Source organism: Gastrolobium bilobum, unplaced genomic scaffold, assembly GCF_033153095.1.
Source record: "Gastrolobium bilobum isolate Gb01-03AN ecotype WA unplaced genomic scaffold, APGP_CSIRO_Gbil_v1 utg5492, whole genome shotgun sequence".
In the NCBI taxonomy this organism is placed as follows: Eukaryota; Viridiplantae; Streptophyta; class Magnoliopsida; order Fabales; family Fabaceae; genus Gastrolobium; species Gastrolobium bilobum.
Genome location: NW_026897747.1, coordinates 301,200 through 373,288, shown reverse-complemented (window position 1 = coordinate 373,288; position 72,089 = coordinate 301,200). Strand labels below are relative to the sequence as shown.

Sequence of the window (72,089 nt, the reverse complement as noted above, 5' to 3'; positions counted from 1 at the left end):
CAGTTGGATGCGAGAAATTAGGGTTTAAGAAGTGACTCATCAGTTCTTCAGGTGGATTTTGGTTATCTTCCGCCATGACTAGTCCTTCCGCAGAGTTGGAGCTCGATGCTTCTCGTGTCTTCTTTGCGGTCAAACGTTTCCTATTAGTTCTTTCTAAACGTCCTAACTCCGGTTCGTACTGTAGGTCACTGGGATTAACAGTGCCTCGCAAATGCATAAACCAGAAAACTAAGGCTCAGTGGACCAACTAACGGAAACCACTAACTAAACAGAAATTTTTTTTTTAAAGCAAACAAATTAAAATAAAATAACTAAAATAACAATAAAAACAATAAGATATTTAAACTAACACAGCAAAATAAATAACAATAAAATGATCCAATCTATAATTTGATAGATAAAATTAATGTTGATTAAATCAGTCCCCGGCAACGGCGCCAAAAACTTGTTGACCCTCTCGGCAAGTGCACCGGTCGTACAAGTAATAAAGTGATAAAGTAGAGTTGTCGATCCCACGAGGACTGATGACCAAGCAATAATCTATTTATTTAATTAAAGTTGGATCGATCATTAAAGGTTTTCTTGAGAATATTGTGATTAAAGTAAAAACAGAATTTATAAACTTATTTTTGGTTTTTAATATTTAATTCAGAATTAATTAAAGCTAAAAGAAATTGATTTAAGTTTTCAATAAGAAGGCGTAGTTAGGATTCAACTTCCCCAATGGTTTCTTAACGTGTTTGTCTATTCTCACGATTACATGCAAGATTAAATTATTAACAATTCTTTCTATGATTGATTAAATCTCAATCCCTTGGTAATCCAATCCTTTACTCTAATCCAAAGCCTAATCCCTTAGTACTTTCTCATAGAATAAGCATTAACGCAAGAACTCAAGTTATAAAATTCACAAGTCTATCCCTAGATCATGCAAATTCCAGCAATCAACCAATCGGAATCACATACCAACATCCCTATTGTCATATGTGACTCGTATGTTTATCTACGAGTGATCAAGTCATAAATAAAACTAATCATATATATCCGATTGATTGCATAATTCAAAGACAAGAATATAATTCATAAGAATAAACAAACATCAACTAAGAACCCATTGGTTCTGTATCTTCCTAACTACTGAAAGTAATTTAGCCTAACATACTCATAAAGACAGAATTAAAATCTACTGTAAAAGAAACTGAGTTCATGGTAAACTTGTCTAAAAGTGATGATCAATGGTGCAGAGTTGACTCCTTCCTTCTCCTCTGCCACGATCCAGTGCTACGCTTATGCTCCTTCCTTCGCTTCGTCTCAAGTGCTTTCTTTCTCCGCGTTTCCGAATATTTTTCACAGCTTCCATCGCGTTGTATTTAAAGGGAAAATGTGGGCTTTAATTTCCTGGTTTCGCTCGCTCCATCGGTCGCATATGCTAAGAACTTTGCGAGCTGCTCGCCCACTTGCTCGCTTTAGCGAGCAGTGGAGCGAGCGTTACCAATTTTATTTTATTTATTATTTAATCTCTGATTTCCCCGTTGGTCCGCGTATTCGTTGCCTCATTTTGTTACTTTGTTATTCCAGTATTCCAATCTTAACAACCTGAAACAACAACAAATATTTAGAATTTGCTTATTTGTTGGCAATTCATTCTGTTTTACTGTTTTATTTTTTTAACACTATATTTTTAACTATTTTAATAATTATTTGAACTCTTTTTATCCATAAAAACATAGTGTCTTAAACACTTATCAATGGGCATGTGGCTACACTAAAGTTGTTTAATGAATTTTTTATTGGTGATGTAATGAATAACTAAGTAGTATATATAATGAGTTATTAAGTTAGTGTTTATTTGGATATAACGTGTCTCTTAATTGGTATGTTTTCAATTTTAGTTTCTGACTTATAATAGATTTGGGTTTGTCTGATGAAGTATTACTAAACAAGAAAAAGATTCCCTCGTCCAATATTGTGTGTTCCATATTTTCTACGTCTTATTTTTATAACAGTTTTTACCTAATACCTAATGGACTAGCAACTTTGATGCTTTTATATAAAATAAAGTGGAATGGGTTGTTGATTTCAACATAGTTTTTGTTCTACTTGCTAAGTTCTTAGTCAATCATTTTTATTTTTATTTTGGAAAAGACTTTTTGTCAATCATTTTACTAGTTGTGTTAAAGAAGTACCAACTCGTTCACCAAAAGAACAAAAGAAAAAAGAAAAAGAAAATACCAACTCGTGAATATATTTAAAACAGTGTTATAAAAATTGGATAGATCCAGCCGGATTGACCTGGAAATCGGTGAACCGATCATGTAATTGGTCCGATTTTTATATTGGACCAGCCATATTACAAAATTGGTGTGACCCAGCCGGTTTTCGTAAAAATCGATGACCTGACCCGGTCTATAAAAAAAACTAATTTATTTTTATCAAATGATATCTTCTTTTTTTTACTTTCAAACACAAATGGTTTATTTTCTTTTGAAATATTTAATTGATTTGTAACTTATTAACTTACGTAGATTATGTACCTATAACACTAATATTATCTTGATTATGCAATATGCAGGGAATTTTGATTTAATTTATAGTTAGAGATGTCGTTTACTAAACCTGAAACACTAGTATCACAAATATTATATGTTTGATTGATCTTTTGTTGGACAATGATGTATAATTTATTGTTTTCATGTTAAAATATTTGAAATTGGTATATTTTTTTACAAGTATTTAAGTATATTTATAGTTTTTTAAATATAAATTATAGATTTACATATACTTACCGGATCATGCGATTGAACCAATGACCCAGTACCTCGACCGGATCAATAATCGGACAGGATTTAATAATATTGATTTAAAATCTGAGTCACGAGATCACTGTTTCTCTTGTGCCCCATTGCAACTTTCTTTGTACAATAGTGTTACTCATATGGATTATTTAACACTATTTTCACTAATTAAGTATCAAAATTATTTAAATAATGTACTAAAAAAATTATTTAAATAATAACTATTTTATACTTAATCACTTGACTATAATTAATTAATCAAAATATATGCCACGAATCCTTTTAATTAGTTTTTCTTGAAATTTTATCAAAGAATCTTCAGAGTTATTTTTTTTTTTTTTTGGTAATGAATCTTCAGAGTTATAATTACGAAATAAATCATTCAGGCATTGTCATGATAAGAAAGTTCTCCCAACAAATGGTTTTTTTTTTCAAAATTTCTGAGAGTGCGGGTTGCTTACCACGACATCAAAATGTTGTTAGTAATTTTTTATTTTTTGAATTGGTAATTAAATATATTCGATAATTGAATAAGAAAAGTAATGTAAGATAATATATATAAAGAGGAGAAGAATTATTATTTTTTCTACACTTGTTTATTTATTTGTGTTTCTTCAGCTATTCTTTCTTTCTTTTTGGATAAACCTTAAGAAAGTTATTTTATGGAGGGGACAGTGCGTTGTAGTAACATTTACTAATGATTATTTGCTTATTTAGTATTGTATGCCTCGTTTTATTGGTTTTCTATTTTAATGTTGATGAAATATTGATTTATTTGGTTTCAATTACGTGTTTATAGTTTGTCTATTGATCAGCCATTCAATAATTCATACAATTTGCTGTTTTTTTTTTTTTTTTTTTAAGTTGTGTTTGGTGCACGTTCTGTAGTTGTTTTTATATATTAATTTAAGAGCCTTGAAAGAAGTTCATCAGTTCAATGAATATTCAGTTAGATCACATATAAGGTTAAGTCTGGTACGATGAAAATCTGAGCCTTCACGGGGATAGATGTCATTGCGGGATATTTTGCAGGATGGATGAACTGATGTGAATAGTCTTGTTTGGTTGGGACAAGTAGAGAGTACCTCTGTAAGACACTCTATGTTTAAGTAAGTATTTAATTAATGAATTTTACTAAAGATGCATAAGATATATAATTATATCCTGGCTTCAACTTCTGTTATATAGTAGTTGGTTATTGTATCAAAAAAAAAAAAAAAAAATAGTTGGTTATCCTGCTAATAATATCGTCTTAATATGGTAATATTTAACTTCATTGATGAGCTGAAGTGATTTCTAGAGTCTATCACTTGCCCGAGGTGCCTATTTGTGGGCTATACTTTTTAGATGTAGTTGAAAATTTGTGTCAATTCCTTAGCTATTAATTATTAAGGTGGTTGTAGGCCTACAAGATGACATCAACGTGTGAGATAGACGCATTACCTTAACCTTTAAGTCTAATTTATATATATAAATAAAAAAATATTTCATCAAATTATCTATTCTAAAAGTACAAGAATTTTTTTTAATCAATTTGGCAAATAGCCTAGCTTTGGAATATTCAAATGAAGCCTTCACTTTTCATTCAATATAAAAAATTATTAGATTAATAATGAGAAGCTTGTCTTTCTTAATTACATGTTTAAAATTTAAACCTGTTCCGATTGTTTATTGATTTGATGTTTAAAATTTAAACCTTATTCGATTGTTTATTGATTTGTTCAAGGTATTGGGTCAATATATCACTCGTTTAAATTAATTTTATCTTTTACAAACACATGAAAGTATGTTGGTCCAATGTAGGATCATATGAAGAGAAGAGAAACAAAAATATGGATCCTACAAATTTTGTAGTAGAAGATAAAATTTATCTTCTAAAATATTGAATAAAATTATTTTTCAGTAAATTAAATTATTTTTGAGTTGATATAGAAAATTAACAACAATTTACTTGGCTACCATAACCAGCAAAGGGGTAAGTCCACGTCATTTTGTTTTCTCGGTGATGCCACATTGCCACCTACCAAAATTATATTTAATTTTTAATTTATTATATAAAGATAAACTCTTTTTTTGTTAACAACCAAAGTCTTCTGTCAATGAATTTTAAAATAGCGTATATTTTTTTATTTGTTACAAGAAACCGACAGCTGTTTTCCTCACTGCAATTATTAGTAGTTCATGAGAATGAAGAAAGTAAATAATTAGGATTTTTGATAATTAATAATAATATTTACACATTTTTAAAAAAAATTGTTTTTATGTGTGTTTTCAATAATAAAATAAAAAATATACGCTCTATAAACATGCAATTTTTGTGATTTTTATCTTCGAAACAAATAAAGTATAACGATATATATCACAATGATATTTATTGCAAATAACATTTCTAAAAAACAAAATTAGAAAAACCAAAGGAGTAGGTAAACCCCCAGCCCAGATACTACTCTTTCTTGACTAGACACTAGTTGCTATATTTTGCCTATAAAAAGGGAACACTTTGAGAATAAGGAAACAAACACAAAACATTCCACAGAAGCCAACCCAAAAAGAAAAGAAGCAAAGATGCCAGGTTCCTATTTGAGTGAGGATAACTCTCACGTGCTTAATGCTTCATCTGTGAAAACAGAAGATGGTGATTGTCTCTCTGCAATGTTACTCACTACTAACCTTGTGTATCCTGCAGTCCTCAATGCTGCTATTGAACTCAACTTGTTTGATATCATAGCTAAGGCAACAACCACACACGGTGCTGTTGGTGATGGTGATGGTGATGGTGTTGATGCCTTCATCTCACCCTCTGAAATTGCTTCTAAACTCCCAACACAACACTCTGACTTGCCTAATAGGCTTGACCGCATGCTTCGTTTGCTTTCAAGTTATTCTCTTCTTACTTGTTCCACTCGCACCACTCTTCATGGTTCCTCTGAGAGAGTTTATGCTCTCTCTCCAGTTGGTAAATACTTAGTCTCTGATGAAACCAGGGGCTACTTGGCTTCCTTCACTACATTTCTCTGTTATCCTGCTCTCTTACAAGTTTGGTATGTCATTTTAATTATAGCATTAATTTCCTATAATCTACATAATACATATATATATATATATTTTGCTTTTAATTAAAAGCTAACAAAATTATTTTAATTTCTAGGTTGAACTTCAAGGAAGCAGTGATTGATGAGGACATTGACCTGTTCAAGAAACTGCATGGAATAACAAAGTACGAGTACATGGAAAAGGATCCTAAAATGAACCACATCTTTAACAAATCAATGTCAGATGTGTGTGCAACGGAGATGAAAAGAATGCTTGAAATATATAATGGATTTGACGGAATATCAACATTGGTTGACGTTGGTGGTGGAAATGGACAAAATCTCAAAATGATAATCTCAAAGTACCCTTTAATTAAGGGAATTAATTTTGATCTGCCACAAGTGATTGAACATGCACCACCCATTCCTGGTAGCATGACTTAGCGTTATATCAAATATACTAAGATAAAAGATGATATAATTATAAGCATACTTCTACTTTTAGTTTTTTAGTTCATCAATATTATTAATCAGCAAACTACCCAATATTGTTTAGGGATTGAGCACGTTGGAGGAGATATGTTTGCAAGTGTTCCACAGGGTGATGCCATAATACTAAAGGTTAGTACGTATATATATAGTGATCACAATCTTCACACCTATATATCTATCTAATTAGTAATTACTTGAGAGTTGATAGATTTATCTAATCTAAAAATTATGGTGCTAAACACAATGTTTTTCTGTCCATGCTGACAGGCTGTATGCCACAACTGGTCAGATGAAAAATGCATAGAATTTTTAAGCAATTGTCACAAAGCATTGTCACCGAATGGAAAGGTGATTGTTGTGGAGTTCATATTGCCAGAAGAACCAGAACAAACTGAAGAATCCAAACTTGTTTCCACTCTGGACAACCTCATGTTTATCACTGTTGGTGGAAGGGAAAGAACACAGAAACAATATGAGAATTTAAGCAAGCTCTCTGGATTTTCTAAATTTAATGTTGCTTGCCGTGCTTTCTCTGCTTTGGGAGTCATGGAATTTCATAAATAAGTATCATATTATGAGAAAAGCAGCAAAAGTCCTTGAAGTCTAGGCTCGCTTCAAATCAAGGCTACGAGTTACATATTGAACTTTCTGTTTTATGTATAATAATTTCGGGTTTGCGATTTTTGTTTATGTGCGCGTGGTGAAAAAAATTAATTCCGGTTTCAATATGTTGTTTTAATATTTAATAAATAAGTTGGAGTTATTTATCCTTGTTTTTTTGGGGGGTACGTTACTTATCTTTTTTTATATTTCGATTTTTTTTTTTTTTTTGTAAATTATATTTCGATTTTTTCGCTATCATGCTTCTAATAACTTCAATTTGACATTGAGAACTGCTATATATTACCAATATTTTCTATGAAATATGCTACGAAGGAAGTGGCTTACGCGATTTCGCCTAATTTATCTTGCGAACCACCAAAATGTTACAAATAACAAATGATATTCTACCATTAAACATGTCAAACCATTTGTAAAAAGGTTTTAGAAACTAACTCGCACACACTAACATTATAATTATGGAACAATAATGATGCAAAAATAATAAATGTATGACATAATAAGTACGAGACAGAAAAAATTCCATTAAATTTCCTTAATTAGTGCCAAATTTAGAGACATAATCAGATTTATTAGAAAAGAATTTATTTTCGGTCTCAAAATTCATCATTAACGAAAATGGACAGGCCGCTATTAGAAACATAATCAGATTTATGAGGAAGGAATCTAATTTCGTTTACAATATCTTACAATCATATCTTAACCGTTGATTTCCGCCAATCTGATGGTTATAATTTATTAAGAATTAATAATAAATATAACATAATAAATTATAATCGTTAGATTGACGGAAATCAACAGTTAAGATATAATTGTAAAAGGTTATAAACGAAAATAGGTTGTAAGTATAACCATATCCTTTATATGTTATAAAAAACAGTAATTGATTAAAAAAAGCATGAGAGTGTAAGTTATAAAAGAGCAAATCACATGGTCTATAAAAAAAAAAAAAAAAAAAAAAAGAGTAAATCACATGAGAGTTTATGAACTTTTCCCTCATCTTTTTTATGTTTAGATTTTTTTGCTATTATACTTCTAACTTTAATTTGACATTTAGAACTGCTATATATTACCAATATTTTCTACGAAATATGCTACGAATTGAAGGAGGTGGCTTAGTTATGCGATTTCTCCCACTTTAACATGTGAACACGAAAATGTTGCAAATAACAAATGAAATCAACATTTAAACATGGCAAATCATTTGTGAAAAGTACGTAGAAATTGTTTACCAAAAAAAAAAATTACGTAGAAATTAATTCGCAAAAGCTAACATTTAAAATTAGGGGGAATATTTGATGTAAAAAAACCAAATCAGCCAAGAACTTAAGAAGTTTATAGAAACTAATTGGCAAAAACTAAATTCATAATTTTGGGGTAGAGTTGATGTAAAAAAAACATCTCAACCCATGTAATGGGTGTATCATTGTATTTATTCTGCCTACTCTTATATGATTAATACCACTTAAATTTCACCTTTTTCTATTTTTAATAAAATATTATTTACTTTCCTGTTTCCTCATATTAAAAAAAAAATGCACTAGTGGGGCACAATACGAGTATGTAGCCGTTGTGTTGTGTTTGTGTCCATTCAATTGTTGAAAAGTGTAACCTGTTCAAAGGTTATCTTGAAAAATTCTAATTTAAACAAGTTGTATACATTAAATTAATAAATAATTATTATAACGTATTTATATGAAATATTTACGTACATTTTTTATTGCATCATTATTTTGTTTAAACGGGTCGTCGCATTAAGCCACGTGTATATCCGGTTTGTTAACATGTCATCGTATTAAGCCACGCTTAATTAAAATGCGGAATATCTTTCTCTTTTCAATTATGACGTCATTATACTTAGCAAAGTTGATTACTTAATCAATTTCATAAAAACATCGCCCGTAGGATATTGCAAAAGACATACTACACTGAATAACCTCGTATCATAAAAATAGATGAGTTTCTACTCACGGATCTACAACACGTAGTCCGGAGAATATCCTGATAATTTAAACAACTCCAAGCTAACCTAAAGAAAGTTAAGTCAATGTGGCATGGACAATCCCCATGCTCACTCAAACGAGGCAACAAAGCCCAACAGCAGTCTCAATACAAATAACCATAAAATGAAGCTACATCATAAAGTAGTAAACAGGGTTCAGCATCCAAGTATAACAGCAAAACAGCATAAGCAGATATCATCAATCAACTAAGCTATGGCCTCCTGCCACTAGAGGTCTCAACATCCGCATTACCTGAACCTGAAAATGGTGCCCCAAACGTGGGGTGAGATCTCTAAAAAGAAATCTCAGTAAAACAAGGAGTCATCAAGGATCTTCCGCCCCAAGCTCACTTACATGTGCAATATAAGTTCTAAAAGCAGTTTAACAGTATAAGTTCCAAAACAGTGCAATGCAGCAGATAATCATGTCATGTGTGTTTATACTATTCTACTGATCAAAGAAGTGCAGGAATACGTCTATTACCCACACAGTATCAGCCCATGCTGTACCAGCCCATGTTGTATCCGCCCACAGGATCGCCTCATGGCCTCCGGTGTAGGCTTCACACCACATACATATCATAAAGCAATTGCACTTAACAGCTCCATAGCATTTCAATAAAACAGTACATGAAAACACATCATGCATATAAGCCATCCCCCCATGGGGCATGGTGGAACCAACAGTGGCTTAACCGAGGACACGAAAAGTTACCTTGCAAACTAGCTATCCAAGCCAAGAGTCCACAATACCTCAGAGTCCGCAAACAGCAAGATCACAATCTGTTTGGACCAACAATATTATCAATATTTATGCACAACAAGCATATGATTTAAAAACAACGCCCTTCCTTTACATTTTACGTCTTTAGGCTTCTCACAAAGCCATAAGCCCTTAATCCCTTGATTCTGACTTACATTAATTATTATAGAAGTTCAACTTCATCAACATAGGGTCTACTAACCCATAACTCAGTTATGTATGAACAGTACCTTCACTGTTCACGAAAACTCAGAATATCCGAATTTTAGTCGGGGACATGGCTAGTCGTATACATAATCAGCTGGTTTCGATCAATCCTAACCCCCGATGATTATATTAGGAATTACTTATATTATATCCTAGGAATAGATTAATTAATAGAAATATTCTATTCAGTCCGGTAAGAAGATTAATAAGATCAAATCAAATCTTAAACTATGTATTCGCGAGGAATCTTGGCTGCGAATTCCATATCCGGATATGCATATCCCGATATCATATCCGGATATCCATATTCGGATATCAGAGACCCTATCGGATATCAATATCCGGATATCCCATATCCGGATATCATATCCAGATATTTCGCGACAGAATGCAGTTCTGCATTTTCGCGAAGATATCCCTTCAAGGTTCCATCTTTAACACTTTAAAACATTAAAGCATGCATCTTTTAGGTCCATTTAGGTTCATATAACAGTTGGTTACTTGTTTAGTTCATTAAACATGCCAAGACTCCATCTTTAAGCATTAAAACTCATTATCATAGTTGGTAGCTCTTACCCAAGGTTCAAAACAAAAGCAAAGGCTGCTCTTGGAGCTCACAATCAGCCTCCAAGGTTCTGACTTCGTAGGGAAACGAAAATGGCACGCAAGGTGGGTCTTTTCTTCACAAAGAAAGTTCCATGCAGCTCCACAAGCCAAGAAAATGAAGCTCACAACCCAAACACCCAACTCAGCCCCTACACACACTCAACTCAGTCACCAACACTCGGAAATGGTATTCATTTTCCACTCACAATGATGATTCACACTCACCCAAGGTGATTTGGTGAAGGAACTAAGAAGAAATGAGGCTTCTTGGCTCACAAAAATGGAGGAGAAGGTGGCAAGGGTGGCTGACTTCAAAGGCACCAGATTTTTCACGTAGAAGGCAACACATATGACCTAGGATTATGTGTCACAAGGTATATATAGTCACTTAAATTTTAATCGCACTGTATTAGCGCTAAATGCTACGCTTAGCATTTTAATCCCAAATTTTGGAATCTGAACCTACTCATTTTCTAAGATTTGTCATATTTTTATTTTATTTTTCGCAGCACCTTTCCGGTATACGCCTTTTCATAGCCAGTATCAGTTCTGGCACCAGTTCTCATTATTTTGGCATGAAACTTGTTTTACTAGTCCTATATAATATTCTAGGAATTATCATGCACTTATTATAATTTTCCCGGGATCCGTTTTCGGTACGCATTTATACCGAGTAGCAGAACCGGTATCTGCACTTTCCGTCCGAAAAGCGACTTTCAGCATTATTAACCACTTTCTATATTTATTTAAGCCTCATAATAATTATTAGGGTCAGTTATGGAATTATTTTCAAATTTCACATAATTAATTAATTAACTTCCTTAATTAACGATCCGGGTTCTTACACTTGACTATTTACAGAGACACATATAATTTACAGGCGACATTTTTTTTTCGAGTTCAGTCTTAAGAGAAAGAAACTATAGCATAAATTCATTCCCTCTTAAGTTCAGGCTTTGAGATTCCATCTTTATTAATCATCATGGTGTTGGGCTTCCTCCTTCAATGCTAAGCCCAAGCTCATTTGAGGGGTTTCCTAAAAACCCTAACCCTAATTTTCATCTCCTCTATATATACTCATTAGTTGAGGGTGGAGGCTAGGTCAGATTGAGAGAACAGATTTAAGAGAGAAAATTGTTTGAGCAAAGCTTTATGCTTTGCATTTGAGAGATCTCTAGAGAGAGTTTGAGTGAAACATCTCTAGGGAGGTTTGATTATCACCATTGTTGGAGAGGATGAGTTAACCACCACATTGGTGATTCTGATTATTTGTAACCATTATTTTCATAGTGGATTTCTGATATGGAGTAGGTCCCGTGGGTTTTTACTTCTTCATTGGAGAAGGTTTTCCCACGTTAAATCTGGTTGTGTTCTTCTTCTTTCTCTCCTGTTTTTGTTTTGTTTTTTCGCTGCGTTGCCTGACCTGGTGAAATTCAGGCCGAGGTATTGCCGAGATCCGAGATCAGGATCTTGTTGATTAACTTCCGCACAAAGGCCCCTGAGCCGATCTGAGGGAACCGTTTTCCCAACAGTGGTATCAGAGCCCGAGTTCGACGGGTTCTGAGGGAGACGAGATGGAGACCAGTGGCATAACCAATGATGGAGACATGTTCAAGTTGACCGCAGACAACTTCACTTATTGGAGACCGATGATGGAAGATCATCTCTACTGCAAAGATCTACATGAGCCCATTACCCTTGATGAGAGACCGGCAGGCAAGACCGATAAGGAGTGGGAGATCCTGAGTCGGAAGACGGTAGCCACGATCAGGAAATATATTGATAAAAGCCTCTTTGAGCACGTGTCCGAATTCACGAACACGTATGAGTTGTGGACGAAGCTGGAGTCCATGATTCAGAAGAAGACTCCTAGGAATAAAGCATACCTGGTTCGCCGACTTGTGAAGCTTGAATACAAGGACGACATGAGCATGATTGAACACCTCAACACCTATAAAGGTATTGTGAATCAACTGTCAAAAGCTGATATGAAAATTGATAATGAGATGCAGGCTTTGCTGCTGTTGAGCTCGTTGCCAGAAAGCTGGGATACTCTGGTGGTGACTTTGAGTAATTCAGCTCCAGAAGGAAAGTTGAAGATGGATGTCGTTACAGACAGCCTCCTGAGCGAAGAAGTCATGAGAAGATAAGGAGGTGTTTCGAGCACGTCTGAGGCCAACGTTGCTGAGAACAAAGGAAAATTCGACTCCCGGGGTAGAAGCAAAAGCAGGAGTAGAGGTCGTGACAGACGAGAAAAGTCCAGAGGTCGGTCAAAGCCGAAACTTGATGATGTCGCGTTAGTGAACTACTTCGGTAGTGTTAGATGGAAGCTGGCCCAGGGAAACTTGGTCGTGGCCCGAGGTAAGAAGGAAGGCTCCTTGTACGTGATGCAAGGAAAAATCAATGGCGGAGAAGTCAGTTCTGTTCGAGATGAACCTAGCTTGGAGCTATGGCACAAGCGCCTCGGCCACATGAGCGAGAAAGGGCTCCAGATCCTGAACAAGAAAGGATTATTGATCGGGTTGAAAGGCCAAGCATTGGAGAGTTGCACGCATTGCCTAGCTGGAAAGCAGCACCGAGTTTCTTTTGTGAGACCGGATCAACCAAGACGACGCAGGTATATTCTTGACCTCGTCCATACTGATGTCAGCTCCATGTCGGAAAGATCCCTTTGAGGAGCTCAGTACTTTGTTTCATTCATTGATGACCATTCCCGCAAAGTGTGGGTATATTTGTTGAAATCTAAAGACCAGGTACTCCAATCCTTTAAAGAATTTCATACAATGGTTGAAAGGGAGACTGGCAAGAAATTGAAGGTGATCTGATCTGATAATGGTGGTGAGTATTACGGCCCATTTGATGCATACTGCAGAGCGGCCGGGATTCGACTTGAGAAGACGCCCCCCAAGACACCTCAGTTGAATGGACTGGCCGAGCGGATGAACAGAACTATTGAAGAGAAAGTCCAAAGCATGTTATCCAATGCCGGATTGCCGAAATCATTCTGGGGAGAAGCCGTCAAAACTGCTGTTGACTTGATCAACCTCTCACTATTACGGCCACTTGCAGGAGAAATTCCAGAAGAAGTCTGGACAGGTCGGAAAGTGACCTATAATCAATTGAAGGTGTTTGGATGTCGAGCTTTCGTGCATATCCCTAAAGATGAAAGGGCTAAACTTGATGCAAAGACCAAAGAATGCATTTATCTTGGTTTACCGAGATGTGAGTTCGGGTTCCGACTTTGGGATCCAATCAATAAGAAGATAGTGAGAAGTCGAGATGTTATCTTTCATGAAGATGAGAACATTCATGACATCTCGAAGCCCAAAGTTCGAGTTACTGTCAGACGTGAAGAACCCAATCCTCCTGTCCGAGCTGAAGTAGGGGGAAAAAATCATGAAAATGAAGAAATTGATGACCAGCAACCAGCTGAGGATGACTAAGACACTGATGTCCGAGTTGATGATGAGATCCGAGATGAGAATGTTGAACCGGGTTCTCAAGCTGAAGAACAGCCGAGATATCCAACTCGAGAAAGAAGACCTTCTACAAGATACCCATCTGATGAATACACCGTTGTTGCTGAAGACGGTGAGCCTCAGAGTTATGATGAGGCTGTGACGAGCTCAGAGAAAGAAGAATGGGAAAAGGCAATGCAAGACGAGATGAAGTCTCTGCACGAGAATCAGACTTATGAGCTGACCGAGTTGCCAGAAGGAAGACAAGCTCTGAAAAACAAATGGGTCTACAAGATTAAGAATGAAGAGAAGAGGCAGAAGCCGAGATACAAAGCCCGGATTGTAGTGAAAGGCTGCAATCAGAAGAAAAGTAGTAGACTTTGAGGAGATTTTTTCTCCTGTCATGAAAATGACCTCGGTCCGAACCGTGTTAGCCATAGCGACTTCGATGGACCTCGAGGTAGAACAAATGGACGTGAAGACGGCATTTCTTCACGGTGATTTAGAAGAAGAAATATATATGGAGCAACCTGAAGGGTTCCGAGCTCCAGACCAAGAAGACTTGGTATGTCAATTGAAGAAGAGCCTCTATGGCTTGAAGCAAGCACCTCGGCAGTGGTACAAGAAGTTTGAATCATTCATGACTGATCATAAGTTTGAGAAGACTGAAGCCGACCACTGCGTATTTGTGAAGAGGTATGAGGCCGGAGATTTTCTGATTTTGTTGTTATATGTTGACGACATGCTTATTGTAGGGAAAGATAAATCGAGGATAGTCGCCCTGAAAAAGGCGTTGAGCTCGTCCTTCGCAATGAAGGACCTCAGCCCTGCAAAGCAGATTCTCGGAATCAAGATCATCCGAGATAGACAGAAGAAGCTACTGTGGCTGAGTAAAAAAAAAAATATTGAGAAGATTCTGAAGATATTCAGCATGAACAAAGCCAAAACAGTGAGCACCCCCCTTGTCGGACACATAAAGTTGAACCAGAAGCAATGTCCGAGATCTGATGAAGACAAATATGAGATGATGAAGGTCCCGTACCAATCCGCCGTCGGAAGCTTAATGTATGCAATGGTTTGCACTAGACCCGACTTGGCGTATGCTGTTGGAATGGTAAGCCGGTATTTGTCAAACTCCGACAAAGAGCACTGGGAAGCAGTGAAGTGGATCTTCAAGTACCTTCCAGCTACGACCGACTTAAGTCTCTGATTTGGAGAAGGCAAAGCCAAGTTGCAAGGCTACTCGGATTCTGATTTAGGGGGAGACGCCGACTCGAGGAAGTCGACTACAAGATATTTGATGAGATTTGTCGGAGGAGCTGTCTCTTGGCAATCAAGACTTCAGAAATGTGTTGATTGCCAACACATGGTACAAAGAAAATTTAGGAGAATTTTTGTAAATCTGACTAAGTTTTATTGAAGTTGGCATAATTTTGCTTCCTTCGCCCCTTATGAGAAAATTTCCTTGCTCCCTTTGCTAGTCTTCACCAAAGGTTAGGGCGCCGTTGCCAAATATAATTAACCCTAAAATCCAAATATGATGAATTTGGATAAGTTGTATTAGGTTATGTGTTTAATTCTTACTTGTATCGAAAAAAAACGCAATGTTAAGAACACGGTTATGGAAATTTAATAGTCGCTGAACCCCATTGTTTCCTATTGTAAGATTTATTGAGCCCTTTAATTTCTGTTTTACCTAGTACTTAATTAGCTCTAACAACTTTGATGCCGTTATATAAAATAAAGTGAAATGGGTAGTTGATTTTAACATAGTTTTTGTTCTTTGCTAAGTTCCTTGCGAGGAACCTCACCTTTGTCAATCATTTTTTTTTCAAAGACTTGTGTCAACCATTTAGTGGGTATTATTTTTGTAAAATACTGGGCTAGAAAATATTTAATTTTTTTAGTTTTCGAGTTTGACATTCATTCCAGCACAAAAGGTGAGAAAAAAATCTTCGAATTAAGTGAGAGATAAAATTATTGTAAATTATCTAAGTGGATGAAGTATTTATGTACAAATATCGTCCTTGTAATCTTACTCTTATATACAGTGGCGGAGCCACTTAGTATATAATTATATAATTAATTATAATTTGATCCAAATTAAAATTGTAATTTGGCCCGAGCTAAAATTTGTATTTGACTCTATCTAAAAATTAAAATATATTTGGTAAGATATTTGGGTAAGTTGTATTAGGTTATGTGTTCAATTCTCACTTGTATAAAAAGAAATTAAAAAATATTTAATAAAAGAGTAAAAGATTTTTCAAGTCAATGGAGATAAATTATCTTCAGTGACCAAAAAATGACGTTGTTTTGAGATGAAAATCACGATGTTTTTGTAATTTTAATTTATTGCAGGATTATATTAATCTTTATCATTATAAACTTTTAATCTTACAAGCTCAAAACGACGTCGTTTTAGGCTCACTGGAGATAACTTTATCTCCGGTGATCGGAGAAATATTTTTCACTTAATAAAATTGTAATTTTTTTTAGTGCTGTCTACTCAGATGTTTTGTATTTAACATAATTTAAATATATTATAATATAAATTAATTAAAATTTAAAAAAAATACACATATAATTTTTGACCCCCGCTCAAATTGAAGCCCGGCTGCCCGTGCTTATACAGTGGAAGTTTTAGAGGATCTACGGTCTTTGATTTACAAACTAAAAATTGTTTTGTATTATCTGTATGTGTTTTTTCTATAGTTTGTTTTTATAATCTTAAAACAAACTTATTTCGCTTCCACAAATAAAAGTTAGTTCGAACCACATTCTTTTTTTTTTTTTTTTTTTTGGAATACCGAACCAAATTCTTTAATACCCAACATGCATGACTCATATCCTCAGCCATATATCTTTTCCCTCTCGCATTGCTCCACTATTTGCAAATATTGATTTAATATCAGAATGTCAATTTTAACAAAACTATCACCATTTATTTCATGACAATACACGGAGGAACAACCCTACTAAACTTCTCGGACAACCATCAAAGAGAGACCATATTCAAAGAATATCTATATCTCGAATTGAAAACATGTTTCGGGGTGTATATTTTTATTTTTTTTTTATAACAACGGGGTGTATATTTTTAAATAGAAAATATATGGAAATATATTAAAAATATTGCAAAAATACTATTAATAATTTTTAAGACTCTTAAATGTTAGCTTTTAATTTCTTTTCTTTTCTGCACATGACCTTACTTGTTAGTGGTAGTAATATACTAATATTCAGCAAACTGGCTATAACGACAAAAAAAAAATTAATTAATTTAAAAATCATTCCCATAGGACTTTGGTCATTAACAAAAGAAAAGTTTATCTTTACTTAGTAAAATAAGAATTGAATATAACGTTGGTAGGTGGGATGACGAGACAAAAAAGAAGAGGTTAAAATGTCGTGGGGTTACTACTTGCTGGTTATAGAAATCAAGTAAACGGTTGTTAGTTTTCTATAATAATAAAAAAAACCCCAAAAAAAGTAATTTAAGTTTATAAATAAAAATAATTTTTTTCTCTTTTTTGGTCATTTAAAATTGATTGTCAAAAAGCATTCCTTGGATCTTTCTCCCTTTGGCGTTAACTGCACCAGCTTTTAACATTTCAAAATAAAATTAGTCGTCATTTGAATTATATACACATGTGCACAATTGTTTTAATTTATTGTCTTATACTTTTAAATTGGATAAATTTTTGAGATAATTTATAGTTAATTGTACAAATTAGACTTCGTGAGTGCTCTTCGTAAAATTTAATGTAATGCCTCAAAAAATATACTCGTAAAAATTTATTTGATCGAAACTCAGTTCTAGCTACTGCATGCCATCGTTCAATAATCCTCCATTTCAAATATTTTATTTATTGCGTGAATTGAACATAGAGATTGATACAAAATAATTAAAGAGATATAGGGGAGACAGCCATGGACAGTGACAGATTACTGTGCAAGAACGAACGACAATATTGTCGTGAAAGTAAACAAAAATTAGAATTCCAGAGAGCATATTTGCAAAGTTTTTTTTTTGTATGTAACATATTTGCAAAGTTAAACCCCTTGTATATAGAAAGTTTCTTACCTGAAAGTGAGCTAGACTCGATTCATCTAACCAGACCAGAGTTCCCATAACATAAATCTATTATAACTTGTGGACTAACTTATTCATGTTTCTTCAGCATATTTATTTTCCTCTTGGATAATTAAATTTTAAACTAGTTTTTTATGGAGGAGACATATACCTTGCAGAAACATTATTTAATTTGGATTATTTGCTTATTTAGTATTTTGTACCTCGTTTATCGGTTTTCTATTTAATATTCATGAAATATATATTAACTCGGTTTTAAGTGTTTAGAGAATTTGTCTATTGTTCGGCTATATAATAAATTATACCAATTGCTTTTCTTTTCTTCTTTTTTCTATGTTATGTTTGGTGTGTGTTATGCAGTTATTTTAATTTTTTTAATTTTAATTATAAATTTTTATTTACAAAATAAATATATAGTATATATTCAAATTAACTTTTATTTTAATTTTAAATAATTTCATAATGAAAATATTTTATAGAGATTTAACTAAACTGTTTTTAAGTATAAAACATGGCTTTAATGTTTATGTAGTGAATGTAGATAAATTATCTACATTCGCTTCCAAAACGATGTCGCTTTAGGTTGAAAAATTAAAAATTTATAATGAAAAATACTATTGTAACCCTGAAATAAATTATAATTACAAAAATACCTTGATTTTCGCCTCAAAACGATATCGTTTGGCTCAATGTAGGTAACTTATCTACATTGACTGTAGAAAAAGCGAACTCATAAAAAATATTGATCCGAACATAATTTTAATTCTATAAAACATGATATAAATATGATTTAATATTTTTCATGCACACTGAGCTAGGATTGAGTTATATCCCGCATATATAATGAAGTAGGTGGATTTTTTTCTCTATACAGAAGATAAAGTTATCTCCAACAATCTCAAAACGCGTTTTTTTGAGAGTTTAGTGAACTAAAGAATGGTGTTTTGATAAAATTTATATAATAAAGAAATAAACAAAATTCCTAAAATATCCTTAGTAATTCTCTCAATTTCCATAACAACATAATTTTAGGGTTGTTGGAGATATCTTGTGGTAAGAGAAATAATTTTTCCATATTTATATATAAAATTTAGAGAAAAATATTTTTCATGCTATATGAAGTTATCTTTAGCAATCTCAAAACAATAATTTTTTGGGGTTTAAGAAAAAAAAATTCAGAATACTTTAATAATTTTACTTTCCTTTTGTTTTATGTATTTTTACTAAAATACCCAATATTTTTAATTTCAAAATGGACGTTATTTTGGATTGCAGGAGATAACTTTATCTTATATTGCAAGAGAAACTTAATCCCTAAAATTTATTACAACAAAATTCTTTTTATTTTATTTATTTTCTGAAATATTGTGACAAACTTTTAACATATGTTTTTAAATATAAGTTGTGTAAAAAATAATTTTAATAAATTTTGTATTTTATTATATCAGTAATTTTTATTTTATCTTAATTATATAATCATCAATTAATAAAAACATATACAATATCATTGGTTGTTTATTTGAATATGATAAATAATAGTGAATAATTAGTAGTTGATATATATCACGCTTTTCTAGATAATTTTGCTTATATGATAATGATAATAATAATAATAATATATAGAATTATTCTTGCATATTTATTTATCTACTTATTTTCGATTTTATTATTTTATCATTCTATATCATTTTTAATGCGCTAAGATCACACTGAATGCATGCAACAATCAAAATAATTTGTAGGAATTTTTATATTTTAAACTTTTTAAATGTGAGATGGGTATTGCTAATAGCACTTTTAAAGATCTCAACAAAAATCCTTTTTCATTCAATTTTGTTTTTCTTTCTTGTATTTGTCTCATTGTATTATTCATATACTATTATCACATTCCAATTGTTAATTAGTCGTTAACTATTTTGTATCAATATCTCTGAGTTCAGGCAAAAAATAAAATATTTGAAATGGATGACTATTGAACGATTGGAGTAGAGTTTCAAACTTTCGATCAAATAAATTTTTACTAATATATTTCTTAAGGTATTTACATTAAATTTTATGAAAAGTCCTCAAGAAGTCTAATGTGTACAACTAACTAAAAAATAATCTCAAAAAATTATCCAATTTAGAAGTACAAGAAAATAAACTGTTAAGAGATATAATATAAATATAATTGAAGCCCATCACTTATTAGCTTAAATTTATAGATGAAATGCTTATTTAACATAAATTAAAACAATTATCCACATGTGCATATTTCAAATGAAGACTAATCTTATTTTGAAATGTTAAAAGGTAGTGCAGTTCACGCAAAAGGGTGAAAGATCCAACGATTGTTTCTTGACAATCAATTTTAAATGAACAAAAAAGAGAAAAAATTATTTTTATATATAAACTTAGGGAAATCATACTCTTGTGTTGCATGAGATTGATCTCTTATGTTACTCTCACTTCGAGAAATGTGCCTCTCTTTTTTTTATTTTTTTTCTAAAAATTGGTGGAGCCCACTTTATTTGTCTCTTAACATGAGAGAACTTCTCTCATATTACATGAGAGAAGTAATTCCCATAAACTTAGAAAAAAATATTTATCCTTTTAAATGACACAACTTATATCTTTTCACTCTCACGGAGATGGGATTCATACCTTTATTTTTTTTGTCAACTCTCTCTGCTCCTTTATCTATCTCTTTTTCTCTTTTAAAATGACACAACTTTACATCTTTAAAATGACACACACTTAACCCCCAAGGGTAGCTCAGTTGGCAGCTGAGCTCCCAAGGGATTGCTTGGTGCAGGGATCAAACCCTGCCTCAAGCAGTTTCTTGGAAAATCTTTGGCGGCCAGAGGATAAGTCAAAAAAAATTCGATTGGGGGATTAGTCTCGTCCTTTCTCAGTTTGCAAAGCTTAGTGCACTCACTGTTACAATGAGGGGCTAGCCCAAACGGGCCGTACCCCGAGGGCATGGTGCCCGGAGAAGGTTGAATGAGAATACCTCCTGGCAATGTACAAAAAAAAAAAAAAAATGACACACACTTTTTCGATAAACTTAAATTAATGAAATTAATATTTTTTATTATGTAAGAGATAATTTTATTTTCTAAGTACAGATGAAAGTGTATAAATCTCATATGAAGATATTTGAAGAGAAAAGATAGAGCAAGAAAATATAATCCCACACATTTTCATATTATATATATCTAAGAATTAAAATTATCTTTTAATTAATTTTTTTGGGTTGTCACTTGTCATAGAAAACTAACAACCGGTTGACTTCTTCAACCAGCAAGTAAGCCCACGTCAGTTTTACCTTCTTTTTTTCTGTCATCCCAATTCCCACCTACCAACGTACTATCCAATTCTTATATTACTATATAAAAATAAACTTTTTTTTTTTTGAAAAAATAACTTTACTTTTGTAAACGACCAAAGTCTTAATTCGGGAATGATTTTTAAAATTAAAAAAAAAAAAAAATTTGAGTCGTTATAAGAAACTGACAGCCGGTATCCTGAATATTATTACCAATAACAAGTAAGCCATGTGCAGAAATGAAATGAAAAAGCAAACAATTAAAATCTTAAAATTAATAATGGTATTTTAGCAATATTTTTAATATAGTTCAAGAAGTCTAATCTTTACAAATAACTAAAAAAATATTTTTTTCTTACTACTTCCTACTATCAAATCTCAATCGTTGATTTTTGTCAATCTAACAGTTATAATTTATCGAAAAATAATAATTAATTAATTAATAAGTATGATCCAATAAATTATAACCGTTAGATTGACAAAAATTGATGGTTAAAATTTGATAGTAAGAGATAGTAAGAAAAAAATAAGTATAACCTCCCAAAAAATATAAGAAAATAAATTTAGGAGACAACAATTTCAGCAAGTAGTAAGCCCACGTTTTTTACATTTTTACATTTAATTAAGAGAAATCTTTTTTGTAATTTTTATATTTAATATTTAATTTCAGCAAGTAGTAACCTCCCTGATGTAATTTTTTGTTTTTTTTGTGTTTGTTTAGGGGCATAGCCCCTCACCAAAAAAAAAAAAAAAAGAGAACTTTTTTTCATATATTGATATAGATAATTTATCTTATATTAGTGAAACAAAATATTAAGAGAGACTTATAAATAATTGGAGAAAAAAAAATAAAGGTAAAACTCATCTCTGTTATCTGTGTAGGAAAATAAATTATCTCATGTTAAATGAGATAAATATAACTTTTTAATTAATGGACTTGTCGAATCCCCTATCACATGGGACAACAATTTCCTGTTACGAGATTACAACTTCTACTGTTCTTTTTTTTTTTTTAATATAAGTTGACCCCATAATTCAATTAGATAATAAATATCCCTTAATTATAACATCAAGTAGTAAGCCCACATCTATGATGCACCGATACTGACACGGGACACGACATGACAAGTCGACATGTTAATCTTAAAAAATGTCATATTTCGACACGTTGGGACACGTTTTGATATTAAAAAATATTTTTTATATATAATATAATTTATATTTAACACATATAATAGTCTATAATAAGTCATATAACTAATCAAATATTCAAATTTCATAATATAAATATAAAAAAAATAACTTTTTGTACCATGTTAATTTTTCATGTCAAATTTCATAACAGAAAAAAATTGATTTATAAATGATTTTTTTATTTTTAGTTAATACTAAAAAAAAACGTGTCGGAGCGTTGATCACGTGTCGAAAAAAGTTGACTGCGTGTCAAAAAAACGTGTCGAAGCGTGTCAAAGAGTTGATCACGCGTCCCAAAATATTGACCGCGTATTGAAATGTATCGGAGCGTGTCCGTCCGACACGTGTCCGACACACACATTTCAAAGAAATCAACGAGCTTGTGCTTTAGAGGCCCACATCATATCACCTACCAACATTTATTATATTTAATTCTTATTTTATTATATAAGAATAAAATTTTCTTTTTGTTAACTAAAAAAGTCTTCTAGCAATAATTTTTAAATTAAAATATATTTTATAGGGAGGAAGGATATTGTAACAACCAAGTTGTGTTACTACCAATCAATTTCATCGTTAGATCGATTATGTTTATCCAACGGTTATATTTATTTCCATATTTGTATGGTCATAATTTTTCAAATTTAATACTTTATATTTATTTTCACCTTTGTATGGTTATTATTTCTCATATTAAGACCGCCACGGATGGATGACAAAAAAAAAATTTCCCACGCAGCCGTGAGAAATGAGTCACACATCTCTCACAGACCAAAATACCCACGTTGCTCAAACATATCGTTGCTCTAAAACAACTTCGATTTCCACATAAAGTTGCCATTGCTTGGTTCGTGAAAGGTATCAGAGAGAGAGAAAGAAAGAGAAAGAAACTGTAATTGCAAAAGTGAATTATGAAAAGCTTGATTGATCAGTTACACTTGAGATCTATTTATACTTAGATCTGTTAATAATAGCTAACTCACTATTTATAACTAACTAACAATTGGGTTAACAGAATTCTGTTGAATTCTGTTTTGGATACATATGGGCCATTGGGCCATTGGGCCTTAGTATATCTGTCATCCCCCCACAAGCTGAGTGGGCTTGGAGGCAAGGACACACAGCTTGGACTTGAACTGATGGAAAGATGAAGTGGAGATAGCCTTCGTGAGCCCATCCGCTAGCTGATCAGGAGCAGGTACGTGATGAACTGATACTTGCCTAGCTAACACCTTTTCTCGTACAAAATGGAGGTCAAGCTCAAAGTGCTTGGTACGATTGTGAAAAAGGGGATTAGCAGTGAGAAGAACAACTGACATATTATCACAGTAGATGGTAGGAGGACGTGGAATGGTGATTCTAAGTTCAGAAAGAAGTGACTGGATCCAGGTGAGCTCAGCAACAGTAGCAGCCAAGCACCGGTATTCAGCTTCGGTGCTAGATCTACTGACAACATGTTGTTTCTTCGAAGACCAAGTAACCAGGTTGGAGCCAAAGAAGATACAGAAGCCACTGGTGGAGCGACGATCATCAAGATCTGAACCCCAGTCAGAGTAACAGTAGGCAGCTAAGTTGAAGTTGGAGGAAGGATTGATGACTAAGCCATGAGACACCGTACCACTTAGGTAACGCAAGATCCGCTTGACTGCCTTCCAGTGAGTGTCTAAGGGTTTGTGCATGAACTGACACACCTTGTTAACACTAAAGGTTATTTCAGGTCTAGTGATTGTAGCGTACTGGAGGGCACCAACTATAGAGCGGTACTGTGTAGGGTCTGAATAAGGAGATCCATCACGAGAAGAGAGTTTGAAGCTGGAGATCATTGGAGTAGGCATGGTTTTGCAGTCATGCATGTTAGCTTTCTTAAGAAGATCATGAATATATTTTGACTGATGAAGATGATATCCTCCAGAAGTTGTTTTTGTGGCCTCTATACCAAGGAAGTAGTGGAGAAGTCCAAGATCTTTAAGGGAGAAGGCTTGATTCAGAGAATGAATTAAGGATTGGATAGCAGATGAACAAGATCCAGTGACAAGGATGTCATCAACGTAAACTAGAACAAAGAGAGTGGTGGTTGGAGTAATGGATATGAACAGGGAGGAGTCACACTTTGCTGTGGTGAAGCCAAGTCTATGGAGAGTGTTGCTGAGTTTCTCAAACCAAGCACGAGGTGCTTGTTTGAGACCATATAGTGCTTTGGTAAGTTTACAGACCAGTGTTTTGTCTTGGTGAATGAAGCCAGGAGGCTGCTGCATGAAGACCTCTTCTTGAAGCTCACCGTTCAAGAAGGCATTATTAACATCCAGTTGATGAATGGGCCAATTCTTCGAGAGTGCAGCAGTGAGGACAACACGAATGGTGGTTGGCTTGACTACAGGACTAAAGGTTTCCTGATAGTCAAACCCTTCTTCTTGATGGAAGCCTTTAGCTACAAGGCGAGCCTTATATTTAAGGATGGTGCCATCTGGGTTAAACTTTGTACGAAACACCCATTTGCAGCCAATAAGAGATCTGTTTGAAGGAAGAGGGACCAGTTCCCATGTGTGATTGCGTAGAAGAGCAGAGTGTTCTTCTTGCATAGCTTTAAACCAATGAGGCTGAGCAATAGCTGCAGCTGTAGATGTAGGTTCTAGACTTGCCAAGTAGGCTTTTGGTTTAAAGATGCCTGCTTTAGCCCTGGTAGTCATGGGATGAGCAGATGCTTGAGGAGGATGTGTATCAGTAGAGGACCTGCAAGTAGAATTAGTAGTCCTAACAAAAAAAATCATGCAATGGAACACTCAAGTTTGTACTGTTGGAGTGATGGTTGGGCGAGTGAATAGGTGGAGGACCCAATATAGAGTTGGTGGAAGGAGATATAGTAGGATTCGGGTTCAGAGGCAGTGAGGAATTAGTGTGAGTAGTGTGTGAATTGACTGGAATTAAAGGACCTACTGGAATTATGGGACTTATTGGAATTATGGGACTTGAAGTCTGACTAGTAGGTGTTGGGATAGAGATGGGATTAGGTGACTTAAGAAGATAGGGAAAACTAGTTTCATCAAACAAGACATGTCTAGCAATGAAAGTTTGACCAGTTGGACTTAGACATTTATAGCCTTTATGGTGAGTGTTGTACCCAATAAAGGTACACTTGGCTGATCGAAAATCAATCTTATGTTTGTTATAGGGTCTTAAGTAAGGGTAGCAACTGCAACCAAATGTCTTTAGAAAGGAATAGTCAGGGGTAATGTGGAAAAGAGTCTCAAAAGGTGATTGTTGATTCAAAGTGGGTGTAGGTAATTGATTTATAACATAGGTGGCAGTGAGGAAAGCATCCTCCCAGAATTTTTGGGGTAGGTGAGATTGTGCTAGTAGGGCCAATCCAGTTTCCACTATGTGTCTGTGTTTCCTCTCTGGTTTTCCATTTTGCTGATGTGTATATGGACAGGTTAGTCGTTGGATAATACCTTGTTGTTTTAGATATTGAGTGAGTTTAAGGTACTCCTTTGCATTGTCTGTTTGCAAGGCTTTTATTTTGCTGTCAAATTGGAGTTCAACCATAGTTTTGAACTGAACAAAGATTTCATAGGTTTGTGATTTATTTATTAAGGGATAGATCCAAGTGTAGTTTGAGAAAGCATCAACAAATATTATGTAGTATTTTGCACCTGATGTGCTCTCTATAGGTGCTGGACCCCATATGTCTGAAAGGATTAGTTCAAGAGGTTGAGAATAGACAGTGGTAGTAGTAGGTAAATGGAGTTGATGCATTTTTGCCATACAACAAGCACAACAAAGCTTTGAGTCAGTTTTATTTATATATGGTATTTTACAATGTCTAAGTACCAACTTTACAGTATCAAGAGAGGCATGAGCCAGCCTAGAATGCCAAAGACTTAAGGTTGAAATACTAGAGGTATGGTTACATGTAGGATATTTGTGCTGAATTGAAGAAATAGAGCTATTCAGATGTGAATTTTCTGCAGAGGAAATATGCTTGGACTTTGAAGTTCCATCAAAAGCATATAAGCCATTCTTAAGTCTGCCTTGGAGAAGAGTCTCCTTGGTAGCCTGAGATTTCACATAACACGCATCAGCATGAAATTCAAAAATGACATTGTGTTCTCTTGCAAATTGAGATACACTCAATAGATTTTTAGATAAGCCAGGTACATGTAACAAATTGGATAGTTGAAAGACTGAAGAATTAACAGATGAATGCAAAAATGAGTGTCCTATGCTTTTGATTTTTAGATTAGAGCCATTACCAACTTGAACAGCATCCTGACCACTGTATGGTATTTTGTTGTGCAGGTTATGAGGATCTGGTGTGAAGTGGTTAGTGGCTCCAGAATCTGGATACCAGCTGCTGTCAGTTACTGAAAAGAAATCAGAGGCACTTTCATCTTGTTGCCTTCCACCATTCTGATTTGTGACAGCTATATTTGCCTGCAAACTCGAGTTGTTGTTCTGGCTATACTGACTTTGGTTGTTTGAACCTGTGAAGTGCTGATTGAACCTGTGAAAGCAATCCAAAGCCAAATGACCATATCTGCCACAGACTTGACATTGAGGTCTGTTATTATGATTGAATCGACCTCCTCTCCCTCTGTAGAATTGATTTGGTCCTCTATTTCCATAGAACCTTCCTCTATTCTGAGTATAACCTCCTCTGCTGAAGTTTGAAGAATTACTGGATCTTCTCATTTGAAGATGAGCCATGTTGGCTTGAAGAGTATTTGTTACATTTTTTCTATGCCTCTCTAATCTTTGTTCTTGAGCCATCAAGAGAGCTTCAATTTCTCCAACCGTGTAAGGATCTGTCCTTGAAATAACAGAAGTAACAAACGAATCATAATCTTCATTCAAGCCATCAAGTATAGCTTCTATGTGATCTTCAGAATCAACTGATGAACCACAAGCTGCTAAGGAATCTACCACTTTCTTGATCTTGAGTAGGTATGTTGATACATCTCCATCTTTCTTGGAATTCTTCAACTGTACTTTCAGTTGCTTGATTTTTGCTCTTGTTTGAGAGACAAAAAATTCATCTAGTTTCTGCCAGATTTGGAATGAGGTTGAACAGCCTACCATACGAGTGTACAAAGTTTCTGACATTGAGGAGAGTAGCCATGACATCAGTAGCTGATCTTGGCGATCATTTGCAGCTTTTTGTGTACTGGAAGTTTGTGTGCCTCCATTGGTTGTTGCAGTATTGCCTTCAACACTTTCACCAGTAGTATTATTTGCAGCAGGTGTGGGATCTTGCACTTCTTGCGTGATGAACCTGTTAAGATCATAGCCTTTGATAGTGGCTAAAGCTTGTTGCTTCCAAGGTAGAAAGTTGTTTTCATCCAGCTTAACAGACACTGGATTAGAGAACGTGTGAATGGTGGTGGTTTGCACAGCCATGGATCGAGTATGCTCTGATACCATGAAAGGTATCAGAGAGAGAGAAAGAAAGAGAAAGAAACTGTAATTGCAAAAGTGAATTATGAAAAGCTTGATTGATCAGTTACACTTGAGATCTATTTATACTTAGATCTGTTAATAATAGCTAACTCACTATTTATAACTAACTAACAATTGGGTTAACAGAATTCTGTTGAATTCTGTTTTGGATACATATGGGCCATTGGGCCTTAGTATATCTGTCAGTTCGCACAATTCAAAATTGATACATTTTTTTCTCCTCTTCAAACACAACTTTTGAATAGGCTGGGGAAAGGGTTAATTTATACGTTGGCTTCGGTGATTAAATGGATTATACCTTCATGCTTATTTTTATTTTGAATTCAAAAAGTGCTAACTGCTAAGTAATCTCAGGCATGGGTAGAGTTGCAGTCTCAGATGGACAAACTACCCGAGGCCAGACTTGAGAAATGCCTTCTATCAATTATGAAGTGAAATTGGTCACTGATATCCTTTATTGTGGCACATGTTCCTTTTTCTTCCTTGATGAATCTTTTTACTGAATAAACAGTTGGTATGCTTCAGGGCGTTCGCGGTTTGGATTGGATTAGTTTTAGAAGCAAAAATATTTGATCCAATCCTTTCGATTTAATCGTGTAATCATCCATTCGGTTTCGATTTTTTTCAAATCCGATTTAATCCAATTCAATTTTATTCGGTTTATATTTTTTTCAAATCCAATTCAATTTTATTCGGTTTGGATTGGATCGGTTTTCGGTTTTTTGAAAAGCCTAAGATTTATATGATGATTATTGTGCAAATAACATATCTTTTGCATGTATCGGCTTTGTAAAGTCTATACGATGATTATTATGCAATCTAGAAGCACTGTACAACAAAAAGTTGAATTACCATCTTTTACCTCTAACAAAAATTTATCATATGGTTCTCTGAGATACGAAGTAACCTAAATTTTCATCCTATATAAAGGAGATGCTATACAACAATAACTCATGTAATAAAAATATATTATGTATCAAGCACAATCCACTTTTTCCAATATGATGGGTTAATGGGTCTTGGATTTAGAATTTTGCTATATAATTTTTGAGCTATAATTGAGAAAAGGCCCAAGTAGGTAGATGGTAAAGTTGGAGAATCATTGGATCGGTTTGGATTGGATCGGTTTTCACTAACCCATCCAAAAATCGATCCAATCCAATTAAATTTTGCGAATTTTTTCGGTTTTCAATTTTTCAATTTTCGGTTAATTTGATTTTCGATTTTTCGATTCGATCACCGTGGTTTGAATCGGTTTGGATCGATTGATGAACACCCTACTCTATAATTAAACGGTGACGTGAAAGAATGGTTTAAAAAATAAGACGTGGGTGAGATGGCGGCGAAGGCGGAGAAAAAGAAAAATAATAATATTGAAAATTGGTGGAAGATTAGTTTTATAAAAATTCTCCATATTCTCAGTAATATTTTACAATTAACTAAATATAATATCAGGAAAATTAATCCAATATTCTTAAAAATATTTTAATTTACCAAATAACTTTTTTAGTAACATTCCTGAAAAACTTACTTTCTCATTATATTCACAAGAATCGTGATTTCAGAGTAAATAAAATTTCTCGTCTATATGATCTTTCTCTGAGGTTGTCTTAAATGCTTGATTGGCTTGCTCTTAAGTGCATTGTTGTGGAATAAGTTGTGGTTTAATGCAGGAATTCTGATTATGAAGTTAATAAATGCAGGCGGTGGTGCAGTGCGAAAGGAAGAATATTCATACATAAGAATATGAGCAATGTATATTGGGATAGGTTATACTTATTTTTTTTTATTATCTCTTATTATTAATTTTGTTATTATTAGATCAAAATTAAATCAACGATTACAAAATAACATCAAGTGAGTTCTGTTGATTTGATTTTAATCCAACAATAATAAAATTGGTAGTAAGAGATAGTAAGGAAAAAAGATAATAATATATATATATATATATATATATATATATAGTTCGCTTTTTCTACGGTTAATGTAAATAAGTTATCTACATTGAGTTCAAAATGACGTCGTTTTGAGGTGAAAATCAAGGTATTTTTGTAATTATAATTTATTTCAGGGTTATAATAGTCTTTTTTATTATAATTTTTTAACCCAAAATGACGTCGTTTTGGAAGGTAGATAACTTATCTACATTCACTCTAGAAACGTTAAACTGATATATATATATATATATATATATATATATATATATATATATATATATATATATATATATATATATACACTAGAATATTTTAAAGCATGTATCCTGCATTTAGTGGAGAGAGAGTGAGAATTATGCGGTCAAACACAACAACCATAGTTGTTTGTCCAGTTTTAATGAAACAAACAAGATAATGTCATCTAACGGTGTTTCTTAAGTTTTTGAAAGTTGTTGTAGATTTAAATATATGATGAATTATGTAGAACTGACTGCAATTAAACTATTGTAAATCGTGAATATCAAAGATGCAAGTCAATATTTTAATTTTATGTTATAAGTGGACGAGGTTAATTATCTTTAATTGATTTTGATAAAAATATATATATTATATAATAATCATATTTTGTGAGCCTCTCTTCTCGAGTGAAGTGCATTGATCTTACTGTGAGTATTCTATCCTGAGGCGCATTCAAGACAACTTCGAAACCAAGGTTATAAGTCAAGCAGGAACACGAGTACGACGTCGACAAAGCTCTCCCAATCCCTACCAAATACACGATAAGAATAGTATAATGATATTTATTGCTGTCGTAAATTTAGATATGAATAGTAAAATCATACTTTGATTAAATTGATTAGAAATGGACCTATTAAAACCATCTAAGCTAAAGAATCTATAAACATAGTACATTATTGAAATTAATATTAAATTTATTTATTATGGTGTCACCTAACCGTTGATACCGTTCATGGAACCATACATCAGCCCTCCGGTGTCACAATGAATGAATGTTGCGGTGGATTGTCTCGCTGCCACCAACATTTGCAAATTAACTAAAAAACAAAGGATTAGATAAAGCCCCCCCAGTTGCTTCTCTTTCTTGACTTAGACACCAAAGTGACGGTGCATGTGGTGGATCGTTATATTTTTCCTATAAAAAGGGAAACACTTTGAGAATAAGGAAACAAGCACAAACCATTCCACAGAAGCCAACCCAAAAAGAAAAGAAGCAAAAATGTCAGGTTCCTATTTGAGTGAGGATAACTCTCACGTGCTTAATGCTTCATCTGTGAAAACAGAGGATGGTGATTGCCTCTCTGCAATGTTACTCACTACTAACCTTGTGTATCCTGCAGTCCTCAATGCTGCTATTGAACTCAACTTGTTTGATATCATAGCTAAGGCAACAACCACACACGGTGCTGTTGGTGATGGTGATGGTGATGGTGTTGATGCCTTCATCTCACCCTCTGAAATTGCTTCTAAACTCCCAACACAACACTCTGACTTGCCTAATAGGCTTGACCGCATGCTTCGTTTGCTTTCAAGTTATTCTCTTCTTACTTGTTCCACTCGCACCACTCTTCATGGTTCCTCTGAGAGAGTTTATGCTCTCTCTCCAGTTGGTAAATACTTAGTCTCTGATGAAACCAGGGGCTACTTGGCTTCCTTCACTACATTTCTCTGTTATCCTGCTCTCTTACAAGTTTGGTATGTCATTTTAATTATAGCATTAATTTCCCATAATCTACATGATATAATATAATATATATATATATATATATATATATATATATATATATATATATATGTTGCTTTTAATTAAAAGCTAACAAAATTACCTTCATTTCTTGAATTTCCAGGCTGAACTTCAAGGAAGCTGTGGTTGATGAGAACATTGACCTGTTCAAGAAACTTCATGGAATAACAAAGTACGAGTACATGGAAAAGGATCCTAAAATGAACCACATCTTTAACAAATCAATGTCAGATGTGTGTGCAACGGAGATGAAAAGAATGCTTGAAATATACAATGGATTTGAGGGAATATCAACATTGGTTGACGTTGGTGGTGGAAATGGACAAAATCTCAAAATGATAATCTCAAAGTACCCTTCAATCAAGGGAATTAATTTTGATCTGCCACAAGTGATTGAACATGCACCGCCCATTCCAGGTAGCCTGACTTAGTAGCGTCATATCAAATATATATACTAAGATATCTGATAATGATACAATTATAAGTGTACATGTTAGTTCATCAAAATTATTAATCAGCAAACTACCAAATTTTGTAAAGGGATTGAGCACGTTGGAGGAGATATGTTTGCGACTGTTCCGCGGGGTGATGCCATAATACTAAAGGTTAGTACGTCTTGTAACTTCTCTATATATCTAATTTATTACTTGAGTTCGATCGAGATGATTGATAGGTTTATCTAATCTGATTATATATATATATATTTTGGTGCTAAACACAATGTTTTTCTGTCCATGCTGACATGATTTATTGTAGGCTGTATGCCACAACTGGTCAGATGAAAAATGCATAGAATTTTTAAGCAATTGTCACAAAGCATTGTCACCAAATGGGAAGGTGATTGTTGTGGAGTTCATATTGCCAGAAGAACCAGAACAAACTGATGAATCCAAGCTTGTTTCCACTCTGGACAACCTCATGTTTATCACTGTTGGTGGAAGGGAAAGAACACAGAAACAATATGAGAATTTAAGCAAGCTCTCTGGATTTTCAAAATTTAATGTTGCTTGCCGTGCTTTCTCTGCTTTGGGAGTCATGGAATTTCACAAATAAGTATTATAACAAAAGCAGCAATTAAGTATGGGCTCGCTTCAAATCAAGGCTACGAGTTACGTATTGACCTTTTCTGTTTTGACGTGATGTAATGTTTATGTATAACAATTTGGGTTTCCAATTTTTTTTATGTGCGTGTGTTGCGAAAAAATTTAATTTCGGTTTTCATATGTTGTACTATTCTTTAATAAATAAGTTTGAGTTATTTATCCTTTTTTATATTTCGATTTTTTCGCTATTATGCTTCTAACTTTAATTTGACATTGAGAGCTGCTATATATCACCAATATTTTCTGCTAAGTATAGCTACGAAGGACGTGGCTTATGCCATTTCGCGCACTTTATCTTCTCAACCACCAAACTGTTGCTAATAACAAATGAAATATAACATTGGAAACTTACATGCCAAATCATTTGTAAAATGTTTGTAGAAACTGATCCGAAGAAATTAACATCAGAATTAGGGGGTGCAAGAGTTGAGTTGGATTAGTTATTGGGTGTTTTGTACCCAGCTCCCTCTTGATAGCAATGGATTGAGTAGGATTGAACTTGGATAAAAACTCAACAGACCCCTGTACATGCGTGTTAATAGGTTAATAAAAAAATCCAGATATAAAGAGTGCGAAGGAGATCACAAACAGAACAGTGTAATACAAGTAGTTGGGTTACAAGATAATTTTTTTTTCCTTTTTTTTGGAAATATTCCAATCTGTTCGCGACTAATCCTATTCGGGACGAGTTTAGGATTAAGACTTTAAACCCCTCCCAAATGTGAGTACTGAGGAGGATCGAACACATACTCTCACCTCCACCTATTCAGCTTCATGCGCTCACTGAACTACCGCCATTTGTTCAAGATAATTTTTATGTTACTATCTATTTGAATTTTTTTTGTTACTATCTATTTGAAATGCACAAGTTGTTTGTACTTATACTGTTTTAAAATATCTTATAAAATATAAGGTTCGCTTTTTGTCATATCACAGGACAAAAGCTTTTGACCTGTACACATAAATCAAGTGTGGAATCCACACTTAAAAAAAAGGTCATGATCCAGAACCGGATCCTTGTTGCAGGAAGAAACAGTGTCATTCCTACAACATGACAAACTGATTTCCCTAAAATATAATCCAAAACTCGTACAAGAGGGAAACATGTGCTGTTTCACAGCCACGTTGACAATGTCAGTGATCATTAGATGCACAAGAATTATGTGAATGGCCCAATATTTCTCTACTTTGCTAAGTGCCATATTAGCTCAAGGTAAAAATTCTTGCCGTAGTTCAAACCTCTCTATTTATCTTAATTCACTTCAACATTTCGTACCAAGCCAAATGATGGTTTCTGCCTTCGTTCTTTGCTTCAAAATGTAGTTTACGGTTGAACCCTAACGGATATTAAATGGTAGGAATGTAGGATGGTTCCAGCATCAGTCAACCATATTTTACTTGGTAAACTTATTACTTAAGATGCATATGGCTATCTCATTTTGAAATTTTGGTCGTTCTATTTGCATGGCACCAAGTAATCATATAGTACCCAAAAAGCAAAGGGAGAGACTCCTTCGGACGTTTGGTAAAGGAGAAATTTTTTTTTATCCGAAAATTATAATTTCTAGAAATATGATGAAAAAATGAATTTTCCGAGAATGTTACCAAAAAATTATTTGATATGCCAAAATATTTCCGAAAACGTTAGATTAATTTTCTTGATGTTATATTTGGTTGTGTTAAATTTTTCCTTGCCATAAAAATTTTAAAATACCATCCCCTGGGTGATATTCTTAGATGGTCTTTTTGGAAAATTTTACACAAAAAATAAAATCTCAGAAAATTTTTAAAAATCTCATACTAAATTGGGTAAATAAAGTTACCACCTTCAGTTTCCCGTGAATCTTCAAAAAAAAAATTCTACCAAACACCCCCAATAGTGTGGATAAAAGGACAGTGGTACGGTTGAAATTTAATAACTCATCTATGCGAATATAATCAACATGACAACATCAGCAATATCTTTATCCCAAACTAATGAAGTCAGTGATAGATGAACTCAAATAAAAGATACGCATAAATTGAAAAAAAAATATAAAAATTAAATTTAAGTATATATATAAAAAGCAAGAAACAATTAAAAGGGAAAATATATTAAAATAAACTAAAGATAAAAATATATAAGAGGACAACAAATAATGAGACGGTAAGAAATAAAAAATAAAAATAAAACGGGTATAGGGAAGGGGGAGGAAAAGTAAGAGAAAAAAGATGGGAAAGGGGAAAAGCGAGTATAATGAAATACTTAACTAATAAAATCAATGTGATAAGAATCACGAGTAAGATTTCTAACATGAGTATGAATGACCTATCAAAATTTTCTACATATAAACAATCACAATTTATCATTTAGAAATGAAATATGACTAGGAGCCGTAGTAGTGGATGGAAGTGATGGTCAAGGAGTCATTTGATGCTTTTGCTTGTTTCCCAAGGCATAAATGAATGCACAAATGGACTTGTACAAGAGATTCGACAAAACATAACCAAAAAATTATGTTGCATGGATGACACAGCAGCATTGTAGATCATAATTTGAGAAACACTTCACTTCCTTTGGAAACACCTTTGCTGAATCATCTAGTCACTGAACCGTGGCACAAACTCTGCAGCAGATTACCATCAGAGATATGGAACAGACTGGCCAAGTAAACATCATATCAAGCCCATTAGCAATAAAAAAATGTTAATGAAAACTCGCTTTATTCTGTTGCTTGTTGACGAGTATTCCTCTTCTCATCCATCCTATGACGGAACAACTTGGCTATGTGTCTCCTTTCACAGTCCTGGGCATAAAAAAACAACATAAACCATGAAATTCACATGCCTAGTACTTTGATCCCTACCCTTATAGCATAAACTATTATAGTGGAGAGTAACTATCTATATGTAGCAGTGTCTAAAGTTTCTTCACCTTAAACATATTAAGATGAAAAGGTTTGTCAGGATTCATCCTTTTCAGCTTCTGATAAGTATACGCGAAACTCAGCTGATCACGAGGAGTAAACCGATCAACTTCATTGAACCAAAGACAGGAGAACAAGTTTGACATTGGGGTGTGTGCCCTAATAATAAAAGAACCTTCAGGTACATCTGTCAAAAGAGAAAATGTATATATCAGGAGTCAGTCAGTGGCAGTACATTTAATAAACAACTTAGATAATTGACAGAAAAAAAAAAAAAAACCCTTAAAAAAACATACTGCTTGGAAGAAGCTTGTTTGGATCAGAGGCATTAAATCTTTCCAGTCCATCAGCCCGGTAAAATGAAAATTGTTCATCTATAACCGTATGATTATACTTGTTCAATTTCTTGTTTTGTGCTACCTCTTCCCACACACAATGTCGATCATAGTGGTTGGATATCGCAAATTCATAACCCTTTCGCCACAAGAAGTACTCCAAGATAAGTAAAGGATCAAGCTGCAGCCTTAATTTGCTATCCAACCAAATTGAATACCTGAAACAAAATTTCAAAGAACACCAGAAGCATAAAATTATTGACCGTGTAAGAAACTTGTATACAAAGAAAACAGTAACTAACCCAACACACAACTTATAAAAAAGAAAATCAATAATAAACCTGCCTAAAGATTTCAGATACCTATCTATAGAACATTACATAAAAAAGGGGTTTATAATTCTGTTGTACAGCATCATGCTGTAAAGAGGATTTAAACTGTTCCAAAACCCGAGATTCTAAAATTAGGAAATGCAAAATGATTCATTTTCTAAGTCAATTTAGGCTAGAAAGGATGAGGAATGTGCAGACATAAGACTGGCTAAAATAGGCATCAGTTGCAATAATAAACCAAGACGACATGAAACTTTCATAGAAACATCTCCAACTTATAAAACATCTGAATACACAGTAGTGTGAACAAGTACAACAAAGCTTTAATCCCAAATATATTCATGCCCATAAATCATTAATCAAAATAAATAATACTCCGTATAAATTCTCTTTCATCATTTATCAGTGACCTTTGAGCAATTTTAATGTTCTTTACCAGTAGTTAACCTGTTATCTGTATTACTATCACACTCTTCAATTTCTAATTGATCTTCCTCTTTCCCACACTACTGGTTTGGTCTTATATATAGTTAATGAATCAAAACAACCTAAGACAAATTTTCACTACTTAATCTTAAATTAAAATAACACATCATCAACACATCTGTCTGGGTGTTAATGCCACTTAGCAGTCACCATAATTAAAACTGCATCCAAATCAATACTGTCAAAAACAAATGAACAACACATGTCTATTCAGACTCAGTCTCACCTTGCAAAAGGAAAAAGTCGATGTGGCAATAACTTAGGTATTTTGCCCACTCTCCGCATATCATCAAAGGGTAGATTCTTCACTACCACTAACTTCCAAAAGCCAATGAAACCCATTCTATCAGGTACATGACCTTCAGCAGAAAGTGTTCGAATTGTAACTTCATCAGTAAACATAACAAAGCAGACATTCTTTCTTGACAAACGAGTGACCTGAAATCACAATGACTTTGATTAAACTAACAAATCATGCTTTATGCAATTGCATCAACAGTTGATGGTTGGCCGCGCATAAGAAGCTCTGTCCTCAAGATTTAATAGTCACAACAACTCAATTTCAAAATCAAAACATTCAATGCAAATAAAAAGTTCAATTTTGAGAAAGGAAAGTAATGACTAAATCAGTTGGTAATGCTTAAATGTCCTTTTTTCCTAGGCAACTTAAAAAATTAAAGGAGTATGAGTACATATTTTTCCTCATCTTAGAAGCCAAACATGAGAGGGCGAGCTCGGAGCAGTAGTAAAGTTGCTTCTTTGTGACTGAAAGATTACAAGTTCGAATTCAGAAATAGTCTCTTTGCAAAAATACAAAGGTAAAATTGGGTAAAAGGATTTCCCTCACCCCTACACTCGCAAGTTGGGTTTTCATGGGGATATTTTTTTTTTAAGCCAAACATACAATACCCAACTCTTATAGGAAACTTATTTCCTCCCACTTCATGTTAAGTGTTGTGAATGACGGATGCCTTTCGATTTGGATCAAGCGAAGAAAACATTCCAATCAGTTTTCAAATATCTGCTTATTTTCTCATAGTTTAAAATTCATGTGTCTCATCTACCCCCCCAAAAAAAATAAAAAAAATAAATAAATAAAATCATGTGTCTCAATTGGCCTTCTAGAGTAAGACTAATACGTACAAACATAAGGAGTTTTTTTTTTTTCGGGGAAAGACATAAGCAGGTTTTAGTGTATTCAGAAGTCCAACAAAGAAGAGGGTATAAGCCCAGAAACTAAGGATGAAACCAACTAAATTACAACTTATCATGGCAGGTAACAGGACCAGAGAAACACCTTGGGGAGGAAAAGTCCAAACATGCATGCGTCTGCTTACAACCATGTCAAACGCAAATATTGGTATCCAATTCCTAGAGAGCCTTTTGGGCAATATCATAATCAAATTTCATGAGCAGAATTAGATCAGAATACAGGGAGATGCAGCACAAAGTAAAAAGCACTATCACTTTTTTTTTTAATGAAACTCAGAATAGAATAATATGTTGCTGGAAAAATCACACTTGTGATTCTTAACCTCCAAATACCTCTCCAACCCCACAAACTGTAATAAAAGATAAAGTAGAATCACTACCGTTTTGGTGGCTGGGGTCCTCAAGCGATCAGAATTTCCAAATATGCATGAAATCACAGCAATGTGGCATCTGCTAATGTAACTTACGTCATCTTCTGCCATGTCAAATCCAGTGCTAGGAGACCCTTCAGGACCTTTAACAAAACCGCACTTTATTTTCTGATCACGTGCAAAAAATGAATTTTCCCTCTCTTCTAAGCTCTGATGGCCTGCGAATCTGGGCACCCATTGTTCTCCTCCCTGGGGCCTCTCTTCTATCTCCGTGTACTGTAAGTTAAATCTTGCAAATTTTCGACTTTCTAGTGGTTCTACAAGCAGCGAAGTAGAGTTTAATAACTTCATCTCACAGGAGCCTGTAAAATAGGAGACATATCAAGCAGGTTAAAGACCTTTTTTATTTTATTTTCTATTTATATTTTTTGGATAAAAGTAGTGATAGAGAAAATATTACAATGAGCAGTGTTTGGTAAATCTAAAAGCGACTTTAACAGTTCAAAATAAAACCAATTAGATAATATCTATATAACTTGGAACTATGTCTAAACTATACTGTTTAGTCTGCAAACTGGTTTTAAATTGACTTTAAAATCAATGTCATTTGGTAAATTTGTCAGATTTTAACCCATGAGAAAAATGGTGATGGCAGGAAGTGAAGAGTAAAAACAAATCATATATAAACCAAGTTTATACAGATTCCTATGGAACCAGTTTAAACCAGAAATCTATTTAAATATGAAAATTTATATTTTTAAATATTTTCAAATATCTAAAACATTAGAAAACATCTTGATTAGACCTATTTATCTGCTATTTTAAATGATACACACACCCTCCCACCCCCAAAATATTGCAGCAGAAGTAGGATATAATTGAAACTCATATTTGCCATGTGATTTCAGTTAAACTTCCATACGTAGATGATCCTTTCCTGGCTGACAGACCAGAAAGGAAAGAAGTCCTACAAACTTCTTTAAAAGGAATAAAAAACAGAGTATTCACATATTTCATCCGTCCACTTTAAACAAAACCAGAAACTTGCCACCTTTCTACAGATAAGCAGCCTAAAATCTTTGGCTCCAGTTTTCAGATGAAATCACTAACTGATTAGGACCACTACATTCTCAGATCACTTCCAATTCAAAAGCTCAATGGTTTAGTTGGAATTTGAAAATGCAAGGCCCGTGCAAGTTACACTTTGGTTCAGTGTTAGCACCTTCCTTTCTGAAAACAAAGCTGGGGTTGAATATACAAGGCTCAAACCCACCTCCCCCACAAGGTGAATGTGTGTGTGTGTGTGTGTAAGTTCAATTGTTCTGTCGGAATTTGAAAATGCATGGTCCATGCCAGTTACACCTTAGTTCAGTGTTAGCACCTTCCTTTCTGAAAACAAAGCTGGGGTTGAATACACAGGGCCAAACCCCCGCCCCCGACAGGGTCTCTCTCTCTCTCTCTGTGCGTGTTTGCGCGTGTACATGCACGCACACATGTGAATAATGCCTACTGGTCATGGTGAAAAAAATGCTACAGAAAGTCCATATAATTTGATTTGTAAAACTAGAAAACCCAACAATAAAAAGGGTTCCTAGTTAAGTAAAAACTTCGGGGACACCAAAATGAAAATAAACAAGAATGAGAAACAACAATTGCATCAAGTCAAAGATACCTTGATAGGATACCACCCTAAACCACCTCTAAAGGTATATTCTAGAAGAAGCTGAGTCAGCAAGGCAGTTAGAAGCAAATATTAGTGGAAGGCAATTCTGTTAGTGTCACACGTGAGAAGCAATACTGGAATGAAGGGAAAGAATTAGTATAAATAGGAAATAGTAGAAGGAGGGAGGTATCTTTGGGACTTGGAACTTTTGGGCACCTCTTAGGTGATTTGGGAGAGACTAGAGCCTCTCCAATTGCTCTAGAACTATCATTGTTATTTTCTCTTTTTGATTACTGTTAATTGTCTCTTCCATTATTGTCACTGTAATTTCCCATAGCAATATACTGTTCTTGAGTTGTTTCTGTATTGGAATTGTTGGTCTGTATCATACCTCAAACCATATTCCTATTTGAATAATGAATATAGCCAAGATATTCACCCTGCTCCAACCCCTAGAAGGCCCTTGAGTTTCAACAGTTCCCCATTTCTAGATTAACTGTCTGAAGAGGAAAAGGTTCTATATTTTATTCAGAAACTAATCGAATAAATAAATAACTTGCAACAGAACAAAGCTATCATATTTGCACCTACGCAAAAGTATCAATAAGATGAAAATAACCAAAGGTACTACCAATTCTAATCTTTGTGAACAACGGTAATGAGGTAACAAATAAATAGTGATAAAGAATACACATGCAAATAACTTTCCAAGGAGGGTAATACAACAACAGATGTCTTGGGAGATGAACTGAAAACACCATCTGAAAGAATAAAATTCACCTGAATATTTGCGGCGCTTGGCTTTCTTCTTTGTTTCAGGATGTGGTTTTTTATTTGAATGTCCATTAATAAGATTTGCATGTCTAGAATTTGTTCTTTTGTTCAAGGAAGATGCTCCATCAACTTCCTCAGAAGTAATATCATCATTGGTTCCCACATCAAAAGAATCATGGGATTCTGTCTGAACTTCGCTGTCCGACCTTAGTACATTGGAATTAGAATGTTTCACTCTCATATTTCCACTATCGCCAGAGTCTTCCATTTGAGCATCATGGAAATCAAAAAAGTCATCATACTCATCAACAATGTCATCTGCTGCATTCTTCTTTTCCAGATCAGCATCATGCGACATTTTCCCATCATCTTCAGTAGAGTGTCCCAGATTCTTCAAAGAGGCCTCATATTCTGCTTCATACCTTTTCAATTCATGACGTCCAGCTTCATTATACAAGCCAACACCTCTTCGCTTTAAGCCTGTGTGAGAACCATCCTGAGAAGACTGCATACTGTGATTCATCCTAAGAGCATCATCTTCAGAATTTTCATCTCCAGGATCCCTACTTGTCTGCTCCATCATATCCTCATCATAATCATCATCCCTTCTCCTATCATCCCTATCCCAATATCTTGAATCTCGGCCATGTCCCCCAGAGCCGTGCCCAAAGTCAAGGACTTTCTTCCTCTCTATCCGTGGTACATTTGTAAGAAAATCAGAATCACTCTTTAACTCATCTTTATCATCACCACTGTTACTTATTTCTGCAACCATAGATTGACAATCTTAAAATTACAGAAATAAAATCATTTTCAAAAAATAAAAGTACTGTCTCAGTCAAAAAAGATCATTTAATGATAATAAACATTTTCCCTTCAAGACTTGAAGAAAAATAATAACAATAATAAAATCATCTTTGATGATGAAGCAAATATTTGGTTTGACAGAGATTATTCTGGTCACTGACAAAATGCATGAAGCCATTGAACTTAATGTATTAGCTTCCCAAATAACTCAACCCCAATTCTACCAATTGAAAAACCCACACCAAGACATTAATCCAGGAAAATCACAGATTCAAACCCCCTTTTCCCACTCCACAACTTCCCCCAGCAAACAAACAAGAAATAACACTCAAATTCATGCAAAACCCACAATGCTGATTCATATGGGTACACAACAAGCCCAAAAAAAAGCAAAAAGACATTGTGATCAAAACAAAAAAGAAAACATTCATTGAGAGCAGAACTTCACCGTCTCTAGAAATGTAAGAAAAAACCAGGACAGTGACGACAAGTACAAGGAAGAGGAAAACTAAGATTGCCGCCACCGAGAGCTGCGTGCCCCTGTCGGATCGCGCCGATCGCCGGAGCCGAGGCTGCTTGTTAGGAACGGCGCCGCGAATCCCGACGGCGACGTGATCGGTGGAGCCGTTGGGGTGGTTCAGATCTTGGGTCCCCACCCTCACCCCGAACCTCTCCATTCCCGATTGCCTCTGCTGAGCCATACCATAACACACACAAACACACTGTTTCTCTCTCTCTAGCGTTGCACTCTCTCTCTCTAACAAGCACGTCCTACCCACGAGCTCGTTTTGCACAAAGATTCAAACTTCGATGCTGCCGTGTGATGGGTTAGTGTACATTCTGGGTGGGGGATGAAGAAGATCGTGTGAAGCAAGAAGAAGATGATTATCTTTTTATTTTCTTTGTGTGGAAAAAATGGGTACCCAAGTTTTCAATTTTTTATTAATCCCAAAATTGGATATATATGGTCAAGTTAAGCGTGAGTGAGAGAGAGAGAGAGAGAGAGAGGAGAGAGGGTTGGCCGGCAACGGTGTGTCACCGGGGATATAGGCGGAGGATGGATTTTCCCCCCGAGAAATAGAGGTCCATAAAAAAAAATATAACCTTCTAATGCTTTGGATTCAAAGATTGGGCAAAATATGTACCCAAAAAAAAAAAAAGATTGGGCAAAATTTCCAATTTTGTTCTCTCCTTTTTTTCACTGTGATATTATGCGAGAAAAATATACATATATCATTTTATTTTATTTTATTCTGAAACATGTTTTGGTCTAGTTTTAGAAGATTTCACGTGAAAAGGTTTTATTGAAACCAAGATCAATTTTAGTTTTAGACTTAATTTACAATCTCATACACAAAGATCAATTTTTGAAAAGGACATTCCACAATAAATGAAATCAATAGGGGAAGCATCATTTTCCATAGATATGGCATATGCACAGTGGGAGTAGTAATTAATATGGCCTCGAGTAATATCATTTTAAAAATGATTAGTCCTTCTTATTATTTTGGAGATAATTTTATTTTTTATATATATATATATAAAATAAGTGAAAAAAAAATTTCTATTTTCCTTTTATATGGTCACTAAGTGCCTGCTTGGATCCTCTCTTTTTTAAGCTAGAAGCTACTTATAAGCATAAGCTAGGCCAAGCAGGTTTTGGGAAAAACTCTTATAACGAAAAGCTCTTTTTTATATAATGAAGAAAAAAGCTGAAAACTAAAAGCTCCTAGGAGAAGCTTTTTTTTAAGTTCTTAACTATTTTCTTGAATTGTGTGTTTTTTTTTTAAATGAAGAGTGATAAAGATAGAGAGAGATAATTTTCTTGAAATATGTGCTTTTAAGTAATTTTTAAGCTAAAACTTTTATCTAATTTCCAAATAGCTTTTAGCTTATTTTGTTAACGGTTCGACCCATGCACATTCCTAATGATCACATATAGATCTCACACACTTATATATATATATAGGGGAAGGATATTGTGACAACCAAGTTGTGTTACTACCAAGTGACTACCAATTAATCTCACCGTTAGATCGATTATGTTGATCCAACGGCTATATTTATTTTCATCTTTGTATGGTTTTGATTTCTCATATATATATGGGGACGGTTATACTTATCACCAGGTAAGTTTACCACCCTTACCACCAATCTTATCACCGTTAGATTAAAATTAAATCTAACGGTTCATAATTATCACTTATAATCTTAATTTTTACTCTCTATCTCTCTCTAGATTTGAAATCTGCACATCTCTCTTTAGGTTTGGGATCTGCACACCTCTCTCTCCAAATGCTTTGAAGATGAGTTCTCATTTGTTATATGTTTATCGAATGAATTGCTATAGAGTAATAGAAGAAGGGTTTAATAAGAGTTATGTTGTAGGAAAAGTGATTGTGTTATGTTATAGAGATTCGTTTTGCGTGCCAGAGTTTTTTTTTTTTTTTTTTTGGTTTCAAAAATTGTGGGTCCCACAAAATATTGTGTGTGTAGGAAAGTTGTTGTGGTCATGTTAAATTATAGATACAAAACCCATAGAAGAATTCCCATCTAGCGTACATATAGCAATTTGTCATATATACGTTTACCGAATGAAAGTGGATACAAATTTTTTACGAATTTCACATCGGAAAACACAAATTCAAACCGTGCGTGATGTACGTTGCTCAGAGACAATTGAAAGAATTGCGATTTCATATTACTCAGAGACTCAATAATCAGTAATATAAAAGCATATTGTTTCAAAAAGAATTGCGAATTCATAAATTTATTCAGTGACAATGAAAAGAATTAACTAATGTGTCCAATTATTTGTCTTGGTGAGATATTTTTGCTGGAATTGAAAGATAGAAAAATTATAACAATAAAGAGAGGATGAGAGAGTTGATTTCCAAAGAGAGAAAGAGGAGTGCAGATCCCAAACCTAGAGAGAGATAGAGAGGATGAGAGAGTAAAATTAGAATTATAAAGGATAATTATGAACCGTTAGATTTAATTTTAATCTAACGGTGATAAGATTGGTGGTAAGGATGGTAAACTTACCTGGTGGTAAGTATAACCGTCCCCTATGTAAAATATATATATATATATATATATATATATATATATAAAATAGGGAATGTTATATTTACTATCTTTTTTTTTACTACCTCTTAATACCAACTCTTAACCGTTAATTTCCGTCAATCTAACAGTTATAATTTATTAGGTCACACTTATTAATTAATTATTAATTTCAAATAAATTATAACCGTTAAATTGACAGAATATCTACCGTTAAAATTTGGTAGAAAGAGGCTGTGAGAAAAAAAGTAGTAAGTATAACAATTATATATGGAATTAATTTTCTCATTTTACATGAGAAAATTTTCTCATGCTACACTCACAATACATGAGTGGGGTCCACAAAAAGTGAGAAAACAAAAAAGTCAAAATGGGACCCACTCATGTATTGTGAGTGTAGCATGAGAAAATTTTCTCATGTGAAATGAGAAAACTATTTCCCTCTATATATATATATATATATATATATATATATATATAAAGAGAGAAAAAAAAATTCTCAAACAGCTTCAGATATATTTTTCTCCGTCCATCCAAAAAATTACATTATTTTGTTTATTTATTTTCTTATATTAATTGATTCACCTTTGAATGATTGTGATTCTCTTTTTCTCCCTCTTCTTTTATTACCATTGATCCATCTTTGTACGGTTATGATTTAGTGTAGGATATAAAGTTATCTCAAGTAACTTGAGAAACAATAAGTCCATATGTATATATATATGTAAAGAACCAATTCAATCTAAAAGTTTAAGGGGGTGTATTGAATTAGGATTTCAAATGATTTTAATGGATTATTTTTGGACAAAAAAATCTATTAGTATTCAATTAGAACTTTAAAGTATTGAAAAAAAGTCAAATGGTATTCGATTAGGATTTTAAAATATTATTTTAACGTCCGACCAAATCTGTTGGTATTCAATCAGTATTTTAAACAAAAGAAAAAACAATCTTGCTCATTCAAAAATGTGACGATTTTAATAGATTTTCTATTGATTTGGATTTCGTAAGACTTTTTGGAGAAATATAAATAGGATGTTTCTCTTAGAATCTCACCTAACCCATTTATTGATATTTATCTATTACAGTGTCTTCTTCTTCCTTTGGCGGGTTGACCCGCTCAAAATCAAGTTCCGCCATTGAAGCTTCGTCAAAGCTCAAAAAAGCAAATTTTTGAGTGATTTTCATTACAAAACAACTCAAAAACAACAAACCAACAAGATTCTAATATAATCCATCTCAAAAATAGCTGATTTTTTAGAGCTTTTGGAAATTTTAAAAAATAATTTTTCATACTATAGGTCACGATTTTTTTTGGCACAAAAATGTATGATTTTTGTATTAAAAATAATATGGAACAAAAACCCACAAACAAAATTTTGTTTTACATCAATGGAACAATATCAATTTAAAGAAAAATTGAACTTTCATAATATTATGAACCCTATATTTCGCAACAATACATTCATGAACGAAATTCCTTCACTATAGAAAATAATTTCAAACAATTTTTGTGTCAATAGATAACTAAAGACTTATTTTTTAAATGTCCCAAAGCAATTTAAGGTTTCAATGTATCGATTGAAAATAATTTGAGCAATTTTCTAAACTTTTACGTAATAAAATCCAGAAATTCAGATTCGTAATTTTCTTAGAATACTCAATAAAAACATGCATATGATATATGGTTAGAAAACTCTCATCACGTAGAACAAAAACCCCAAGGTTTCCAAAATCACAAAATTTTCAAATGAAATTTTAACATGAACTTTAGGTTCTATATGTAAATTTAAAATTATTTTAATAAATAAAAAAATTGGGTCTTATAATCACATAAACATATATCTGATACCAAATAAAGAAGATAATTTTCAACCCATTGGTCAAACTCAAAAGCAGGAATGAGAAAATGTAATGCGTGGAGGACTAGTATATCTTTAGATACGTGGAGAGTTGTTGCTTAATAATTTTGAATATTTATTAAAAATTATATTATATTTTATTGATTGAAAATATTATATTAGGTTTTACTTTTTTTTATTAATATCATTACATTTCTTTGTTTTTTTATTGACTCTTGTAAGTTTGAATGTTTATTAAAATTCTTATGTTTTGTAGAATCTTATAAATTTATATTGTCCTTTCAAATCTTATAAATTCTATTAAAATCATTTAAAATCCAATCTTATGAAATTTTTATTGTAAAAAAAGTCTTTAAAGTCCCTCCAATTCTAAATAGTCTTTTAAAATCTATAAGATTTTTTATCTCAAAATATCTTTTAAAATCCTAATCTAATACACCTCTTAGAGCCCGTTTCTTTGCACTTTTAAAAAAAATAACTTTTTTCTCTTCCTTATTTTAGAAGTCTTTTTTACAAAAGTTAAAGTTATTTATATTTTTATAAAAATATTTAGATTTTGAAAAAAAATATTTGGCTTTTGACTTCTGCTTTTTTTAGAATTTAAAATTTTTAGCTTCAGAAAAAAGTAGGTTTTTGACTTTTTTTGTGACTTGTGCTTTTTTTAAAAGCAGACATCCAAACGAACTAAAAATGAAAAGTGTTTTTTTCAATAAAAAAAGCAACTTCTGGAGAGAAAAAAGCCCATACAAACGGGCCCTTAAGCTGTTAGGTGTTGAGCTGGAAATGTGAATGTTGCATTAGGACCAGCCTCTTGTGCTAAGAAATTTTACAAAAAATATGGGGGGCGATGATAATTGAAATCGGAACGCCGAATTTCTAATACCATGTAAAAAATCAATTCAACATAAAAATTTAAATTGTTAGGTGAGACTATATTAATAGTTTTATATATCTCTAACAATATATATATATATATATATATAGGAAAAATAGTTTGTCATTATATATTTTATCCCCTTATAACTATGTACTCTAAGAAGTACATAATTATAATATTAAAATTGTATTTTCTTTAGAAATTATTGATTAATATATAAAATGAAAAAAATATAATTTTAATAATATAATTATATATTTTTTTAAATACATAATTATAAGAAAATAAAAGAAGATAACTTAAGTCAAAAAGCACCAAACATTTTCCCATATGGGGAGAGAGTTGTTCTCGCAGCAGCCAGGTCGAGAAGCGTGTTTTCTCTTTTTCTCTTTTTCTTTTCCTTTCTTTTAACAGTGGTTCCCACAAAGAAAATGTGTAGCTGACTTGGTAGGAAAAAAAAAAATCTCTCCCATTAAAGGAGAGAAATATTGTTTACTGAAATAAAAAAAAACAAATATTACATTATTACCATATATGTAACTCTGTCAACTTCAATTACTCTAGTTGACACCACAAGAACAACTCATCAATCTCGAAATTTGTTTCTTTTACTATAAAAATTGACACAACATAAATAACTGTGACAATATTAACCCAGTTACTGTCGTGTATATGTATTGACATGTAATTTTTGTAAGTGTTACAAGATAAATGCAATACGAAATTAAAAACCGATAAACCAGAATATAAAATTTTCGTATCCTATTTGTATCGTTGGAGCGGACTGCGTTGAAAATTAACATCCCCACATAACTTGATATATATATGGGATAATATATATGTATCATGTCACAGCAAAATTTTGGTTTTTCGTGTAGACACATATTTAGAAGAGAGAGAGAAAGTGAAAGCAAGAGAGAGAATAAAAAATCAGTGGACCCCAACATTATTTGTGTCTGTAGGAAAAATAAAAATTTTCCTATTACATGATAGATTTATATATATATATATATAGGCTTATCATTTCTTAAGCTGTCGGAGATAAAGTTATCTCCGGCGACTAAATCATAACCGTACAAAGATGAATCAATGGAGATAAAGGAAGAGAGAAAAAAAAATGAATCATAACCATTCAAAGGTGAATTAATTAATATAAGAAAATAAATAAACAAAACGACGTAGTTTTGGGATGAGTGAAGATAAACTTATCTCAAGTTGTCAGAGAAATATTTTTCCATATATATATGAAATATAATTTCTCATTATATGAATAAAACTGTCTCATACCCACATAAAAAGGTAGATGTGACACATTTTTTTAAAGAATCTCACTCATTTTTTTATATGTGTATGAGATAATTTTGTCTCATATAATATGAGAAAACACGAAAAAAAAAACTTTTAACTTTTATTTTTTTTACTATAATTTTAATATATCTTGAGTTCTTATTTGATTGTACTTAATAAACACTATAGATGTTCATACAAGATTAAAAAAAAAAAAAACATCGAGGTAGACATGAATTTATAATTTAATATATATATATATATTTTTTTATAACAATTTAATATTTTTTTAACATGTATTCGATAAAAATATAAGCCTTTTCACAATAAATGAAACCAATAGGGGAAGCATCATTTTCCATAGATATGGTATATGCACAGTGGGAGTAGTAATTAATACAGTGGGATATAACTTTATTTTCTGTTATAGGAAACTTGACTTTTATTTTCTTTAATATATCCTGAGTTTTTATTTCGTTGTACTTAATAACACTTTATATGTTCATACAAGAAAAAAAAAACATCGAGGTAGATATTATGGTTGTTTGTGGTCTAGATTGGATCGATTTTAGAAGTAAAAAATATTCGATTCAATCCTTTCGGTTTAATCATGTAATTATTCATTCAATTTAGATTTTTTTTTAAATCCGATCCAATCCAATTTTATTCAGTTTGGATTAGATCGATTTTTAGTTTTTTGAAAGCCTAAAATTTATATAATGATTATTGTGCAAATAACATATCTTTTGTATGTATCAAGCTTTGTAAAGTTTGTATGATGATTATTGTGCAACAAAAAATTGAATTACAATCTTTTACCTATAACAAAAAATTTATTATATGGTTCCCTGAAATACGAAGTAACCAAATTTTCATCCTATAGAGAAGTTGTTGTACAACAATAATCCATGTAATAAAAATATATTATGTATCAAGCACAACTCACTTTCTCCAACATGATCAGTTAATGAGTCTTGGATTTAGAATTTTGCTATATGGTTTTTGGGCTATGATTGGGGAAAGACCCAAGTAGGTAGATGGTAAGGTTGAGGAATCATTGGATCGATTTTCACCAACCAATCACAAAATCGATCAGATCCAATTAAATTTAGAGGTTTTTTTCGATTTTCGACTTTTCGGTTCGGTCACCGCAGTTTGAATCGGTTGATTAACACCTATAATAGACATGAATTTATAATTTAAATACTTTTTTAACATGTAATATAATTTATAATAAGCCTTTTACCTTAACTATTTAGGTTCGAACCACGTGACTCTAATAAAATCACCTAGAAAAGCACTTAATTTCAATTGAGACACAAATGATCCCTGATACCATTATTCTAATTTCAGAAAAATGTTTATGCAATTACTGCAAAAAATTTATCTGTATTTACTCCCAAAACAACATCGTTTTGATGTTGAAATATTAAAAAATTTAATTATAAACACTACTATAACCCTGAAATAAATTAAAATTACAAAAATACCTTAATTTTCGCCCCAAAACGACGACGTTTTGGGCTCGAACAGATAACTTATCTGCATTAACTGCAGAAAAACGAACCCTTCTTATTTATTCTTTAACCAAAAACAAGTGAGCTGTGATTTTATCTTCTCAGTGATTTAATTAAGGTTAACATGTAATACCTCGTAGTACTCCGGTTGTTAACATACATGATATTTAGTATACAAAGCGGAAGACTTGTCTTAAAGGAATAATAAAGCGTCTTATAAAAATACGAGTAAACTTTTTTCCAAAATATATTTTAAAACATCTTCAAAGCATTCATCTGATATATTGCATTCGCGTAACATTAACATCTAAGTCTACTAATTAAAACCATTGGGCATGACTAGTGGCCGTTGACCGTCCGGATATGACCTCAAGGGTGTGTTTGGTACAAGATAAATTTTTTGGTGACCGGGAATCATGATTAATGGGAATTCAGTAGAAATTGAGTTTACTTGGAATCTTACGAAAGATGTGTTTGGTTCGCCAAAATATTACCGGGAATATTGGGTAAAAATTACTGATTCCATATTTGGTTTAGAACGAAATATGACTTGAAATATGAGGTTATTTTACAAAAATAATCCCAAACTATTTTTACTTTTATAATTGATAGATTGTGTCTAGATTTTTATGTGTATTGGGGTATTTTTGTCTCAAAATTTATTGTTGTGCTTTCCCTTTACTTGGTATTCTGATTGGTATTCCGAATTACCATATTATTTTTGGTAATCTGAATAGTGACTTTTCTTTATAAATCAAATTACCGGTAATCCTTGGATATCCGGGAATCGTAATTTATTCCTTCTACCAAACGTGGTAATTACATTTACCAAAGAAGGATTACCGGTAATCCTCTCCAAAAACTTGAACCAAACACCCCCCAAGTGTCATTCTTGACGGAGTCTCACGGACAGCATAACGGCTGTATTTTGGATAACTGGGGACTTGGGTCCCACACATACACAACCTGATAGATACCATAATTAAACAGACATCTTGCAAGTCCCACACGGACTGCAATCCCCTCAATGGGTCAATACAAACAATATGGCTCAATGTTCAATTAACTGAATACATACATCAAGTCTACATAAATTTCCAAACGTCTAAGCATCAGTAAATAATCTATGGCTCCAATCATAGAGTCATGAGCCTAAATAAATACATCATATAATCTCAACATAAGATAAATAAGCATGTTAATAAATATACATGCCATCATAGAGTCTAAACATAATAAAAGATAAATCAGCAGCGTCATCCACTACTCCAAGGCGATGACCTTGCCCCTAGAAGCAACACCACTACTCTGGGTACCTGAAATGATGTCCCCAAATGGGGTGAGATAACACATCTCAGTAAGCTCAAGGTTCATAGAGGATCCTCTAATCCCCTGAGTCCACTTCCAGCATGACAAGTCAGATATAAAGTATATAATACAGGCATACATCATAAACATAGCATCATCATATCATCATTGTGTAACCCCAGGGTCAAAGCCATAGACGGTTACACATGTGTGACTCTAGGGTCAAGCCATAGACAGTCAACATAACCTCTGTATGAAATAGCTCCCAGAGTCAAGTCATAGGCAGCCTACATATTATGATCACTAGCCAGAATTCTCATAACATATATCATCAGCGCATCATCATAACATCAAGAATCATATAACATCTACATGAATGTGAGTGAATGCACATATACGTCATACCATATACTTTCATACAATACAACCATAATGCCCACCATCATGGTGGGGCCACAAGAGAGAGGATGCAACTAGAATTAGGAGCTTACCTCACTGAGCTTATCACAAGCCTAACTCCAACAATAAAATACGTATGCTCCAATAAACCCTCAAGTGCCAAATCTTCTAGGAAAACCTAGAGCAGGAATTATTTACATCATTAATACTAATCACTTAGTGATTCCACATTTCATTCTTACATGCCAATAATATGCCCATTACAAGTCTAGGCCAATTATTACATAATTACGTATTTTAGTGTATTATGAAGTGTTCACTTATTACACAATCAACCACGTAGTTTAAGCACCTTGCATAATCTTAGAATCACACTCTAGGATTACTAAGGTAACTTAGATTATTTTCATTCATCCAAGCCATATATATACTTATTATAAGTTACTAAGGGATTTCCATAAGCCCACTTAGCCTAAATATAACTTTTACGGCTTTCCTATAACTGTACATACTTCTGTTTTCTAGTCACTGTGTGAAACCCACTTATTATAAAATTATCATCTTTTAGTATATTAATCTAAACTCAATTATATTTTCAAAAAGATATCACATGCCTCATTTGGAGTTTTCTAGCTCCGGTTATCACCATTTGAAGTTTGACACACAAAGCTGTCTGCCAACTCCGAACAAAGCCTTAAACATCCCTTACCATTTATTCGACTATGGAAAATATACTAAACCAATTGCTCTCAAATTTTTATACAGAAAACTAGAAACCTTAGGCTTTAATTATACATATTATGAGCCTAATTTGAGTAAGAACTGAGGGAGGAACAATTCGTGAAAGTTGTAGCCATGTACAACCCCTCCACATGGCCTCCCAAGGCAGTCTCCACTCAATAGAACCTATAGAATGATATACATCTTCAAATGATACCAAATTTTGACAACACATAGCTAACATTTCAAGCTTAAAAAATGATATAAGGTACATCCCTATAGGACTTTTGTGGAGGGAGATATTGTCTCCCCAAGTTAGCCTAAAAAACTGGTCATTTAATCTTAAGTGGGTTTAATTATCAAACCTTAATTACCTATGGTTAGCAACTCTAATCTAATATCATTTATTTATTTTTATTCTGAATCATGTTTTGGTCTAGTTTTAGAAGATTTCACGTGAAAAGGTTTTATTGAAACCTAGATCAATTTTAGTTTTAGACTTAATTTACAATCTCATTCACAAAGATCAATTTTTGAAAAAGACATTCCACAATAAACGAAATCAATAGGGGAAGCATCATTTTCCATAGATATGGCATGTGCACAGTGGGAGTAGTAATTAATATGGCCTCGAGTAATGTCATTTATTATCATTTTAAAAAGGGATTAGTGCTTCTTATTATTTTGGAGATAATTTTTCTTTTATATATATATAAAATAAGTGAATTTTTTTTTCTCTTTTCTTTTTATATGGTCACTAGGAGTGTGCAAAATAACCAAAAAATTAAACTGAACCATGAACCGAACCGAATCGCCCCTTAAAATAATCAGTTTTTAAAAATCAGTTCATAAACCAAACCGGTTTTAAAGAACCAGTTCCTGAACCGAGCCGGTTTTTAGAACCAATTTAAGAACCGAACCGATTTTTAAAATCAGATTAAGAACCGAACCGTTTTCAAACCGAACCAAATTAATTTTTATAACTTTATTTTTTAAATTTTTAATTTTTTTTCTTTTCAAAAGAGAGTCGACCCGAACAGGTTATGAACCGAACCGTTTCTAACTGAACCGAACCAGTTTTGAACCGAACCATTTAAACCAATTCGGTTTGATTTTTCAAAAAAACCGGTTCGGTTCGACCCATGCATATTCCTAATAGTCACATATAGATCTCACACACTTATATATATATATATATATATATATATATACGGGAACGGTTATACTTACCACCAGGTAAGTTTACCACCCTTACCACCAATCTTATTACCGTTAGATTAAAATTAAATCTAACGGTTGATAATTATCACTTATAATTCTAATTTCTACTCTCTTTATCTTTTTCTAGATTTGGAATCTGCACGATTTGGGATCTGTAGAGTTCTCTCTCTCTCTTCAAATGCTTTGAAGATGAGTTCCCATTTGTTATATGTTTATCGAATGAATAAAGTAATAGAAGAATTCCCATCTAGCGTACATATAGCAATTTGTCGTATATATGTTTACCGAATAAAAGTGGATACAAATTTTTTACGAATTTCACATCGGAAAACACAAATTCAAACCGTGCGTGATGTACGTTGTTCAAAGACAATTGAAAGAATTGCGATTTCATATTACTCAGAAACTCGGTAATCAGTAATATGAAAGCATATTGTTTCAAAAAGAATTGCGAATTCATAAATTTATTCAGTGACAATGAAAAGAATTAACTTATGTGTCCAATTATTTGTCTTGGTAAGATATTTTTGATGGAATTGAAGATCAAAAAATTATAACAATAAAGAGACGATGAGAGAATTGATTTCCTAATCTAAGAGAGAAAAAGAGGTACGCAGATTCCAAACCTAGAGAGAGGATGAGAGAGTAAAATTAAGATTATAAGAGATAATTATAAACGGTTAGATTTAATTTTAATCTAATGATGCTAAGATTAGTGATAAGGGTGGTAAATTTAAGTGATGGTAAGTATAACCATCTCCTGTTTTTTGATATAAAGAATGAGTTTTATAAGAGTTATGTTGTAGGAAAAGTGATTGTGTTATGTTATAGAGATTCGTTTTGCGTGCCGAAATTTTTTTTTTTTTGCTGCGGGTCCTACAAAATATTGTGTGTGTAGGAAACTTTTTGTGGTCAGGTTAAATGATAGATGATAAACCCATAAAGAATATCCCTTAAAAAAAAAAGGTTTTACTGAAATTTTCTGAACCACCAAAACATAGAACTCCACAAAAACAGTGTTGGGCAAGCAAAGCATAAGAGCGAGCGTAGATGGAGAATATCAAGTTCGCATCTTTGACACTGTCTCCTCCTTCTCGACGCTCTGGTATCTTCCACTCTTCAACCCTTTTCTCCCTTTCCTCCTTTATTCATTCATTTCTTGTCACTTTATTTTCCATGTTCCTTCCCAAAATCATGGAGCTTCTTTATGGGAAATTCTGGTTCCATTATTATTATTTTTTTGGTACAATTGAAATTTTCAATTTAACATATCAGGAATTTGTGTTTTTTATTTTTTGGGGGTGCCACGGAATTTTGTGACAATTTTAGAGTTAGAGCGTTGACTTTGCTTTCGTCTTAGTAGTATAGTATTGGTAGGAGAAGTTGTTTTATCTTTTCTTGGGTACCCTTTTTATTTTATTTTTTACTTTCTTCTCTCTCAGAAAATGTAATTTGGTATTGTTTGATATAATTAGATATTTATGTGTTATTTTGGTAGTGCAGGGATGCTGGGGAAACAGTTGAATTCCCCCCTACTTACTATTGATTCTGCAGCACAGTTCTTCTATTGCAAGGTAAATGCATTTTAACATGTCATTTCTAGTGAGTTGTGGTGGCTCTTTACGTGTATGTGTGCTAGGGAATGGTTGGTCTGGAAGGTTAATAAAATATGTTTCATATTTAGATTTATCTTTTTAGGTTTGTCCAGGGAAAGATTGAAAGCTGTTTTTGTAGAAACTTGAGAATGGGTGTTAATCAGTGGAAGGTGGGTTTTAATTAGGAAGTTCTTAGGGGTTCTCATGTGCTTTTAGCAGTAAAAATGTAAATAATAAGGATGTAGACGAAGTTTAGAAGACAACTTGCTTGAATTTTGGTTATTATGTGTTTGCTTCTTATGTGGAAACTGGAGAGAAGCCAGTTGATGGTCAATGCTCATCATCAGCAAGGCAAGAGTGTAAAATTTGCCATCTATAGGACTATGTTAGCTTTTCATTGCTCATTCATAAAGCTAGCTGAATGATGGGCGGTTACTATGATCTTGGATGGTTATTATTTTTTCAGAGAATGTGTACTAGTTTATCCTTCTTGGGTCATCAATTCCTCATCATTCTGATTCCTTTTATGGTGGCCATTAACTGAATAATGGATGCTCTCTTGTTCTGGATTTTTTTTTTTTTCTGCGGCTCTACCTATGAGGCAGCTTCATCAAGAAGCTGGGTTTTAACATCCCAATGTTTTTCTTCTAGGATTGAGGTGTATAAGAGTGTTTTCATGGTTTTTGTACTTTTGTTAGTCAAATTTCACGCTGAAATAATAAAACTGTAGTTTTACCATATGTATTAGCTGTCTCAAACCGAGAGAGGAATCCAATTTTTTGTTTTGGAGGTCGAATTTTATGCCAAAAATACTATAGTAAAGAATCATGTTAATAAAATTTTGAGTAGAGAAAATATAAAGGATATTGTTCTCTTTATTGTTAAATAATTGTGATCAGTGTGAGTGGTGGGGGCTTTCCATGATGGCTGATTTGATACATAGTTACAAACTCAAAATGCTTAATATTCTTTTGTACATTTTAGATTCTTGAATATGCTGAAACATAGGTTACTGTGGAAATCATAAGAATTTAGGTGGGGAAGGAATATATGAATATTATTTACAGTGCGTAATGGTGTGTGATAAGATATGTTACAAAAGACAAAGCACTATCCTTATTTACAGTAATACAAGACTCATCATCCTAATTGAATTAGGAAACAAATCATGAAATTTAATGATATATGAAAACCAGTTTTAAAAGATCATACAAGATACTTTGTGATATTGTAAGATACAGAAATGATATTATATGTTATTTTCTAGATATTCTAACTGTTACATTTTTTACTCCCAATTCTATCAGAGCTATTATTCAACAAGAAACTATATTTTATAATTTTGTACATCAAGTAAGAGATAAAGATTGAAGTCCCAGAACTGAAAATCTAAGGCCTTGAAATGCTGCTAAACAATACGATTTTGTTAACAAATAAATATCAGATAAGATATTCTTCTTAGGAGCTTCAGAGAAGTAAATTTCATTGTTCTTCGTTCTATGGCATCCCGTTCTCCTTCCACTTCATGAAGGGTTAATATCGGGGTTGAAGAGCTAAGTATTGAGCTCCTTTTAAAAAAATTTATGCGCTGTATAAAGTCTGTTCCTTTTCTTATTCTTTTCCAAAGTCATCTTTTCACATTTCTCCTTGAGTTACAACAGTATGGAGGTTTGAATTTAATCTTGGGGTTATTTATTCTATCTTAAGATTTACTCGATGTTTTGCTGACATAATTAGATTGTCTTCCTACTTATATTTCTGTTATTTATTTATGCCTCATGCGCACCATCAATCGTAAATCTTTACTTTTGAGATCTGCAATGGCCACAGTTGAAAGTTGGAAAATTGAACAGGAGTGTATAAAAATTTCAATGCCCATCTGAGTCTGAAAACTGTATATGATCATACAGGCTGATCTTTCTGCTGCCTCATCAAGTATTCCACTGCCAATTATCAGATTTCCTTGTAGATTGTCACCAAGTGTAGCAAAAGCAACATGGACCTCAAATCTTTCTTTCAAGCATTGGATATTGCATTCAACTGCACAGATAGAAAATATAATCACAAGTGATGAAGATCAGAGTATGTGGGAAGCATGTAGACAAGCTCTTTCTGCATTTAACTTTAGCGATGAAGAAAAGGACAAGATACTTGGAAAAGCATTTGGTCTTGTTCATTCACCTTATTGGGGAGAAGAACGTAAGAAGGAAATTCCCAAATTTGAGACGGTAAATGGAATATTAGACTATCTGAGGAGTTTAACTCTTTCTGACGATGATATGTCCAAGTTGCTCAAAAAGTTTCCAGAAGTTCTTGGATGTAATTTAGAGGAAGATTTGAAAGGTAACGTAAAGATCCTAGAGGAGCAGTGGGGTATTAAAGGAAAAACTCTTAGAAATCTCCTCCTTCGAAATCCAAAAGTTTTGGGTTATAATGTTGATTGTAAGGGAGACTGTATGGCTCAATGCACTAGATGCTGGGTTCGTTTCTAGGTCATTGGATGAGATGTATGTATTTGTAAAATTAGTTCACTTCAGCATAACTTCTTTGTTCATTCATCCACCTCTCCAACTTAAATAGAAGACAGAGTTGTATGTAACTAAAGGTTCTCACTTTTTGGGTACTACGTGGCAATAATAATTCACTCCCAAGTTTGAAGAGTTACACTTAGCAAGTATGCTTATGATTTAGATACTACTGTGAATTGTTGAAGTGTCCAGACCATGGAATGGAGCAACTCATAGTAAGGTTGTTTATAAATCATGTTCTTTAGTCCAAAGAAGTTTTATTGTTCTTGATCTCTTATATTGTTATTTTTGCTCCTAAAGTTGATATAATTACACCTCTTATGTAAATCTCCACTCCCTCAAGTCATTGATGATGTCAGACAGGATTTATTATTTGAGTTCCAACTTCCATGTCTCAGATATTATCAGGATGTAGTTTATGTTTTTATTTATGTTTTGGAGTTTCAATAGCATGCATATTCCACTGACATTGGTTAGATTATTTGTTGTTCTAGTTTCCTGCAGAAGTTTCATGCAAATATAATATTGATGAAGGTTGTAAATTTATGGCGGAAGTGATACTGATGATTGTCAATTCAATCTTGAGCTCCTTTTGGATATTATACCTGTTTTGAGAAGTTTTCTCTTTCTTATAATATTGTTTTTGGGAAAAACATTTCAGAAAAGTTATTTGCAATATACTATGTAGTACACTATGTACTAAGGATAGTAGATAGTGTAACTTTTGAAATGAACTCTATTTTTGTTTAGATTTCAATAGTTACACTATATACTACCCTTAACACATTATTAGGGATGTGCAAAAGAATCAAAAAATTGAACTATGAACTGAACTGAATTGCTCTTAAAATAATCGATTTTTGGAAACTAGTTCATGAATCGAACTGGTTTTTAAAGAACTAGTTCATGAACCAAATTAATTTTTAGAAATCAGTTCAAGAACTGAACCGAACCGAATCGTTTTCAAACCGAATTGAACTGTTTTATCTCTTTATTATTTATTTATTTTTCAGAATAGGTTCTACTCGAACCGGTTTCGAACCGAACCGAACCATTTTCAAACCGAACCGTTTTCGAACTGAACCGTTTAAATCAATTCGGTTTAGTTCTTTAAAAAATTCAGTTCAATTCGACCTATGCACACCCCTATACATAATGCACTGCAGATAATTTTTCTGCATTAACCGCAGAAAAGTTAAACCCGTTGTTTTTAGTTCATTATTTCATTATGTTGCTTGATTTATTTGATTGAATAAAGAACCATAATTAATAAGATTATTACTCCACAGAAGCATTAATTTGGATCTTCTCTCTGTCTAAAGAATTTGACAAAGTCATTTTAAGAGAGTGGAAAACGCAAGTTATCTTGCATGGGGACTCATCATTACTGTGTATGTCTATAGGGATACACAAGTCTTGCACAAGAGTTGTTTCCCTTCTCTCAAATAAATGAATATATAAAATGACAGTAGTATATTCGTGAGCCACATCCCTTGTGCATGGTGGAAAACTGAATCTGTATTATTTATGCACAAGGTTACATCTCAATGAAATGACTGGAGTCCTCAGGGATGAACACATTACATTCGGCCCAAGTATTTTGAGGTTTGAATTTTGTTGTAATCTCTTAATAGTGTAATTTTTTGGGGCGAATTGATTATTTATAGTTTTGTTTTAATCTTTTAATATTTTTATGTTTAGTATTAAAATACAAGACAAATATTTATTTTTTCTTCAAAATAATAGGACTATTGATTACTATGTTAGTTTTAGTTAAAAATATGGATGCACCTATTAAAAAATAAATCTATTGGTAAGACGATTTATTTACCTACTATGTTCATTGTTGTTCAACTTTGAATCTGAAATTTGTTTACTCTTAAGTTGTAAGTGATTTTTAGATAGTAAATCTACACCTCATTACAGAATGCATAGGTTATCAATTTTTTGTTTGTTGCTAGAAATTTTCCATTTTTGCAAGGCTGTGTCACTGTCTATCAAACCATATATATAAGCTTAAAGAGTAATGTTACTTAACCTTATCCTCAAACTGCCTAAGGTGGATTGTGCAAGTTTCGTTTTTAAAGCTCTAAATATAGGTCCAAAAACTACATTTGAAGCACAAGTCATACCGAACCTTGCATGCAGATCTCATTGGAACATATCTTCAGCTAGTTTTCGCACTCAAAACAAATTATCAATTCACGGCATCTTAGAGGGAAAACACTTTTAACACCATCTATACCAATCTTTTCCTAAGCAGTAAATTAAAACAAAAAAAAAAAAAAAAAACTATAGCATGGAAGTTGCATTCACGCAACTCTTTTATCCAACTTGTTGGGTGTATGCATGTCACCACAAGACCTTTCCCTCTCAGAACCTTCAAGAATCCTGACCTTAAATATAAAAGCATGCTCTTAGCAGTAAACTTCCCTATTTTTTAAAGCTACTTTGGGCATTGTGACTACTGACTAGGATATGTCATATATAGTAAGTTATTTCAATTCTTCAATGTCACCGGTTATTATTATTTGATTTTTTTTGTGTGGATACAAGTTAGAATTGAACACGTATCCTAATACAAGTATACAACCTACCCAAAGACCTTATCACTGTACCAAACTTACCTTGCGTTTGTATGGACTTTTTAATAAAGTCCTTTTTATCACTTCCTTATTTTAAAAGTACTTTCTATAAAAGTTATAGCTATTTAGATTTTTAAAAAAATATTTGATTTTTGAAAAAAATATTTGGCTTTTGACTTCTGTTTTTTTTAAAAGTTAAAATTTTTAGCTTTTGAAAAAAAGTAAGTTTTTAGCTTTTTATGACTTCTGTTTTTTTTAAAAGCAGACATCCAAACAGACTTTTTTCGAAAAGGACTTTTTTTTCTTAAAAAAAACAGCTTTTGAATAAAAAAAAGCTCATCCAAACGGGCTCTTAGTAGCTTTATTTAACGCTGCAAATGCTTGTAGAATTAGAACTTTTCCATTTATTGACAATTAGCATGCCTTAGAATTTGGTCATGAAGATATATAATAAGGAAAATATTACTTTCCTTTCACGTAAGATAATTTATCTTATATTATTTCACTTCGATTTTTGCACCTCATTTTTTTTTTATACAATGGTGGGACTCATCCATTTTCTCTCTACAACATAAGATAACTATCTTATGTGAAAAGAGAGTAATAAAAGTCATATAATAATTGGTCCTTTATTTTCTTCATTTTGTCGATGTGTTTGTTTACTTTAATGGATTGTAGATACAGAACTACCGTTTATATGTTCTCAGACATACGTCATCGACTTAAATCCCCTTTCAGATTATGAATTTGTTTTCCATTTTCAGACTATTGAAGTTGAACAAACCAATATCCAAATATAGTATATTTTCTTCAGTTAATTATAGTGTCCCACCACTACCAAACATGGGTGGAAGGTTTCCTCTTCGCCCATTGGCGCCATTCGTCAGCTTCTTATGTTTCATTATATAGTTGGTCGATTAACTAATGAGATCACACACTATTAATTAACACATTTTTGTGATGTATTTCGAGGTTCCTTGTTCATGCAAATTTTTCTGCTTGATGACAGAAAACACAACCATATGAATTTGGTTGAATTGCTTGTTGGATCTTTACAAGTGTGGTGTTGTGGGCTAACTATTTCTAATTACTAGAATTAACTTTGCTTGAGGGTTATTCTTTTAGTTGATGACTAACAACTATTTTAGTTAATTAAGAGTTTTCACTATGTATATTTAGAACCTGTGATTCTTACTTAAACTCAGCACTTCAACTAGACTATTGACCTACAAGCTAAATTATAAACATGATTAATTGGCCTACTTTAAAAAAATAAAAAATCTACTTTTCTTTATTAACTTATATAATCTTATGAAACTTTCAAGCTCCATCAAGAATTAAAAAACAAAAACTAGCATAATATTATTTTATTCATTAAAATAAATAATATTGCAAAAAGCATATGCAAAATAAATTATTATTTCAAAATTTTCTCATTTTTAAATCTGACGCATAAGTTTTACAAATGATTTTTTTATAGACATGTAGTTTATTAGATTAAGTGCGGTATTAAATGTTTCAATACTTTTCAACTACTTGCTTAATTATTTGACATTTTCTTCAGAAGGTAAGAATCGAATATAGTGTTATCAAAAAAAAAAAAAAAGAATCGAATATAGATCTCCATGGAGAGTAAATTAATAAATAGTTAAATGAAAAAAAAAAATACAATAAAATAATCACATTAGTCAGCTTCACGGATATATATTACATAGTGACCTCCAAAAGACAATTTGGATTATCTCTTGGGATCAAAGTATGTTCATTTAAATAGATTTTCAAACTCACATGGTTTAACATTCTTTAGACACATTACTTACATAAATGGTGCCCTGTGATTCTACATGTGAGAATGCTGTGGGCGTTTAATTAACGTTTTGTGACTATAGCACATAGCATAATTAATGCATTGAATATCTCTTTCCACAGGATAATTCATTGAATCGCTTAACACAAAAAAAAAAAAAAAACATAAAAACAAACACCATAGAGGATTTAAGACACGTATTAGAGTAAGTGACAAACTAGAACTGCATTCGGTGTCAGATTTTAATGTCATTTAGCTTTATAGGTTATCCTACCGTGACTATAATTAAGTTACCTAGCATGGCGGGTGTTTTTAATTTAATGCTTAAGTGAACCAAAACGCATGACCACAAATTGGAGGTTGGTATTAAAATATTTAAATATTAAAAAAGAATTCAACAACAGGAAATAACTTACGCAATAGGTTTCTGTGTCCTCGGACAAAGGTAAACAAAAGTTTACGTAATAGCATCATTTACTTTGTCAATTCAATCACGGTTAGAAAACTTTCAAAGTACACATGCATATGAATAGGCAAGTTTGTTGAATGATGTTGATCACTTTATTCGTGATACAGCTGGAACATGTCCTCCTAGTAAATAACCTTCTGATCTTTCCCTTAATTATAAATAGTGAGAACTACTTAAGCTTCTGACCCGCAATTTTCTTTCTCACTGTCTCTTTGTCTTCTAATTTGTTTTTCTTGTTACCCCTAAGAAAACAGGTAACACGATGGCCTTCAACAAAAGCATGGTTATCTTGGCAATTCTCTGTTTCATCCTTGTACAAGAGGTAAAGTTGTTTATAGGGTTCTTTTCATGATATGCATGCATCTTATGCATAATATATTAAAGATTATTTTGTGTAATTTTTCGTTCTTCATATCAGTCTCATATATTGCTTCCTTTCTATGTTTTATCTATTTATACAGTACATTATATAGAATTCTTTGATATCGTTGGCAAACTATGAGATTAATCATTAATTTCCAATAAATGAGAATTATTGATCGGTGGAATCAATAGTTAGGATTTGGTGTCAAATTTTAAAATTTGATACCGGTGTCAAATGATCATATCTCATATATATACATATATTCATGTCTATGTATACTGGGGTCTGTTTCATATGTGGAATCTAGCTTGAATTATGATATTGAGATATCTGTTTTAATTTCCAGAACTGCTTTTGTGTTATTATTATTTTTATGGAAAATCTATTATTTTAGTGTTGTTTCAATTATTATTATTTTTTACTCTCTCTTTTTTGCTCGATCTCGCCTATACAAAACTTTTGAACCATCTTCGACTATAGTACTCAGATTGCTAATTTTCTCTTTTGCATTTTTTCTTCAATATTGGAAAAAATTTCAGTTGGAGATCTATTGTGGAAATCAGCACATGGTTGCTGCCGAACGGATAGGTAAGACTTAATAGAGAGTAATATTTTACATGTTGAAAGCACTGGGAATGTTATCAGTGGTAACTAAATCTTATACTGTTTGTAGCTTATACTGATAAATTATGTTTAGATGGATAAAAGTTACCCAAAATCTAATGATTTCACTCTTCTAAAATATAAAAAGATGTATAGAATCATATATTGATAATAAAGTCAAATATTTATTTATATTAATTTTATTGTATTATTAACCATTAATAATTAAGATTTCTTATTTATTTTTCCCTCAAAAGTAAATATTCACTTTGGATGAATTAAATACTTAATTATCTAGAAACAAATTAAAATAATTGTTCATATATCTAATGTAATTAATTAAACATTGAAATAATATTAGGTAAATTTATTTGTAATTGATTGCAAAATCTCTATGTGAAACATTCTATCTCTTGAAATTCAAAGGATTTAGCGGATCAATTATCTATTAGATCAAAAGAAGAAGAAGATTAAAATAATAGAACGAATGCTAGTTAGTGAGTTGGTAGATAGCTGAGTTCCTTAAGCATGCTGACAGGAGTTCGATTCCTGGCCGTGCGTATGAAAAAGACTTTGTTGGGAGAGGTTTACTTACTTAATGTGATCTCTCGCCTTGAAAGGATTAGTCTTCGACTGTCGGATACCTTGAGAAACCAAAAAAAAAAGGTGAAAATAAATATAAAGTATTAAATATGAGAAATCATAACCATAGATGGAAATAAATATAACCGTTAGATCAACATAACGATCTAACGGTGAAATTGATTGGTAGTAACACTAGTTGATTGTTACATTATCCTTCCCCATATATATATATATATATATATATATATATATATATATATATATATATATATATATATAGACACCAAACTGATTACACCAAATTCTGTATACCAAATTGATTAGCCATTCATCTAGATAAAAAAATTAAAAACTATTCTGTAAAAATGAAATCCTGCAAACTTCCATATGATGTTATAAATCATTATTTTCTTTTCAGTTCTACAAGAATTAATAATTTTGAATTTTTATTTCTTTTTATTCTCTTTCCCAATCTTCCAACTTAGGTGAATAATTGTGCTTATTAAAGGCTATCATTGTGTGGAATGTGAACTTAATTTTATGTTGCAGACTGTGCTGGCAAATGCAACTACAGGTGCAGCAAGTCGTCAAGGCACAATATGTGCATAAGGGCATGCACTGGTTGCTGTAAGAAGTGCAATTGCGTGCCACCAGGCACATCAGGGAACAAAGATAAGTGCCCTTGCTATGCATCCCTCACCACTCATGGAGGAAAGCTCAAGTGCCCTTGAGAGTTATATTTATATATATACATATCAGAAATTCCAACAGACATATATATATATAAATAATGCAGAATATGTGATAATATGGTTTGATCAAAATAAGGCACTTAGGGAAGCAAATAGCTAGCAGTGAAGGGGCTTGTTGGATAATTATAAGGAAAATGAATGATTTGATTTGGTTTAATTTTGTAATGCTTCAATATTTGTTTGGTACAAGGGAAGAGCATGTGTGAGCTTTGCACTTATTAATGTTGGTGTTGGTCCAAGTTGCAGTGTTCTTTGCATCAACAAATTGCAGCAATTTTGATAGTTATTATTTATTATTTTTATCATAAACAAAAAGAAGTCATACAAATTAAACACAACTTTTAGAGTAAATACCTTTTTTTGGTCTTCAGCAAATTTTACGATGTCCGCTTTAGTCCCTAGCAAATAAAAAAGTCCATCGTGTTCCCTAAAAAATTCAAAATGAACTTATTTTAGTCCTTTTGAGGACTAATATGAGTCTTTTTTGAATTTGTGAGAGACCACAATTTCAACTAAATGGGTCCATTTTGAATTTTTTAGGGACCACGATGAGACTTTTTATTTGTTAGGAACTAAAGCGGATATCGTGAAATTTACTGAGCACTAAAAAGGTATTTACTCCAACTTTTATACATGGGCATGTGTGAGGCACGACTTGTGTTGTTTTTTATTAGAAAAAATAACTCAGTAGTATGTTATATTAAAAAAATAAAAATAAAAAATAACTCAGTAGTAAGTTCTGCATGTATTATAATTAGGAGTATAACTTTTAATAAAACTAATATTAAAAATTAAATATATTTATGAATCGTGGCTTGTTCCAAGTTTAATGAGAAATTAAAACATTTGAAACTTGCATTTAGATTGGATATTAAATTTAAAATAATAGCAATTTAAAAATCATGTAAATTAACTGTACTTGTTAGAAAACAATATAAACCATTAAAAAAGTCATTACTCAACATATTAATATTTTGAGTTGAAATGGTTCTTTACATGGTATCAGAGCTTAATATTCATGCTTCAAGCCCAAATAGCTCTTGTGTGAGGGGATGTATTAGAAAATAATAAATCCAAGCTTAATATTCATGGTTCAAGCCCATGTGGGTAAAGGATTTCTCCAGTCAATGGAGATAAGTTATCTCTGGTGAATCCAAAACGACGTCGTTTTGGGACGAAAATCAAGGTATTTTTGTAATTTAATATATTGTAGGGTTATATTAGTCTTTATTATTATAATTTTTTGATCTTATAACTTAAAACGACGTCATTTTGAGCTCACTGGAGATAACTTTATCTCCGATAACCGGAAAAATACTTTTCTTATAATATAAACTATTAAAAAAGTCATCACGACACATTTTAAAATTTTGAGTTGAAATGATTTTCTACCCCACAATAAAGTAAAAAATCCCATATTGCCGGTGATGTTAGAGTGAAAAACCGTTGTCCGAAAAGAAATTAAACTTCGACAAATTAAAAGAGAAAAGTCTATTTTCAATGGAAACTAATCATCCTTTTGCAAACAATGCCAAAGAACTAGGGCTGTGCATGGGTCAGGTCGGGTCAGGTTTTTGTCCGACTCGACCCAACTTGATTTTTATAGGTCAGATATTTTGACCCGACCCGCTTTAATTTGATCCAAGTCAGGTCTGACTTGGATTGGATTTTGTTGAACTAGTTCAGAATCAGTTTGGATCTGACTTGACTTGGTTTCTGAAGTGGGTCTGACTTGGTTTTTGAACTGGGTCAAATCTTACCTGACCCGTTTTTGACTTGGTTTTCTCACAAAATTCTGTCGAAATTTTTACGTTGCAAAAGACGAAAATTTCGTTACAAAATTATTTTTTCGTCGAAATTTTTACAAAAAAAAAATTTTCTATTGAAATTTAGTTTCCGTCAACAATTTTGACGAAAATTATTTCTTCCATCAAATGTTTTAAACAAAAAAAGAATTTTGTCAAAAAATTTGACAGAAATTATTTCGAGGGAAATGTTTCATTTGAAACTTTCGACGAAATTTAGATTCTCTAAAGAATTTTAACATAATATTTTTTTCGTCAAAATGTTTTTTTTTGTCAAAAAATTTTACGAATTTTTTTTATAGAAATGTGTTTCATTGAAAATTTTGATGGAAATTTTTTATCAAAAAACTTGACGAAAATATTTAGTTGAAAATTTTCGATGGAAATGTGTTTCGCTGAAAATTTCAGCGAAATTTTTTTTTTTGTTAAAATATTTAACGAAAATTTTTTCGTCGAAAACTTTTGCCGAAATTTGAAATCTGTAAAGAATTTTGATGAATTTTTTTGCCGTCGAAATTTTTTGCCGTCAAAATTTTTTGATGACGAAAATGTTTCCGTCGAAAACTTTCGCCGAAATTTGAAATCTGTAAAGAATTTTGATGAAATTTTTTGTCGTCGATATTTTTTGCTGTCAAAATTTTTTGATGACGAAAATATTTCCGTCGAAAACTTTTGCCAAAATTTGAAATCTGCATAGAATTTTGATGAATTTTTTGCCGTCAAAATTTTTTGATGACGAAAACATTTCCGTCTTAAATTATCGCCGAAATTTGAAATCTGTAAAGAACTTTAATGAAATTTTTTGCCGTCGAAATTTTTTGATGGAAATGTGTTTCGTCGAAATTTTAATGAAAATTGTTTTGAGGAAAATGTTTCATTTGAAACTTTCGACGAAATTGAGATTCTCTAATGAATTTAGACAAAATATTTTTTCTTTCAAAATTTCTTATCGAAATATTTTTGTAAAAAAATTTTAAGAATTTTTTTTACAGAAATGTTTTCCGTTGAAAATTTTGATGGATATATTCTTTATCAAAAAATTTGACGGAAATTTTTTCGTCGAAAGTTTTTATGAATATATTTTTTTGTGAAATATTTTGACGAAATTTAGATTCCGTAAAAAAATTTGACAAAAAAAATATTCCGTCAAATTTTTTTACCGATATGTTTTTAGTCACAAATTTTGATTAAAATATTTTTCGTCAAAAATTTTTGCGGAAATATATGAAAATATTTTTCATAAAAAATTTTGACGTAATTGTTTTACGTTAAAATTTTTCTGTCAAAAATTTTTGCGAAAATTTTTATGAAAATATTTTTCATAAAAAATTTTGACGTAATTGTTTTACGTTAAAATTTTTCTTTTAATGTAATTGTGATTTTTTTTTTCACATAATGGGTATGGGTCAAGTTTTGGGTCAGTGGGTCAATATTAAAACGAGTCAGGTCTAAACCTGACCCAAATAAAAGTGGGTCAGTATTTACACCAGTTCAAATAATATGGGTATTTATGGGTCGGGTCAAGGTCGGATCAAAGGCAGGGCAAGTGAACCAGTTTTTTGGCACACCCCTACAAAGAACCGTACATAAGAATATACAAGACATACTTGTCGTTTTTTTATTTTATTTTTTTATTTTATTTTTTTATATAGGTTAATTTGGCTAAAAAGGAAAGGAATACAAAGAGACGTATAAATTATGTTGACGACCAAAGGGCAAAATGACTGAACTCAATGTCATGACCTGCCAACGACATGAGAACATTACACAACAAAATGAAAACTCTAAAACCAGAATTGAAAGAAAATCCCAAGGGGGTGTTTGGTTCAGGAGAAATTTTTTTTTACTGGGGAAATAGAATGAGTAGGAAAATGATTTTGGTAGGAAAATGTAAAAAACGTTGTTTGGTTCGCCAAAAGTTTACCGGGAAAATTGGGTTAAATTTTTTAAGTGTATGTTTGGTTGAAGATAGAATATTGATGGGAAAATTGTTTGAAAATACTAAAGTACCCTTTTTTTCTTTTACTATTTTTAAAAGTGAGTTTCCATTGTGTGTACATAGTATATTATGTGATGGGTAATTGTGTCATTGTATTCTTATGCTTTAATAACTTCTCAGGGGGTGTTTAGTTCAGAAGAAATTTTTTTTTACTGGGGAAATAGAATGAGTAGGAAAGTGATTTTGGTAGGAAAATGTAAAAAAAGTTGTTTGGTTCGCCAAAAGTTTACCGGGAAAATTGGGTTAAATTTTTTAAGTGTATGTTTGGTTGAAGATAGAATATCGATGGGAAAATTGTTTGAAAATACTAAAGTACCCTTTTTTTCTTTTACTATTTTTAAAAGTGAGTTTCCATTGTGTGTACATAGTATATTATGTGATGGGTAATTGTGTCATTGTATTCTTATGCTTTAATAACTTCTCAGATTTTTTCCTGAATACCACCTCCTCAATTGCTTTCTTCAACAGTGAAATTCATGCTTTTTAACACACAAACCAGTTTGCCTAAGGAAGTGACATTGATGGGTAACAAACATGAAATCAGTGAACCAAACTTGGACAACCAAGTATCTAAGAATCACTTTGATGGGAAACAATGGCAAACTCCTCAACCAAACACAAAAGACAAATATTTTAGTCCTTTTCAAACAGATAAAGTTACATTGCTAAGTAAGCATTTTAACCAATACTATTAAAACTTACCGATCGAGATACTGAGTTACTGGTTCAACTGTATGACTTGTTAATTATATGTAATTCTATAATTTATATTAAAAAATTATAAATATACTCAAATGTCTAAAAAGATGATAAAAATTTCAAATATTTTAATATAAAAAATAAAAAATCACATATTATTATCTAATAAATGATCAAACAAAAATATACTGATCGTGATACGAGACTTCAGGTCCAGTAAATGACATCTCTAACTATAAATCAAATCAAAATTTTCTACATAGTGCATAACTGAGATAATATTAGTGTTGTAGGTACATAAATTATGTAAGTCAATAAGTAAAAAAATATTCAAATATGTCCATTATTAATATTTTTTAAAAAAGAATTTTTTTTTTTAGAACTAGGCCGGGTCACTAGTTAACCGACCGGGTCACTGATTTTCATGAAAACTGACCGGGTCGCACCAGTTCTGATACATAGCCGGTCTGTTGCTTCAACCGGACCGGTTATATGACCGGTTCCCTGGTCGATCTGATTTTATCAACATTGGTTTTAACTATTGTTCTATAAAAATCAATTGAATCCAATAATTGAATTGTTAGATAAAGATCATATTAATTATTTTATACTATATATTTTTAATATATCTCCTCGTACAAAAATTTCTTGGACTTGACGGGTAGAATTACACATACCTAAATTAAATAAAAGTGACGAGCTTTGAAATTTGTAATGTCAAACTCAAAAAGCGGTCAAATAACAAAGGCTTTCAACATCCTCATATAAATTTGTGACATATTAGCAATCTTTTCTTATTTAAACTTTGTTCCACAACAAATATTGGAAGTTATAGACTTATAGTACATACATAAAAAAGTTTATCTACAAAAGGCTTTATAAATCCTCATATGAGTATTATTAAAAGCTTTTCGTAAAATTTGTGATATATGAGCAATCTTTTCTTATTTAAACTTTGTTCCACAACAAATATTGGAAGTTATAGCATATACATAAAAAAGTTTTTCTACAAAAAGAGATTGATAAAGTAAATTTATTTTTTAAAATGAATAAATAAAGACAAATGTATTCATAAAGTTTAATATTTTTTTTGATACAAGTAAGAATTAAACACGTAACCTATTATAACTTATCCAAACCCCTCCTCACTTGACCAATCCTACTTGCTTTAAAGTTTAATATTATATATACAGAGATGATTATATTGAATTTTTTTTTTTACAAACTTACACACTACACTATGTTTTACTGGTAAGCTTCACTCAAGAGTGTTTTACCGATAAGACATAATATAGTTTGTAAACAAAAAGATTGCAAATATAACCTTCACCATCTATATATATATATATGAAAAAAATATTTATACAGCCACTTTAGATAAAGTTATCTACAGCTATTCCAAAAACTACGTTGTTTTGATTAATGAAGGGTGTTTCTGTAAAATACATATGATAAAAAATCAAATAAAATTACGAAAATACTTTTCATTAATTCACCTAAAATTACAGAAACACCCTTCGTTAACCAAAACAACGTAGTTTGGGTAGCTGTAGATAATTTTATCTAAAGCAGCGGTAGAAATATTTACCCCTATATATATATATATATATATACACATATATATATATATACCGGTATAAGAATAATACATCTTATATCAAATCTTAACTGTTAATTTTCGTGCATTTAGCGGTTAAGATTTATTGGGTTCTACTTATTAGGTGCACGAAAATTAATGATTAAAATTTGATGTAAAATTTATTATTTTTATACTGGTATAAGTTGATCCCATTTCATATATATATATATATATATAATGCAAAGAAAATTAGTCAGTGTAACAAAAGTTTATGAGATGGCATCATTAAAAAGTTAGGAGAAAGTTTTTGGTGTAATAGATATAAGTACATTCATATTAAAAGAAAAAAGTTTTTGAAAGTTAAAAGAAATTATACAAAAAAATATAGTTAAAATGAAAAAAAATACCCTTTTAATAAAAGAAAATAACGAATTCGATACTCTCGTAATATTGAAGAAATTTCCCTAAGCTAAATAGTAGAGACTATGTGCATGTTTGGATCCTCTCTTTTTTAAGCTAGAAGCTACTTATAAGTATAAGCTAGGCCAAACAGGTTTTGAGAAAAACTCTTATAATGAAAAGCTCTTCTTTTTATAATGAAGAAAAAAGCTGAAAACTAAAAGCTCCTAGGATGAGCTTTTTTTTAAGCTCTTATCTGTTTTTCTTGAATTGTGTACTTTTTTTAAAATGAAGAGTGATAAAGATGAAGAGAGAGATAATTTTCTTGAAATATGTACTTTTAAGTAA

At 32.4% G+C, this 72,089-nt stretch overlaps 6 protein-coding genes across 7 annotated transcripts in view; 4 read left to right on the top strand and 2 right to left on the bottom strand.

Annotated features, from left to right (window-relative positions):
* Nucleotides 1-76, bottom strand: part of LOC133309812 (uncharacterized) — a 2,194-nt gene extending 2,118 nt beyond the window's left edge. The window contains exon 1 of the mRNA XM_061510640.1: nt 1-76. This exon is cut by the window's left edge and continues 1,638 nt beyond it. Within this exon, the coding sequence (XP_061366624.1) occupies nt 1-76 (76 nt within the window).
* Nucleotides 77-5,360: 5,284 nt separating this feature from the next.
* Nucleotides 5,361-6,883, top strand: LOC133309807 (isoliquiritigenin 2'-O-methyltransferase-like). Its single transcript, XM_061510635.1, has 4 exons — nt 5,361-5,836; nt 5,944-6,257; nt 6,384-6,448; nt 6,587-6,883. The coding sequence occupies exons 1-4, from the start codon at nt 5,361-5,363 to the stop codon at nt 6,881-6,883; spliced, it is 1,152 nt and encodes a 383-aa protein (XP_061366619.1).
* A 24,318-nt stretch (nt 6,884-31,201) lies between these two features.
* On the top strand, nt 31,202-32,779 carry LOC133309803 (isoliquiritigenin 2'-O-methyltransferase-like). Its single transcript, XM_061510632.1, has 4 exons — nt 31,202-31,677; nt 31,830-32,143; nt 32,267-32,331; nt 32,483-32,779. Exons 1-4 carry the CDS (start codon nt 31,202-31,204, stop codon nt 32,777-32,779), a joined length of 1,152 nt encoding a protein of 383 aa, XP_061366616.1.
* Nucleotides 32,780-35,063: 2,284 nt separating this feature from the next.
* Nucleotides 35,064-42,780, bottom strand: LOC133309793 (uncharacterized). Its single transcript, XM_061510616.1, has 7 exons — nt 42,164-42,780; nt 40,915-41,673; nt 38,481-38,833; nt 37,115-37,326; nt 36,032-36,288; nt 35,744-35,922; nt 35,064-35,615 (listed from the first exon to the last, which is right to left on the bottom strand). The coding sequence occupies exons 1-7, from the start codon at nt 42,414-42,416 to the stop codon at nt 35,532-35,534; spliced, it is 2,097 nt and encodes a 698-aa protein (XP_061366600.1). The 5' UTR covers nt 42,417-42,780; the 3' UTR covers nt 35,064-35,531.
* A 12,183-nt stretch (nt 42,781-54,963) lies between these two features.
* Nucleotides 54,964-58,544, top strand: LOC133309796 (uncharacterized). 2 transcript variants are annotated; one of them, XM_061510622.1, is made up of 3 exons: nt 54,964-55,077; nt 55,476-55,546; nt 57,478-58,544. In XM_061510622.1, the coding sequence occupies exons 1-3, from the start codon at nt 55,023-55,025 to the stop codon at nt 58,057-58,059; spliced, it is 708 nt and encodes a 235-aa protein (XP_061366606.1). In that variant the 5' UTR covers nt 54,964-55,022; the 3' UTR covers nt 58,060-58,544. The 2 variants fall into 2 exon arrangements, with proteins under 2 accessions (XP_061366606.1, XP_061366607.1); XM_061510623.1 differs by having other exon boundaries at nt 54,993-55,077; nt 55,471-55,546.
* A 4,585-nt stretch (nt 58,545-63,129) lies between these two features.
* On the top strand, nt 63,130-65,518 carry LOC133309800 (cypmaclein-like). The gene is made up of 3 exons (XM_061510629.1): nt 63,130-63,278; nt 63,860-63,908; nt 65,058-65,518. The coding sequence occupies exons 1-3, from the start codon at nt 63,219-63,221 to the stop codon at nt 65,237-65,239; spliced, it is 291 nt and encodes a 96-aa protein (XP_061366613.1). The 5' UTR covers nt 63,130-63,218; the 3' UTR covers nt 65,240-65,518.
* Nucleotides 65,519-72,089: the final 6,571 nt, after the last annotated feature.

What these genes read in the sequence shown, in the direction of transcription:
- LOC133309800 (XM_061510629.1), top strand. Translation starts at nt 63,219, where the DNA reads ATGGCCTTCAACAAAAGCATGGTTATCTTGGCAATTCTCTGTTTCATC. An exon ending in GTTTCATCCTTGTACAAGAG is followed by an intron (nt 63,279 to 63,859) that starts GTAAAGTTGTTT and finishes AAAAAATTTCAG; the next exon opens with TTGGAGATCTATTGTGGAAA. An exon ending in GGTTGCTGCCGAACGGATAG is followed by an intron (nt 63,909 to 65,057) that starts GTAAGACTTAAT and finishes TTTATGTTGCAG; the next exon opens with ACTGTGCTGGCAAATGCAAC.
- LOC133309793 (XM_061510616.1), bottom strand. Translation starts at nt 42,416, where the DNA reads ATGGCTCAGCAGAGGCAATCGGGAATGGAGAGGTTCGGGGTGAGGGTG. An exon ending in AAACAAGCTTCTTCCAAGCA is followed by an intron (nt 35,923 to 36,031) that starts GTATGTTTTTTT and finishes CTCTTTTGACAG; the next exon opens with ATGTACCTGAAGGTTCTTTT. An exon ending in TTCATCTTAATATGTTTAAG is followed by an intron (nt 35,616 to 35,743) that starts GTGAAGAAACTT and finishes TTTTATGCCCAG; the next exon opens with GACTGTGAAAGGAGACACAT.
- LOC133309796 (XM_061510622.1), top strand. Translation starts at nt 55,023, where the DNA reads ATGGAGAATATCAAGTTCGCATCTTTGACACTGTCTCCTCCTTCTCGA. An exon ending in TCCTCCTTCTCGACGCTCTG is followed by an intron (nt 55,078 to 55,475) that starts GTATCTTCCACT and finishes TTGGTAGTGCAG; the next exon opens with GGATGCTGGGGAAACAGTTG. An exon ending in CACAGTTCTTCTATTGCAAG is followed by an intron (nt 55,547 to 57,477) that starts GTAAATGCATTT and finishes ATGATCATACAG; the next exon opens with GCTGATCTTTCTGCTGCCTC.
- LOC133309807 (XM_061510635.1), top strand. Translation starts at nt 5,361, where the DNA reads ATGCCAGGTTCCTATTTGAGTGAGGATAACTCTCACGTGCTTAATGCT. An exon ending in CCTGCTCTCTTACAAGTTTG is followed by an intron (nt 5,837 to 5,943) that starts GTATGTCATTTT and finishes TTTAATTTCTAG; the next exon opens with GTTGAACTTCAAGGAAGCAG. An exon ending in GTGATGCCATAATACTAAAG is followed by an intron (nt 6,449 to 6,586) that starts GTTAGTACGTAT and finishes CCATGCTGACAG; the next exon opens with GCTGTATGCCACAACTGGTC.
- LOC133309803 (XM_061510632.1), top strand. Translation starts at nt 31,202, where the DNA reads ATGTCAGGTTCCTATTTGAGTGAGGATAACTCTCACGTGCTTAATGCT. An exon ending in CCTGCTCTCTTACAAGTTTG is followed by an intron (nt 31,678 to 31,829) that starts GTATGTCATTTT and finishes TTGAATTTCCAG; the next exon opens with GCTGAACTTCAAGGAAGCTG. An exon ending in ACATGCACCGCCCATTCCAG is followed by an intron (nt 32,144 to 32,266) that starts GTAGCCTGACTT and finishes AATTTTGTAAAG; the next exon opens with GGATTGAGCACGTTGGAGGA.